At 36.1% G+C, this 72089-nt stretch overlaps 1 protein-coding gene and 3 pseudogenes across 4 annotated transcripts; 2 read left to right on the top strand and 2 right to left on the bottom strand.

Annotated features, from left to right (window-relative positions):
* Positions 1 to 30530: 30530 nt before the first annotated feature.
* Positions 30531 to 31469, top strand: LOC311598407 (olfactory receptor 7G2-like; the record flags this gene model as incomplete). Its single annotated transcript, XM_084783461.1, has 1 exon — positions 30531 to 31469. The coding sequence occupies one exon, from the start codon at positions 30531 to 30533 to the stop codon at positions 31467 to 31469; it is 939 nt and encodes a 312-aa protein (XP_084639587.1).
* Positions 31470 to 39536: 8067 nt separating this feature from the next.
* On the bottom strand, positions 39537 to 40859 carry LOC311598406 (dihydrolipoyllysine-residue succinyltransferase component of 2-oxoglutarate dehydrogenase complex, mitochondrial-like; annotated as a pseudogene). Its single transcript has 2 exons — positions 40838 to 40859; positions 39537 to 40708 (listed from the first exon to the last, which is right to left on the bottom strand). The product of its transcript is annotated as a dihydrolipoyllysine-residue succinyltransferase component of 2-oxoglutarate dehydrogenase complex, mitochondrial-like (transcript).
* A 1542-nt stretch (positions 40860 to 42401) lies between these two features.
* On the bottom strand, positions 42402 to 42911 carry LOC311598405 (large ribosomal subunit protein uL18m-like; annotated as a pseudogene). Its single transcript has one exon. The product of its transcript is annotated as a large ribosomal subunit protein uL18m-like (transcript).
* A 6549-nt stretch (positions 42912 to 49460) lies between these two features.
* Positions 49461 to 49904, top strand: LOC311598236 (large ribosomal subunit protein eL32-like; annotated as a pseudogene). Its single transcript has one exon. The product of its transcript is annotated as a large ribosomal subunit protein eL32-like (transcript).
* The last annotated feature ends 22185 nt before the right edge of the window (positions 49905 to 72089 follow it).

Below are 72089 nucleotides of genomic sequence, written 5' to 3'. Positions count from 1 at the left end.
TTACAACATTCAACTAGTCCATTTCCATGCTAGTACCATGCAGTTTTTATTACTATTGCTCTGTAGTATAATTTCAAATCAGGGATGAAAATACTGTTAATAGTACAATATGGCAGTCTAGAGATTGAGAAAATCTTCACCAATGCTACATATGACAAAGGAATAATATACAAAATATGTAAAGAATTCAATAAAGTACACACCTAACAAACCAAACAATATAAGGAAAAATGGGGTACAGATCTTCACAGAGAATTCACAACAGAGGAATCTCCAATGGCCAAGAAGCACTTAAAGTGTTGTTAGTCATCAGAGAAATGCAAATTAAATGACTCTGCTATTACATCCAGAAGGGTCAGGGTAGAATTCTTGCAGACAGCAAGAGATCACAGATGTCAAGCCAGACTACTAAGCCCAGCAAAACTTTTATCATCATAGATGGGGAAACTAAGATATACCATGACAAAATCATACTTAAACAATATCTATGCACAAATTCAGCCCTGCGGAAGATATTAGAAGGAAAACCTGAACCAAAAGAAGTTAACTTCACCAAAGAAAAAACCGAAAATAAATAACTTCACTGCATCAAAAACCAAAGAAGAGAAGCACATAAATACTACCACCAACAACAACATCAAAATAATAGGAAGTAACTATCATTGGTCATTAATATCTCTCAGCAACAGTGGGTTCAGTTTGTTTTTTTAGCTTACCTGAATATTGGCTATTAATTATCTGCCCTCAGGAACTTAAAAGTCCTCTTAAAAGGTCCAAAGGCTCCTGCTTCTGAGATTGTAGAATCTATGCTTTAAGCTTATACCACACACTAAATTATGCAGCTTCATATCTCATGGGTGATAAATAACAAAGTTACTCATTAGTCCGTTTATCTACTCTACTGTTATTCTAATCCCCTCAAAGTCTAGTGTGATAAGCCAGAAATATTTTAAGTGGCTTGTGTCTGACTCTGGAGACCAGCTGAATAACATCTCATTTTTTTTTATTGCATCACCCTTATTTCACAGAGGTGGCACAGAAAACAGATGTGAAAACATTTCTTCTCTCACACTGTCCTATAACCAAAATATTACATCTAAGTGCCTGGGATTAGGTAGCTGTTAAATGAGTATTAATATTTAATGTTGACTTATAATTTTAATAAATCATCACTTACTCCATAACCAGTGTTACACCCAAATAACCACACAGAGTGACTAGGATATATTTAGTTAACCTAGAGAACAATGTGGCTCAATAATTACCATACCAAAAATTTAATCTAGTATAGTTTCTTCCCATTCAGATTTTCTACATAATACTTGCTCTTTACTAATATCCTAGGTCTGGTTCATTCCTCCTGGTATTCTCTGGTCCTCTGTATCTGCATTCCCCTTGTTCTTCTTGCTCTTTTTCCTCCCATCACTGGGCCAGGATATCCCATCTCATTTTCTGTATTGCTCAGCATTGGCTATTTGGCTTTTATTGGCAATGCAGAGAACAAATGGGGGCATGTTTACACAAACTTAAGACAAGAGATACTTAGAATAAACCTCACAATGCAATGTCCTGAATGAAAGAAGTTACTGGGTTAGAGATATTAGCATTTGAATGAAGAAGGGCAAACACAGTCCACAAGAACATTTTGCCAAGAGGCAATCATGTACTGAAGTCTCTAAAACTATGATCAAAATTTAAATTTTTATTATTTCTGTGTTTTCTCAGTTATCTTCACTACCAACATAACTCACTTATACATACACTGAACACATTTTTACATATTGTCTTCATAACTAAATAGATAAAGAAGATAGATGATGGATAGATAGATGTTTCCAATATATTAATGCTTTAATTTTAAGGTGTTTGTTTCAGAGTTGATTGGGAGAGAATATTTTGTTTCATTTATTGATTTATCATATTTATTGTTTCAAGATAATATTTTTATTGATTCTTTAATATTTTCATATCATGCTGTCTCATCACACTCATATCTAGTCCTTCCATGTCTTCTGTCCAACACCTGTTACTGTCCCCAACCGAAACAGAAAAAAAGATGTAGTTTGTATCTTCCATATATTCACTAGTGCATGGTCAAACTCTCTGTAGCCTAAGAGACTTTCCCATCTCTCCCCTGACAGAACCCATACATTGTGAAGAGCTACTCTTCCGCATTCATATTACACTTCTTTAGGATTCTCTGCAATGACATCCAGTTTAGGCTGTTACTTTTGGGGAATAGGAGTGGATGTAGGTTTTGTTACAGAAGTCTTGCATTTCCTTGTTTCTCAACTGTGCATCTGTAGTCATTGATATCACTGCCAAAGTAGCTTCTTAGCTCTTTATGGTCAGTAAGAGCATGGATTATGGCTTCCACAAGGATTGTCAGCAGCACAGACCACCAATATAGACCACAGCACCAGTAGACTCACAGATCCAAATAGGGCCCTAGAGGTGGCCTGGACCACAGACATCAACATAGCCTCGGTTGTCAGCACAAGCAACTCAGATCAATATGGTACTTGGTGGCCACAGAACCTGTGAATATCTGCATGGCCTTTGGTAAAAAAATTGGCCATGAACCTCACCACAGATTCAAGCTGCAGCATGATCTTGGACCCATTCATGGCTGCCAAAAGCAGCATAGACCTGGATATCATCATGGTCCCATGTGATAGGCACAGGTCACTTGCATCGATATTTCCCCTGGTGTCAGGACAGCCCACAGACAGCAATGTGGCATCAGGATGCAGAAGAAGCAATGGACATCTGTCTCACTAGAAGTAGTAATGTAGGCCAGGGACATCAACCTAGACCCTCTTCTGAAGGAGGACTTTGTACCCACACATGGCTGTTGGTAGCAAAATAAACCAGGACACCACTGTAGCGGCAGTGTGTAACACAGGCTGCTATCATCAACATGAGCCCCAGTGACAACAGTGGCCCACAGATATCAACCTGGTTTCTGGCTGCAGCACAGCCCATGGACATCCACTTGGCATCCATTGTTGCCAGGAGTTATGGATATCAACATAGGCTCCAGATGGACCCATATATGGTGTCTGTGACACCAAAGACCTGGATATTACCATGGCCTCAGCTTATGACAGTCTACTCATAACAAATGGTCCTCTGGCAACACAGCTAACAAACATCAACATGGTTTCAGGTGGAAGCATAGACCATGGATAGCCGCATGGGAGTATATGGTAACATTAACCCAGGCCCCAGCTGTGTCGTGATCACTGACCCACACGTGATTCTCAGCCACATCTTGGTCCACATTGCTCCTTCAAATAGGTCCAATCCAAGAACTGAACCATTCCTTATCTTGGGCCTCCCTCATTGCCCAGAACCACAACAATCTAGTGGCTGGCTAGTGTATCTGGGGCCAAGTCAACTTTTGTATATTCTGAAGGCCCCTGCACATTACCCTCCTGACTCAAAGAGGGAAAATTTTTGTTTCAAGGTTGACTTCAACCTTCTTTAATACCTGTTCCCCTTCAAATTTCCATTGCCATCTCTCTTTAAAGTAAATTCACTTCTGTGATCTTTAAACTTGTCCACCTCCTCATCACACATTGTTCTTTGTAATGGTGTCTGTTCAGTCTCATAGAATCCTTACTTCCTCCAACTCCTCAGCATCCACCTAATATTGTATTTTTAAGATTAAGTAGTCTGACTGTTATATGTACTCAAGGTATTAACCCCCTGTCCAAAACAAATATGTGAGTAGATTTTTTAACTATGTGCTTTTGTTGACCCATTGCTTGATTCTATTTATATACAAAAGTATTTAATTTTTGATATCAGACTGGGAATTTAGGTATGAGGTTAAACTGTTCATTATGGGAAGATTTTGGGAAATAATATTAAACAAATAATTGCAGCACTCAGGAGGCAAAGGCAGGTGAATCATTGTGAGTAGAAGCCAGATTGGTCTATAAAATGAGTCCAGGACAGCCAAGGCTGTCATATATGAAAAAAATCCTGTATGAAAAAAATAATATTCATAATCAGAGAGACTTCCTCCAGCTGCTAATGGGAGTAGATGCAGAAACTCACAGTCAAACACAGAGAGAAAGCCCAAAATGGAGCTCTCCATCTGGTCCCTCCCTTGGGAGCTCATGGAATCCCAAAGAAGATGGGAGGAATAATTGTAAAAGCCAGAAGGGTCAAGGACACCAGAACAACATATCTCACAGATTCAACTAAGGCTCACAGAGGTTCATAGAGACTGGGGCAACAATCATGAAAACTGCACAGTCTTCTTTAGGTACTTGAAATATATGTTTTGTCTGTTAGCTTGCTTTTTTTGTGGGACTCCTAGTAATGAGAATAGAGTGTGCCTCTGACTCTTTCACATGCTCTTAGGACTCTTGGTCTCCTCCTGAATTGCCTTGACCAACCTTGATATAAGATTCTTTGACTAGTCATATTGTATCTTGTTATACCATGTTTCGGTGATACCCCTGGAAGGTCTGCTCTTTTTTTGAGGGGAAAAGGATGATAGATGTATCTGTGGAACAAGGGAAGTAGCAGTACTGGCAGGAGGGGAGGGAGAATTGGCAGAATTACAGGAATGGGAAACTGCAGTCAGGACATCTGAGAGGATAATTTAAAAATAAAATAAAATACTCCCATAAAAATATTACTCCAGAGCTAGGTGTGGTAGTACAAGCCTTAGACCCAGCACTCTGGGAAGAGGATGCAAATGAATCTCTGTGAGTTTGAGGCCAGTCTGGTCTACAAAGCAATTACAGGGCAGCCAACATAGACAAAGAAAACTTGTCTAAAAAAAAGCTAAAAAATTACTCCAGATAATTTCAATTTTTTTCTTATGTTTCTTTCAGTAAGTTTTCATGTTTACACATTAACTATTAAATATTTAGTATGTTCTATTTCTTCATTGTAGCTGATATTATATTAATTTTCACATGCTTCTGCACAGAGTTCCTTTATTTGAGATATATGGATTAAGAGCTAAAAGCAGCCTAGAGCCATTACTCAAGACCTAGAATAGAACATTTGAAAGGATCTCAAAAGTATTCCAGTGAACATTATAATCATAATTGTGTACCAAGTGTGGATTTCTGATATTCATTGTATCATTTTACTGATAAAGCTCAAAGCCCAAACTATTAGGAAATAAATTGAAACTACTGGCGCAATATGTTAATTATATAAAAATACAAAGGCAGCATGTAGCTTGGGTGGATGCTAAAGGACTATGATTTCCTAGAAACAAATCCCAGAACTTTTAGGAGGAAAAAAGCTCTTGCTATCAAGCTAATACCAATTCTCACGCCACAGCATTCTGATTGATAAGATTAGAACTGTGCGTCACATGCCACATAGTGAATTTTAAAAGAGTAAGATTTTTTTCAGTTGAATTCACAGTATGGATATAACTCACATGACCATAACCATGTGATCATGCAGAAGCTGACCTCCTGATATGCACACACACTCCCTCTACATGTTCCTCTCCATTTCTCCTTTTGATAGCATTCCTTCTTTGAGACAGATTGAGAAATGATTTCTTAAATTAAAAACCCAACTGAAAAATAACTTTAATAAAAACAGACTCCATAGTTTATGTATTGGGATCTCTTGAAATTCTACAAGTTTAAAGCTAACCCACGAGAGAATCATATTTAAAGTACAAACCGCATTTAACTTAGATATCATGTTACTATTCATGGTGGAAGCAGTTGGTGACAGGTAGGTAAATATGTGAGTTTTATAATTACTTTATTATCTTAACACATTGCAGGAATGAAACTTTAAACCAATTATAAAATCATCAAATGTAAGTACCAATAATGAGATGACTCAAAGCATCTGCCCTTTTCACATTCATGAAGCTACAGATAGATAGAAAGGCTCAGCATTTGAAGACTTAGCAATGTACTTCATTGATAATTCCATATTTTTAAGTCATGAGTGAGCAACTGCAGAGCTAAGGTACACAGCAAAATATGTCCAGTCTAACAGGAATACCACTGAGAGTTGAGACTTACAAGTAAGACAGGCTTTATATCTTCCAATGTTGGTGGGATCTTCAAAATAGAGGATATAATTTAAATATGAGGGAAAAATTCCCAGGGAATGGTAATTAGTAAAATATGACATATATTATATATAAAGAAGTTGCTATTGTTGAAATAATCAGAACTTGCAAGTTTTATGATCTGTTTAACTTCACAAAAGAAGCATGGCATTTTCTGGTTTTCACAGAAGGACAGCTACAGCACTGACAGACTAAAGTTAGGGCATGCACCGTGCTAATGAAAAGGGAGAGTAGAACCAACAGGACACAGAGGCAGGCATCTTTACAAGTGTCATCCTCAGTGCAGTGAGTGACAGATGACCACATAGTGGTTACAGATCATGACAATAAGGAAGCATTTTTCCAGGCCACAAAACTTCAAAACAATGGACTGAGCAAGGAAGCCACTGAATGTATTAAAAGTATGGTTTTGACTCATTCTTAGTTGTTCATGGGAATCATGGGGACAATGGTTGCACTTATAATATCAGTGAGGGTCATTTAGGGGGAAAGAAGTTCACTGCTGTGAAAAGATTGAAGTCAGAGCTGACAGCCTGGATAATTAGCAAGGTCTCAAGAATGGTGACCTGGTACTTGAGTAACAACAGGCTGAAAATGATAATCTGTAGTGGTGGATCATCTCTTAATGCCAGAAAAAGAAACTCTGAAACACCTTTTTATTTTAGGTTGCAGATGAATTAAACAAAAAGAAGATTGAAAAAAAGGAAAGGAATTGTTTCTGAAAACACTTGATCTTAGCCAAAAGGCCGAGAAGCGATTTGTTTCTGAAAACAATTGCCACAATAACACAGGGTGACTTTTTATAAATGAAAAGAAAAGGTATTTATATATCATTTCTGGTAAGGTCCATTGAGTAAAATCAGAAGTCTATTTTTTACAAGCACTTTAGATGAAATTCTTAGTCTAAGTCTGGAAAATGTATACTTCTCCTAAATCAAGCAGACATCATAATATTTTCCAGTAATGATAGTATTCAGATGCTTCCCAATGTTGCAACTTTCTATCATCCTTTTGGTAACATATTAGATAAGAATGATGCTTTCATGATTATACTTCTTTGCAAATTCATATAATAATTTCATGCTCTTTTTTTTAAAAGAAAGAGGTAGATTTTTTTCCTTTTTCAAGAAAGGGCTTGATTCAGTAGTTCTGCTTGTCCTGGGACTTACTTGGTATAATAGGCTTCCCTTAAATTTAGAGAACTGCTTGCCTCTGCCTCTTGAATACTGGGAGCAAAGGCTTGCACCACCATGTCTGCATGAAACAGTATGTAGAGTGATTGCTGGAACTGTAAGACATTTGAGTAGGGCATTATGGAAACCTATTGCATTGCAAACTTTCTGGAATATATGAGGCTGAATCTAGTGAGAACTCCTAATAATGAAGTATATTAAGTGTGAACTGGACATCTCTTGTAGCCAGGATAGACTTTCAGTGTTGTACCAGGGCACTACACTCAGTTAAGATGTTGGACAAGGGAGTCAGGTGGCAATCCCCAAACAACACAAGCTGGTGATAGGACAGAAGTTTTCTATGTGAAAACTGAGAATGAGGCTCCTCTCAAGGACAGCATCTTCACAGCTCATTAAATATAGAGAGGTTAAACTATTGGCTGTATGGAGCTTTCACCCCTAAGTTGAAATCTCCTTAGCCCAAGAAATCACTCTGCAAGCTATGGACACCAAACCAGACACTAAGCCCTCAATTTCCAATCTGTGCTGCCTGAAAGATATCCTTGGGAAATTCTGGCTGCAGAATTTGGAGGAGCAGCCAGCCAATGTTTGGTTTAACTTGAGGCCTTGTCCCAGAGAGGGAGCTCAAGCTCTATTCAGACTGGATGGACAAGAACTGGAGGTTGGATAACCCAGAGACCTTGGCAAGTCCAAACACCACAGTACAAAGAAAACAATGAAATGATTGCTAATCACAATCTGCTATACTCACAGTTCAGTGCCTTGTCTAGTCATCATCACAGAAGAGTACTCTGGTAGAATATGAGGAGAGCTGCAGAGACACATAGCCAAGCATGTGGAAAGAGATACTCTTGGAAGTCTTAAATGGAGGACTCCATGAGACCATGACCCACCGAATAAACCATCCAGGCCTTACATGGACTCACAGAGACTGAAGTGGCAATCAAGGAGCCTGTGTGAGTCTGCACTAGATCATCCTATTTTATGGCTGTTAGTTTGACATAGTTTTAGGACCTCTAACAGTGGGTGTGTTTCTGAATCATTTTTCTGCTCGTGGGATTCTTTTCCTCCTATTGTGTTGCCTTGTCCAGCCTGCTATGAAGGTTTTTGCCTTGTCTTATTGAATATGTTTTGTCCTGTTTGGGTGGCAGATGTAGGATGCCTACTCTTTTATGAAGAACAAATGGAATGGGAGTGCATCTGGCAGAGAATGGAGTTGGGGAGAGGTAGAAAGACATGGAGGAGAAGTTTCATTTATCAGAAATAGAAGAATATGTAAATATAGATATAAATATATTTATTCTTTTAAAATATATTCTATTTAAATAAAAGAACAGATGGAATAAAATAATGTGTTCTCACATTCCTCGTACAAGTGATATTCCAATAGAAAGAAAATATTGAATATATATGAAGATTAGCTATGATCTCAAGGAAAATGAAGTTAAAAGTGGACTTATCACCTATAGCCATTACCTTAAGTGCCTACGACTTTGGCATGCCTCAAAATTATCTGAAATAAACAATGAAAATACACTTGTGGCAATTCATCTTATCTGTAACTTGGATGTATGAGAAAATGTTATAATGAAAATCTATGTTCAGTGTTTTGACAAGATTGATTCAGTCCTTAAATCACCTGACAACTTATTTAACCATCTTTACAAATGCTTCTGTGTTCAGAATTAACAATGGTACATGATAATAATTCTATTTTTATGTGCAAATATGTGTGTGTTTATGTGTCACCAGGTGCAGATATGTTTTGTGAGTTCATATGCACATGCATGTTCACTCAGGTGTAGGTGAGAGAACCAACTAGGGTACTGTCCTCAATCCTTAGGCACTTTACATTTTTTTGCTTTTTAGAGAAAGTTGTAGTGAAGGCAGTGTGGCCTGCATGCTCTAGCTATCCACATATCTCCACTCCCCACTTCTGAGACCATAAGAACCACCAAAATCTACGGCTTTAAAAATATTACTTTCAGAGTTCAATCTCAGGTCCTCCTGCTTGAATGACAGTGTTTTGCCCAGTAAACTGTGTCACAAAATTAATATTAAAATTCTTTCAAAAAATGGTGGCCCTAATTTTTCTTGATTTTGTAGGTAAGTGTGCTCTCTTATACTTAGTGGATCACCTGTGGCAGGTGGAAAGTAACCATCCAGGTAGTTCTTAGCAATAGTCTGAAAATGTTGTCTTTCAATAGAACTCACTTCACTAATCTTGTTGGAAATGGAAACAATCTGTTATAGTAATTACCTCTATGCTTATGTGAATATAATTCTTGGAGTCTCTATGCTTTCCTAATGGACTCTATTCTCATGGGACTCATAGTATGAAATTATACAATATAAACACACACCAAAAATAGCTAAATGAGAAAAACAAACACAAAATCTCCCATGAAAACAGATCAAAGGCAATCTTTCAGTGACAGAGACTAACTATATATCATATCTTACTAATTGGTATCTTTTTAAAATAGAGATGTCCTTAGAGAGCAATAGTATGTGGCTCACAGAGATCATGGAAGTAGTGTGACTGTGATAATCATTTCTTGCCATTTTGGATTCAAATACTTGAAAATTGTTATAGTTTCTGCCCCCCCCCATTTTTTTTAGAACAAGGGAATTCTATATTATATTGGATGAGGTGGCTTGTATTTTCAAAGCAACTGCTGGGTAGATATATTTCCTAAGGCCAGGATAATAGTCCATTAACAATGTGCACACTTCCCCAAATTTCACAATCATTCATACACAGAGTGGAGAAAAAGAAACTCATGACAATTGGAGTCTCATGCTGATATAATCTTCAATTCCTTCCCCTCACCTCTCTCTCTCTCCTCTCTCTCTCTCCTCTCTCTCTCTCTCTCTCTCTCTCTCTCTCTCTCTCTCTCTCTCTGTCTTTCCCTTCCTCTTCTTCTCTCTCTCTTTCTCTATCTCTCTGTCTTTGTTTGCTTGCAAGACATACATTACCTTACCTTTATTTACCCTTAGAAATTAATAGAAAAAAAGAGATTTGTTTCCAGTATTATAGATGCAATATGAGAATAGCTGATGTGGTCTACCCACTTATAGAAATCATGGTTACATTCAAAAGTAAAGATTTCTGCATCAACATTATAAATATGAATAGTGTACTTATAGATACAATTGTTTTGTACAACTATGTTAAGCAAAGGCACTGCCTGATCTTCTAATAGAACCAATTTTTTTTTACCATCTTGAGGGCTTTATTGACACATGCTGGCATGTAGGTGGCACCTCAGCAATAGCAATAGGAGGAGAAGAAGGAACAGGGGCTGGGGACTGTATTTCTTATGATAATAATACTGTAATCCAAGCCAAATAAGGAGCATAATCTATGAAAATGAGAATGGTGTTCTGGTACTGGCCCATATATCTCAGGTACATTTTGTGATACACATACCTTTTCTCTATTTACTGTTGACTCTGCAGCCCAATTAACATCTAAAACTTGTGTAAAATTAATTGACATTCTCTCCAGCTACAAAAGGCCCGGAATTTCTCTAGTTAACATATGACATAAAGACAAATACCTATCAACAGAGCAGCCTACAACTTTGCAATGCTTTGAAAAGATAGCCTAGAATTCAGAGTTCTTGTCATCCAGGTTGTTGAATAAACACAACAGAACTCATGGAGTGAGATTCATCTTTCCAACTCATGGTAAAAATATTTTATTGAAATGATGGTATAATACAAACCACCAAGAGATTGCCATCTTAAACAAAGCATCTGAGAAATATTCAAACACTCATAATATAAGAAAGATGAGAAATTAGTCATTGCCTCCTTGAACTAGTAAGTAAGGTTGTGATTACTTGGCAGCATGATGCTAATAAATCAAGTGACAGTGACATGGAAAATGTCTCGCTGCTGGGTAGATTTTTAAGGAAATATGAAAACTTTATACTAGAATTGTCAAATTCAGCCATGCTTAGATGTACATTTTTTAATGCTAGACTATCAGTACACTAGGTGGACATTGAATAATAGTAGCCTATGGAAAAATGACCCTATTCATGGAGAACCCACCCATTTTTGCATTCCACTGTTTTTGGATTTATCTCTTTTCCTACTTCTCCAGCTAATGGTTATCTTATCAAGCATCCTTATATTAAATATAACAGTCATGATAAATTACTGACATACATGTGCTTACCCTTATGATACTCTATTACTACCCATAATTCTTTGTGTGTTGCTGAAACAAATATTCTTATATATCAAAATTACTGTGGGTTGTACATACTTGTGATTACAAATTAATGAAAGTACATTGCAAGTGTAAAGAGAATGTGCCTAACTTATTTGAAAATGGTTCACTATAACATGACCCTCTCTCATGTGCCATGGTGGTAAAGGTGCCATGGTGGTCAGAGGCCGGGCTTCAGACTTCACCATTTTCAGGCATGCAATATGACATTCTGAAAATTCAATGTGATTATATTATAGGATTTTGATAACTACAGCCATCATAAACTACAAGTATTCACATTTATTATAAAGCTGTCTCATTTCCTGAAGAAGTTTACATACTGAAAAAAAAACTTCAATTCCGGGTTCAAATGCATATCAGATCTTTGCTAAACATATAAGTGTGATGTCATTCAGCTTCATGAAAATAAGGTATTATTTCCCAGGAAAATTTTCACATTTTCTTCCTTTTTCCCCAAAGAAATGTGAAAATTAACAACTGATGTGGGATTTTATAAAAACTGTACTGTAGACATTTTTATGTGCTTCCTAAAAGCATTAATGTTTTCATCCCCCCTTTCCAACAGCAGAGTCTAAGGCTGCCTTAGAAGGGATAAAAACAGGGACAGTGCTGTAAAACAGCATATATACTGAAAAAATTACAAATGGATTACTTAGGATCTTGCAGAGTTGAGGACAATTAAATATATCACCTATACAGATTGGTTAAAATTTAACATGTTAGGCATGATAAAATTGTTCTGTTATGTAATGAGGTTCCTTGAGAGAATGGAGCATCGATTAGGTTTCCCAAATTTATTATATTTTTAAACACAAGCCTCACTATATGTCAATGTTGTTTATTGAGGAGTGAATGAGACTATTGCCAGACATGCTAATGACCCTTCACATTCAAGTGACAGAGAAGGAGGAACCTCCACATTGAATCACTGCATATGCTATTGGGTAAAGAACCAAAGTGAGGTAAAGTCACTGCGTTATGGTTCTTGTTTGTCATCAGCTGTTCACAGCTGGTTTGCTGTATAAAGGCGTCTGTCTCCTTCAAAGAAAGACTCACTCCAATTTATAGAACACTAGGTTGTCTACCAGTCTGTTTAGCACAAATATATGTGGATGAATTGATCTGAAAGCCACTTTCCTTATATTTCTGGAGGTCTACTGAGGAAAAGAAATGTGCCTTTCCATTTTCCTTCCCATGAGTGGGACACAGCAATAGAAAAATATTCTGCAGTGCCACTATGGGGTTGAGAGATAAGGTGTACTTACTTGAGCAGATTAGCATACCTCCTGGTAGGTATTATGCATCTGTTGATCTACAAATGAATTATTCTCTGTACCAAGCAATAAGAACAAAAAGTTTTTTTTTCATTTGCCAAGGCCAGAATGTATGAATACAATTTAACTTCAAGGATATATTAACTTTCTAGATATGTATAATAACTTAGAAGGAATCTTGGTTGACACTTCTACAAAATATCACACCAGTGCACTACATTTATGAGTTTTTACTGTTTGGACTAAGTGAACAGAATTTAGAAGCCACTTTGTACTCATTAGTAACACATATGTGCATCAGAGCATGGAAAAAATTCAACCAAAATTCAAGTGCCTTCTATCTCATTTGAAATGTTTAGGAAATCAAGGTTCTTGGGAATGTAGAAATAGTCCTTTTAATGTTAAAGGTAAGATGCTTCACCTGCGTTTACCCACTCCTAAGAAACAAACACAATATTTAGTTGTGGAAAACCCACTCCTAAGAAACAAACACAATATTTAGTTGTGGAAAAAGACTAAAAATGACTAGTGTCTGGTTTAATGAGGAATTTGTATGGTATGCAGTCATCAAAAACCTTATTTATTTATTTATTTATTTATTTTTGGTTTTTCAAGGCTGGGTTTCTCTGTGTTTGTCTTGGCTGTCCTGGACTCTCTTTGTAGACCAAGCTGGCCTTGAACTCACAGGGATCCACCTGCTTCTGCCTCCCCAGTGCTGTGATTAAATGCGTGTGCCACCATGTCCGGGTTATCCAGAATCACTTTAATTCATTTCTGGGACAACCTTGAATGTCAGAAGGGAAATCTTCACCGTGGGCGGAATTTTAGAAAGTATACATGCGTATGCTTTTTAAAAGGAGAATTGACTAGATGTGTGATTTTCATTAATTTATCATTTGTACTCAATGTCTTACTTGGATCATCAAGCATGTTGAAATATATGAACAGAAAACTGATAAGAAAGTCATCTGGTTAAGTACAATGTTGGATAGATCTCTCCAAAGGAGTGAAGAGGTGAAGATGATTATTTCATTTAAATTCTCATCAAAAGATGGTTCAGCTTAGAAGCTTAATGATCAAGTTGATAGGATGATTTTTTTTTGTAGACAGTCTCTTCTGCCAGGTATTCCTGTTATTGCCAAATGGGCCAATGTACAAAGTTGCCATGAATGTCCAGATTGGAGATTATATATAGGCTCAACAAAAAGGCCTGATTTTCACTAAGGCTGACTTAGCTACAGTAACTGCTGAACTCCATACCTGGCAATAGTAATGACAAACATCAAGGCCCATAAATGACACCATTCTCCAGGGTGACAAGCCAATGACCTGGTGGGTAGTTTACTACATTGGGCCACTTCCTCTGTGGAAAGCACATCAATATGCCCTAACTAGACAAGACAGTTATCCTAGTTTTGTTTTGCCTTACCTGTGTGTAATGTTTCTGATAAAAACAAAACAAAACAAACAAATAAAATACACCATACATGGAATTAAAAAACGCATTTCCACTATCATTTTAATTAAATATTTTATTTTCTTTTTTACATATACTTTTATTTTACTCTACAGATGTACAATAAACTACCTTCAGGAGGGAGAACCACAAAACAATCAGGAATTATATAGATGTTACATTCATAGTGTTTTGGCTATTTGTATTTGGCAGCCATAAAGAAAACATTTTTCCTACTTTGATGTGTCTAAAATTCTGAATGTTAATCAATTTCTACCATATCCCATCTCTGTCAACTTAAAATATAAATTTTATTCCACACAGTATCATTTTGTCTAATGAAATCATTTTAAGTCCAAAGAACAGTGGCAGTGGGTTTATCATCCCCCTTGATCTTACACCTAGGGAGGGGAATAAGGTGTAGTGGGAGGAAGGGAGGAATGGAAGGATACAAGTGATGGGATAACAATTGAGTTGTAATCTGAATAAATTAATAAAATTAAAACTAAAAAGGAAAATTAATTAAAAATTGAGGTGCAGCGCTAAACAGAGAGTTCCCAACAGAGGAATTTCTAATGACCAAGAAGCATTTACCAAAATGTTCATTGTCCTTACTCATCAAGGAAATGCAAATCAAATTGACTGGGAGTACATCTTACACTAATTAGAATAGCTAAGAAGGGAAACTCAAGTGGTAGAACATGCTGGAGAGAATGTGATGCAAGAGAAATAATCTTCCATTGCTTCCAGAAGTGTAAACTTGCATAGTCACTGTGGAAATCAATCTGGTGGCTTCTCAGAAAACTGGAAATAGTTCTACCTCAAGACCCAGCTAGGCCACTTTTGGGCATAGTCCCAAAGATGCTCCACTATCCCACAGGGCCATTTGTTCTACTATATTTATAGAAGCTTTATTTGAAAGATCTAGAAACTGGAACATACCTAGATGTCCCTCAACCAATGAATGGATAAAGAAAATATGCTACAATTACACAATGGAGTATTACTCAACTATTAAAAATGAGGACATCATGAAATTTGAGGGCAATAGTATGGAACCATAAAATATCCTGAATGAGGTAACCCAGACCTGGAAATACACACAATGTCTGTACTCACTAATAAATGGATATATGTTGTAAAGTACAGGATAACCAGTCTACAACCCACAGACATAAAGATGCCAAATAACAAGGAGGCCCAAAGGAGCATGCTTGAATCTCACTCATAAGGTAAAATAAAGTAAGACAGCTGACATAGATGGTGTGAGAGAACTGGGTGTGAGAGAGATAGGGAGTGGACCAGGGCCAAGGATCAGGAGTCAGGAGGGGGAAGGCTGGGAGAGAGAAAGAATATCAGTGGGATTGCATCGCAGGGACAAGGAAGGATTCAAGCAGTCTATGGGGGTGACCCTAGCTGAGTCTTCTAATAGCTGGAGATATGGAGCCTGAAGAGTGGTTATGCAGGACTTTCAGTGGAGGGAATGGGACACCAAGCCACCTACAAAACCTTGGAACCAAAATTTGTCCTGCCTACAACTAGTGCAGGGAAAGATGGAGCATGGATCAATGGAATGGTCAACAATGACTGGTCTAACTTGAGATCTACCCCATGGGATAGAGCCAACCCCTGACACTATTTATCTTGCTCTGCTGTACTTACAGACAGGAACATATCATAAATGTCCTATGAAAGGCTTCATACAGAAACTGATGGAAACAGATGCAAAGACCCACAGTCAAACAACAGGCAGAGCTCAGTGAGTCTAGTAGAGGAGTGTGAGGAAGGATTGAGAAAGCCAAATGGGTCAAGAACACCACAAGAAGACCTACAAAGTAAACTAACATGAACCCATGGGGACTCAGTGAGACTGAGCCATGAACCAGAGAGCCCTATACATATATGTAGTAAATATACAGCTTGTTGTTCATGTGGGTCCCCGAACTATGGGAGTAAGGGCTGTCCCTGACTCTGTTGCCTGCCTTTTTTCTGCCTATCATATCTGGACTGCCTTCTAAGGCCTCAGTAGGAGAGGTGCTCCTAGTCCTACTGTGACTTGATATAGCTGGTGGGTCATTACTCATGGGGGCATCCTCTTCTCTGAAGAGAAAGGGATAGAAGAATGGGGAAGGGAGTGTGATTGTAGGACTGTGAGAAGAGGAGAGAGGTGACTGTGATCAGGCTGTAATGTGAATAAAAATTAAAATAGAAAATATTCTAATTATGACTTTCTCTCCCATAACTGCTTTTAGTTCCTCCCCACTTCCCCTTCTATCTGTTTTCGCTCCATTTCTGTCTCTCAGTAAAAACAAAAAAACATCTATGGGACAATAATAATAAAATAAAATAAGATAAAACAAAACAAAACCATTTGGAATAGAATAAAAAAACAGAATAAAAATCACCCCTCACTTTCCCAAAACACAAGAAACACATATAGTCACAGAGATACATAATGTGGTACCCACAAGAATCCCATAAAAATACAAAAATGAAATTCATAATATGCACAAAAATCACTCATAATAACAGGAACCTGGAAAGAGCTAGATGTCCTTCAGCATATAACTGAATAAAGATAATGTCATAAATTTGTAAATGGAATATCACTTCATTGTTTAAAAAGAAATCATGAAATTAAAAGGTAAATAGGTAAAATTAGAAAAATATTAAGTCATCCTAAGTGATGTAACCCAGATGCAGAAAGGTAAATATGGTATGGATTTACTTATGTGCAGATGTTAATTGTTAAGTCAATGTTAAGTTTATATGTACAGGAACAGTTAGAGATTCCTAGAGAATACATAGCTATGTATACTTGAGGGTTGGGTTACTGCAGTAACAGGATAAAATAAGGAGGGAATGGAATAGGACAATGATAGAGGACTACAGGGAAGGGCATCTCAATTAAAGGCCTTTTGAGGGGTCATTTAGAAATCTAATATTGTAGAAGCTTACTGAAATTTACACATGTGTGAAGGAAACCTAAATGAAGTCTCTGAATAATGGAGGAGACAGAGACCTATCTGGACATCTCTCATGGCCGATGAAGATTCTAGTACTCAGAATGGGTTATACCCCACTGAGTTGTTGCCTAATAGGGATGTATGAGAACCACAAACAACCCAGGTTGTTACTAAAGCTACAAATTGCTCTCCAAAAACTAACAAGTCCCTATTGCCAAAGAAAACACCTACAAAACTCATTTAAAAGAGAGAATTTTAGCTGGTGGCTACCTAGAGCCTTAACCCCTATGAGATAGTGTTTTTGGTACTAGAAGAAGGTACATTATATACTACCAAAGAAGAAACATAAACAGCAATCCAGGTACAGAATCTCTGGTATACAATTAGGTCCTATCTATGAGATATTTTAGTACAATGGTGGCACAAACTTGTGAGAATAGCCAACTAACATCTGATTTGATTTCAAGTTCACTATATGGAATGGAACTCATGCCCATCTCTTCCTGTGTTACAAAGAACCTGATATTAGACAGTTCAGAGACCTAGGGTACAATCAAATGCTTTTGATTGAAACAAACAAAATGTAAAAGTATTTACAAAATGACTCCTAATGACATTCTGTTATATTCATATTTCATGCCTTGCTCAGTCATTATCTGAGACAGCAGATAAGAACACATAGAGAGATATACAGACAAACAATATCCAGAGAGTGAGATACCTTGGAATACTCAGACCTAAGGGCTCAGGCAGCTCCAGTGGTCCAGCTATGGCAGTGTATTCAGTGATCAAAGACAGATATGTGGAGTCTGTAACTAATGTAAAGCAAGCACACATTCACAAACTTGTGCATTAAGCAAGTCCCCAAAACTTTATTTTTCTCAAATTTGTTATATCCCCCAGAAAAATCTTTCAATCAGTATAAAAATTATAATGTGGTTGCATATTCTTTAAAAATTTATATTTTTAAAAAATTTTTCATTTTACATCCCAATTGCAGTCACCTCCTTCATTTCTATCCAGTTTCACCATTTCTCTCTACTCACCCCTATTCCCCTTCCCTGGTCCTCCAAGTGGTGGAGGCCTTCTCCCCTAGAAACTGACCCCAGCCTATCAAGTCTGATCACAGCTGACTGCATCTTTTTTATTCTGTAGCATAGTAAGGTACAACACCAGGGGGAAGACATCAAAATGCAGGCAACAGAGTCCATGGCACAGACAGCCCCTGCTTCCCTTAATAGGGAATCTATATGGGAACTGAGCTACTTATAGGCTACGTTTGAGTGAGGGGCCTAGGTCTTCTCCATGCATGGTCCTTGTTTGATGCATCAATCTCTACTGCCCCTCTCCATTTCCCTTTCCCCCACCCAGATTTCTTGGCTCTGTTGGTCCCCTTGTGGAGCTCTTGTCTCCTCTGGATCCTTCTACTTCCCCACTCATCCATAGAACTCCCTATGCAGTGCCCAAAATTCAGGTGAGAGACTCATCTTCTGCTTTGACCCTCTACTGGGTAGAGTCTCTCAGAGGACTACTATGGCAGTGTCCCTTCTTGTTCCTCTTTTCAACTGCTTCCAGTGACTATTCTATTAGCCCTCCTGAATGAGAATTAATCATTTTCCCTAAGGTCCTCCTTGTTACTTAGCTTATTTTGGTCTGTGGATTATAATATTGTTATCCTGTATTATGTGAATGATATCCACTTATAAGTGAATATGTGCCACGCTTGTCCTTCTGGGTCTGGGTTACTTCACTCATCTGTGTAAATGGAGAGAAATTTAAAGCAATCCAACTAAAAGCATGGAAAAACCATGATTGTCCACCCTCTCCATATCTCTTCAGTATAGTACTTGAAGTCTTAGAGCAATAAGACAATTAAAGGAGATCAAGGGAATACAAATAGGAAAGGAAGAAGTCAAAGAATCACAATTCACAGATGATATGATAGTATAAATAAATTAATGCAAAAATTCTACCACGGAACTACTAAGGCTGATAAACACATTCGATAAAGTGGCTGGATACAAAAATAACTAAAAAAAAAAAATCAATAGACCTGCATCCAGAATGAGATGAAAAAGAAATTATGGAAAAACTACCCTTCAAAATAGTCACAAAACATAAAGTATCTTAGTGTAACTCTAACCAAGCAAGTTAAAAACATGTATAAAAAAAGAAAATAATTCAAGTCTCTGAAGAAAAAAATTGAAGTAAATGTTAGAAGATGGAACAATTTCTCACACTGAAAGATAGGTAGGCTTAACAGTAAAAATGGCCATCATGACCAAAGCAATCTAGAGATTCAATGCAATTCCCACCAGAATACCAACACAAATCTTTAAAGACCTTGAAAGAAAATTCTCTCCTTCATATGGAAAAAGAAAAAAAAACAGAGAATAGCTAAGACAATCCTGTAAAATAAAAGATGTTCTGTAGGAATCTACATCTGTGATCTCATGCTCTAGTATAGGACAACAGTAACAAAAACAGCATTGTACTAGCATAGAAACAGACTGGTTGTTAAGTGGAATCAAATCAGGGACCCAGAAATAAGCCCACATACCTATGGACACTTTATTTTTGACAAAGAAGCCAAAGTCATACAATGGAATAAAGATAGCATCTTCAGCAAATGTTGGTCTAACTGGATGTCTACAGGTAGAAAGATGCAAATAGATCCATATTTTCACTGTGCACAAAACTCAAGTCCAAGGGGATCAAGAACGTTAACATAAGAGCAGAAACACTGTATCTATTAGAGAAAATGGAGAAGAGCCCTGAACTTACTGGCATAGGAGACAATTTCCTGAACAAAGCACCAACAACTCACACTCTAAGATCAACAATTAATAAGTGGGACCTCATGAAATTGAAATCAAATGACACTGTAAATAAAACAAAATGACAGCCTACAGACTGAGAACAGATATTCACAAATCCTACAATTGTCAGAGGGCTTATATCCAATACATTTAAACAACTCAAGAAATTAACACCAAGAAACAAAATAATCCAATTAAAAAATAGGCCAAGATGAACTTAAAGAAAGGTTCAACATCCTTAGCCATCAGGGAAACGCAAATTAAAACAACTGTGAGATCCATCTTACATTATTAGAATGTCTAAGATAAAAAACTCAATTGACAGCACATTCTGTAGAGGATGTGGAGAAAGGAGAATACACCTTCATTGTTGGTGGGAGTAAAAACTAGTACAACCATCTTGGAAATAAATCTGGCACATTCTCAATAAGTTGAAAACAGCTCTACCTCAAGATTTGGCTTTACCACTCTGGGGCATATACCCAAAATATGCTCTCCCATACAATGAGGACATTTGCTCTAATAGCAGTGTTATTGATAATTCCCAGAAACTGGACATAACCAGATGTCTCTTAACTGAAGAATGGATAATGAAACTAGTATATCTACACAATGGAATACTACTCAACTATCAAAAACAAGGAAATAATGACATTTTAAAGCAAACGGATGGAGCTGGAAAAGAGCATTTTATTTTAAGCAAAGGAGTATAATGAGTATATGTAAAAAAAAGCACATTTCTCAATGCTTTTACATGACTAAATGTTTTGTATATTATCAGTGAAAAACAAATTATCCCGAAGGACCCAAATACATTTATGTCTAAGCAACTTTTACAGATTAGCTAAGTAGAAGTAGGTAAGGTGTTTTTCTCTTACTGGCAGGCTGCCTTTGGCCATCACAAATAAATTATTAATAATTTTATTATTTATCTAATAAAGTAATCATTAAAAAATCTTAAAAGAATATCAAATTTGAATATAAATATCTCTACCTCAGAGCATACACATACATATTAACAATGTTTTATTAAATCATATCAGGAAGCCAAGTACAAAAGTCAGTACAGGGATTCAAGATGGTGATGCCAGTCGTGCCGTGTGTCTGTTCTGCCAGATGGAGCCACAGGACAAAGCTGGGAGCTACAGAGCACCAGTGTCTAAGACTGATTTGGGATGCAGAGAGCCAGCATCTGGGTTGGCTGGTACAGGGGAGACCCCAAAGTTTGGAATACATGTCAATCTGACCTCAGTTCAATAGGCCAATACATGGAGAGTTCATATGTCCAAGCAGGCACAGGTACAGAAGCAGTCATCAAAACTTAGCCACATGCCCAAAGGCATGCAGCATACTTTCTCTATGTCTCAGACCAAGCAGTGGGTTTCAAGGCAATAGTATCTGGGGCTTCTATGCTGGAGAAGACCCCACAGTGTGGAACACAGGTGGTATGACTTCAGGTCACCCAACCAATACATGGAGAGTTCCCAGGTCCAAGCAGGCACAGTTCTCAAAGCCTAGCCTGGCACAGGTTGGCCAGTGGCAATATCCATGCTGTGTGCTTCAGATGGAACTGTGAGACACAAGGCAGCAGTTTCTAGGTCTTTTATCCCAGAGGGGACCCTAGCATGTAGAACTTCAGGCCACCCTGTTAATACATGGAAAGTTCCTGATCCATGTAAGGGTTCAGTGATTCTTGAAAATGTGGGGTTTCAACCTATAGCCACTCACCTATGAGCTACTGTCAAAGGCTAATGAAGGGCACCAAAAACTACCACCTAATGCCAGAGACAGCAACGTGGCTAAATGCCAGTGTAAACACACAAACAACAAAAGCCAAAATAATGTCTTCTGAAACCTAATTATCCCATAGCAATGTGCCCCAGAAACTCTAAAACAACTGAAACACACGAAAATAACCTCAAATCATTAATAATGAAGATAATAATGGAGGAAAGTAATAAAAAACTGTAAACAAATACAAGAAAATACAGCCAAAAAGATTGAGGCCTTTAGAGAGGAAATGACAGAGGCCTATAGAGAGGAAATGAAGAAATGGTTGGAAGCAATTCAGGAAAATGCAAACAATCAGGTGAAGGATATCAATACAATGATTCAAGATCTGATGATGAAAATAGAAACAATGATAAAAGCACAAACAGAAGAAAGCCAAGAACAACAGAAAATAGAGAGAAAAACAGGAACAAACAGAATTCAAGAAATGGAGGAAAGAATCTCAAGTGTAGAAGATACAATAGAAGAATTTGATACAACCATCAAAGAAAATGTTAAATCTGAAAAATTACTGACACAAAACATCCAAGAAATCAAGAACACCATGAAAAGATGAAACTGGAGGATAATAGGAGTTTAGGAAAGATAAGATGCCTGGCTCCAAGACACAGAACATGTTTCAACAAAATAATTGAAGAAAATTTCCCCAATTTAAAGAAAGAGATGCATATAAATATACAAGAGGCATACAGAAAACCAAATAGAATATACCAGAAAAGAAAATTCTCCTGCTACATAATAATTAAAACACAAAATTCAGAACACTGAAAGAAATCTTAAAATCAGCAAGGGAAAAAGACCAAGTAACATATAATGACAAACCTAGCAGAATCACACAAGACTTCTCAGTAGGGACCATAAAAGCCAGAAGCACCTGGGTAGAGGTCTTACAAACCCTAAGAGAGCAGAGATACCAGTCTAGACTACTATACCCAGAGAAACGTTCAATAGCCATTGATGGAGAAAACAAGAGATTACATGACAAAAACAAACTCAAATAGTACCTATCCCCAAATTCAGCCCTACAGAAGTTACTGAAAGGAAAACTCCAACCCAATGTGAAAAATTATAACTAGTATAATACAGGAAATAGATAACTTCACTGCAGCAAAAACATAACTGGACAAACACTCTACCCCAACCAACATCAAAATCAAGGGACTCCTCATATGTGACCATGACCCCTGGATGGGGAGACCTGGTGGCACTCAGAGGAAGGATAACAGGCTACCAAGAAGAGACTTGATACCCTATGAACATATAAGGGGGGAGGAAGTCCCACTCAGGAACAGTCATAGGGAAGGGGAGTAAGGGGAAAATGGGAGGGATGGAGGAATGGGAGGATACAAGGGAAGGAATAACCATTGAGATGTAATATGAATAAATTAATAAAAAAACTAAAAAAATCAGGCACTGGTCATTAATATCTCTCAACATCAATGGTCTCAATTCTCCAACAAAAAGACACAGACTAACAGAGTGGTACATGAATAAGACCCAACATTCTTCTGCATTCAAGAAACACATCTGATAGATATTACATCAGGGTAAAAGACTGGAAAAAATGTCTTTCATGCAAACGGACACAAGAAGCAAGCTGGTGTAGTTATTAGAGTATCCAATACAATCGACTTTCAGCCAAAATTAATAAAAAGAGATGAGGAAGGATAGTTTATACTCATCAAAGGAAAATTCAACCAAAACAACATCATAATTCTAAACATCTAAGCCCCCAATACAAGGACACCTACATTTGTAAAAGAAACATTAATAAAGCTTAAACCACATATTGATCCCCACACATAAATAATGGGAGTCTTCAACAGCCCTATTTTCACCAAAGGATAGGTCAAAGAAACAGAAGCTAAACCAAGAAATAATTGCACTAACTGTTGTAATGAATCAAACTGATCTAACAAATACCTACAGGACTTTTCACCCAAACACAAAAGATTATACCTTCTTTTCAGCACATCAAGGGATCTTCTCCAAAATAGACCTTATAGTAGGTCACAAAGGAAGCCTCAACAGATATAAGAAGATTGAAATAATACTTTGTATACTATCAGACCACCATGGACTAAAGCTAGACTTCAACAATAGACATAACAAAAAGCCCTACACATACATGGAAACTGAACAACCATCTACTCAATGACAAGGGTCAGGGAAGAAATAAAGAAAGAAATTAAAGACATTCTATAATTCAATGAGAGTGATGGTATAACATAACCAAATTTATGGGACATATGAAAATCAGTGCTAAAGGGAAAGTTCATAGTACTAAGTGCCTTCATAAAGAGATTGGAAATATCTCATATAGACAACTTAACAACACATCTGGAAACCCTATAAAAAAAGACGCAGAAACACTCCAGAGGAGTAGATGGTTGAAAATCATTAAACTCAGGGATGAAACCAATAAATTAGAAACAAACAGAACAGTTCAAAGAGTCAACAAAACCAAGATCTGATTCTTTGAGAAAATCAACAAGATAGATAAGCCATTAGCCAAATAACTAAAAGGCAGAGACACTATCCAAATAAACAAAATCAGAAATGAAAAGAGAGACATAACAACAGAAACTGAAGAAATACTAATAATCATTAGGTCCTACTTCAATAGCCTATACACCACAAAATTTCAAAGTCTAAAGGAAATGAATAATTTTCTTGATGGTTTCTACTTTTCAAAGTTGAATCAAGATCAGATAAGCAAATTAAATAGTTCTATTTCTCCTACAGAAATAAAAGCTGTCATCAAAAGTCTCCCAACCAAAAAAAGCCCAATGCCAGATGGGTTCAGGCAAGAATTCTACCAGAGATTCAAAGAAGAGCTAATACCAATATCTTCAAATTACTCCACAAAATAGAAATGGATGGAACATTACCAAAGTCATTCTATGAAGCAAAAGTCACTTTGATAGCCAAAACTCATAAAGACCCAACAAAGAAGAGAATTTCAGATGAATTTCTCTTATGAACGTTCATACAAAAGTACTCAATAAAATACTCACAAACTGAATCCAAGAACACATCAAAGATATCATTCAGCATGACCAAGTGGGCTTCATCCCAGGCATGCAAGAATGGTTCAACATATGGAAATCTGTCAATGTAATCTATGATATAAACAAACTGAAAAAATAAACCACATGATCATCTTCTTAGATGCTGAAAAAGAATTTGACAAAATGCAAAACCCATTCATGCTTAAAGTCTTGGAGTGATCAAGGATATAAGCCACATACTTAAACATAATGAAGGCTATATACTGCAAGACAATAGCCAACATCAAATTAAATGGAGAGAAACTCAAGGAAATTCCACTAAAATAAAGGACAAGACAAGGCTGCCCACTATCTCTGTATCTCTTCAATACGTTACTTGAATTTCCAGTTAGAGTAATAAGACAACAAATGGAGATCAAGGAGATCCACATCAGAAAGGAAAAAGTAAAATTATCCCTATTCGCAGATGATATGATAGTATACATAAGTGACCCCCAAATTCTACCAGGTAACTCCTACATAAGATAAACACCTACAACAAAGTGAGTGGATATAAAATCTACTCAATAAAATCAGTAGCCCTCCTGTATACAAATGAAAATTATGCTGAGAAAGAAATTAGAGAAGCTAAACCCTTCCTGATAGCCTCAAGTAATATAAAGTATCTAGATGTCATTCTAACCAAGCAAGTGAATGAGTTATATGAAAAAAACATACAGGTCTCTGAAGAAAGAAATTGAAGATGATATCAGAAGATGGAAAGATCTCCCTTGTTTGTCGGTTGGGAGAATTAACATAGTAAAAATGGGCATCTTACCAAAAGTAATCTACAAATTCAACTCAATCCCTATCAAGATACCTACAAAAATTTTACAAACCTCAAAAGATCAATTCTCAACTTTATATGGAAAAGCAAAACAAAACAAAACAAAACCCAGAATAGCTAAAACAATCCTGTACAATAAGAGATCCTCCAGAGGAATCTCAAACCCTGTTCTGACTCTGCATTATAGAGCAATAGTAATCAAAAGAGCATTGTACTTGCATGGATATAGGCTAGGTGATCAATGGAATAAAATCAAAGATCCAGAAATAAATCCACACACCAAAGGCACTTGATTTTTTACAAAGAAGCTAAATCTATAAAATGGAAAAAAGATAGCATATTCAACAAATGGTGCTGGTATAACTGGATTTCTACAGGTAGAAAATATGCAAGTAGGTCCATGTTCATCACCATGCACAAAACTCAAGTACAAATTAATTAAAGACTCAACATAAAACTGGACACTCTAAATCTTTTAGAAGAAAAAGTGGGGGAAGAGCCTTGAACTCATTGGCCCAGAAGACAACTCCTGAACAGAACACCAATAACTCTGGCTCTAAGATCAACAATTAATAAATGAGAGCCCATGAAAGTTAAAAGCTTCTTTAAATCAAAGCACACTGTCAAGAGAACAAAACAAGAGCCTATAGACTGAGAAACCTTCTTCATCAACCCCACATTGGACAAAGGTCTAATATCCAAAATATATAAAGGACTGAAGAAATGAAACAACACCAAACCCAATAACCTAATTAAAAATGCAATACAGTGCTAAATGAGGAATTATCAAACAAGGAATATCAAATGGCTGTGAAACAGTATAAAATATACTCTATCTCCTTAGTCAACAGGGAAGCACAAATCAAAAATGACTGACATTTCATCTTATACACATCAGAATTGCTAAGATCAACAAGTCAAGTGCCAGCACATGCTGGCAAGGATGTGGTAGTTCAAACTTTTACAACCACATTTGAAATCAATCTGATACTTTCTCATACAACTGGTAATAGTGATGCCTCAAAACCCAGTAATACCTCTTTTTGGCATATACCCAAATGTTGTTCTACCCTACAACAAAGGCCATTTGCTCAACTATGTTCATAGCAGCTTTACTCATAATATCCCGAGTTTAAAACAACCTAGATGTCCCTCAACCAAAGAATGGATAAAGAAACTGTGGTATTTTTACACAGTGGAATACTACTCAGCTATTAAAAACAAGGAAATGTTGAAATTTGGAGGCAAAAGAATGGAACTAGAAAATATTATCCTGATTGAAGTAACCCAGACCAAAAATATCACACATGGTATATGCTCACATACAAGCCAGTATTAGCCACAGAATACAGGATAGCCACTCTACAATACAAAGACATATAGATGCTAAATAAAATTAAAAATAAAAAAAAATAAAAATAGCTTCGTGGAGTTGTACCCTACTGAAGAGGTAAAATTGTGTTTTTGGATTTCAGGGATTTTTTACTCTATTAACATTAACAGGCTAGGTTACTCCTTTGAGATTTTTTTTCAAGATGTGATACAAACAATATAAATTTTAGTTAATCTTCCCACAAGATTGTCAATGATCTGTAGTAGAGGTCCCAAAATAACAGTTAAGATATCTGTAAACATTATTTGGGATTGTTTTAGACATCTAAATTAAAATGTTTGTTTCTATTTCTCAGTATAATTCATCGTAATACAACACTAGTTTTTAAAACAATGCTTAGCTGGTTCTAATGTCAGATGCTATTTGATAAAAGCTGTTCCATAACTCAGTAAAAAATCAGATTTTTCCAATAAATATGAAAGAAGATTTATGAAAAATATTTGATTTATAAATACAATGTAGCTTGATTGGTCTGCCACCCTGTATTACATCTGTTAGCATATCTTGCACCCTATTTCTCTTTCCATAAATCATGCATAATTACCCCTGTTTGCCTTCTTGTCTATTATTTTCCCTAGATTACACATATGAAGGGAAATTTGGCTGAGCCCTTCACAACAATGCCTAAGAGACTGCAAGACAAAGCTCACCTCTCAATGTGGGTGAATACAGCCCCAGACATTTTGGTTTAAAATCTTTATTTTTGGATAAAATAATCAGCTGTTTTTCCTTTCCTTTACATGCTTTCCTGTCAATATAAGCATCCATAGTGTAGGATGGTCTGGGAGAGAAAAATAAAATGGAAAACCTTATTCAAAAAGTAATATGACACATTTTAGACATTTGAAAGTCTAAGATAGCACTAATAATAATGAAATGACTGAGAAAAATGTTCTCACTTTTCCTCTGGAAGTTAGGATAGAGGACAAGATTGTGAAAGTGCAAAAATCCCACAAGTTAGCTTGGGAACATTTTCTACTTATCGTGTAGTGATCACATCAGTCTGAGTAAGCTTATAGGAAGAAACAAAATTCACTAGGCTCTAGGAAACCATGAATTATGGAAGTTAGGTTAATTATTAGAAGCCTTCCTGCACTCTACTGAATAATATTAATATAATAACATTGTAGAAACTGGATTTAAAATAAAAGGTCAAGGCTTTCATAAAATCCTAGGTTTATGGGAAGGTTGGGTAGATAGAATTCATTATGGGAATAAAGAACAGATGAAGGAAAACTGCCTTCAGCAAAAGATATGTGTAAAATGGATTGGGTAAATTTAAAATATTATTTTCAGACAGAATATTAAAATTTATATAGAGTGTGTAGAGGAATTAGAAGATATTAAAAATAAAGTCTTAGAACATGTTATAATGCAGTAACAATTAATGGTAATATTGGTTAAGTCTTCTGTTTTGCTTGTTAAAATTTAAGGGCAAAAAGTAAACTTTTTTCTCAGAGTTGAGCACTTATTGGTAGCAGATACACTTGGAGAAACACTAGTAGTTCTTATTTTACATTTTTGTTTATAATCTTGCTTCACATCAAATAACATAAGTCTTTTAAATCTTGTATCTTTGTTAATATTTATGTACCTATATGTATAGGTATATACATATACCTATAATTTATTTTAAGGGATAAAATATGTTTCAATATGATAATAATTTAAACAGTAATGACTGAGTTAATAATATATTAAAGAAGTCAACTTTTAAGAAGAAGCACATATGTAAGTTCTGTGAAATAGAATAAAGTAGAATAGATATGAATAAATGACATAAATCTAACTTGGGAATCAAAAAATCAACACAGAGGAAATAATCTTTAACTTTTGGTCTTCAATGGCATGAACCTTTGGGATCAGAATATAAGAAACATCAGCTGTAATGAACACCTTTGGAGAGTGCATCTCTAAGGACTCACAGATAGCAGAAATCACATGTGACCTTCTCACATATTAATTATACTGCAGTGTAAGAAACGCACCCAAGTTTTCTTCTAGTGACCATCCTCTCTGACAGGATCAAATGCTTTATAGTCTTTCTGTTGTTCACAAGGGCATATTTACTACCCTCAACATTTAGGTAAATTTTTTATTGCCGTTTGCTTTGAAATTAACCAAGTTACATAATTTTTTTAGTCATTGTTTAAAACTTAGGCTATCCGTGGTTCTCACAGTTCAGTCATAGTTCAAAAATTAGTATTACCTATCAATAATTATTTTATGTTACAACTCTTTCTTAGGATATTCACTTTCAATATAGTTCTTCAAAACTTGAAATTATTATACTAGTGATATTATCTTTTTTCAGTATCCTCAACTTGTATAGCATATTTTTTCTTTTGATAAATGGCTTTGAATAATTTATGATAGTAGAAAAGGTTTCCAGTTAGAAATGAAGATGCAGGTTTGTCTTATGTGGAATTCTCTGTTTGTGGTTTATGCTTCTTTATTGCTGACAATTGCCATCATATTCCCAGGTGGAATGAATTAGGGTCTGACCGGGGTTCTACTCCTGTAGTAAAATTGTATTTAATTTGTTTATATTTAGGGTGGATAATGCAAAATTAGTATATGCATGTACATAGAGGATATATCACCATAGTTAAACTGTTTAACACACCCATTACCTGTGTCATATTGCACAAACAAGTCTTCAGTGTTTCTCATAGGGTCTCTGGCTTTTACACTTCACAGTGCTTGAGACTAAATAACATTCAGAGTGACACCCATAACACATCACAAGTGATCTTAACCGTTTCTTCTTTATTCTGGAAAAGTACTACACCAACTGAGACACATTCCTCCACCTATCTCTGTCTCATTCTGAAGAATGGTAACTATAGCAGAGAGATACAACTTCAGTCAGACCCCCGTTATCACATAGGTGTCAAATGAAAATTATCTCTAAATTATTTTTCAAATGTCAAGGAAAAGATTGGCCTTTACAATTTTAGAAATCTTAACCATCAAAAGATTGATGTTTTTAACTTAGGTTTACACTGAAGTTTTCCCATGAAATGCCATAATATATAGTATAGACATTAACATTTCTATGAAATGAATGTTGTCTTTAAAGCCTGTGTCTACAAACAACTCCATATTGTGTTTATTTCATTTCCTTGAAACTCAATGCATTTTGTTCTTTTTCATTTTATCCTCTTTCAGTTTTAAATGAAAGACCATCTCTCATTCCATGGAACAACATTCTTAGCATGAGAAAGAGAATCTCACTGACACTATTGACAAGGCCTGCCTATTATTCACTTATAAGAAGAAAACATAAGTTTGCATAGGGAAATCTCATGAGCTTCATTATACAGCCACTATTTTTAAAATAGTTGTTCAAAACTACCTGAAAACCTGTTTGAACCTGTCCGCTGCTATTCATCTTCATATCTTATGAAGAATGCAGGTGATGCTTCAACAGAGTGACTTATGAATTATTTGAATCAATATTTTAGTAGAATATTTTCAACATGGAAACTCAAAACATTACAGATGTTTCACAGTTTTTTCTTAAAGGACTAACAGATGACCCAGTACTGCAGGCCCTCCTCTTTGGCCTCTTTTTGTCTGTATACCTGGTCACTATTTTTGGCAACATTCTCATCATCCTGGCTGTCAGTTCTGACACCCATCTTCAAACGCCCATGTACATCTTTCTTTCTAATCTGTCCTTTAATGAGATCTGTTTGTGCACAACAATCATCCCAAATATGCTGATAAACATTCAGACACAGGATCAGAGCATCAGTTATACAGGATGCTTTACTCAGGTCTGTTTTGTGAATGAGTTTTCTTCCTTAGAAAGCTGCATCCTCGCAGCAATGGCCTATGACCGCTATATGGCCATTTGTTTTCCCCTGAGCTACACAGCTATCATGAACCCACAATTCTGTGCTCTCTTAATTCTGTTTTCCTTCCTCATGAGCACTGTTAGTACTGCCATGCTTTGTCTGATGGAATTGCAGCTGTCCTTCTGCACAGACCTGGAGATCCCTTTATTTTTCTGTGAACTTGCCCAGGTCATGAAGCTTGCCTGTTCTGACACTCTCATCAATACCATCATGACATACATTGCAACACTTGTTTTTGGTGGCATGCCAATATCTGCAATAATTTTCTCTTATATCCAAATTGTTTTGTCTGTTTTAAAAATTTCATCAGTGAGGGGAAGGTATAAAGCCTTTTCCACCTGTGGATCTCACCTATCTGCTGTGTCTTTGTTCTATGGAGCAGCCTTTTGGGTTTATATAAGCTCAGTTTTTACAGATTCACATAAAAAGATTGAAGTGGCTTATGTGATGTATACCATGGTCCCCGAAATGTTAAATCCATTTATCTATAGTCTTAGGAACAAGGACATGAAAGGAACCCTGAAAAAACTCATCAGAAGATATTGTCCTTTTTTATGATATGTGATTTGCTTTGGACATAATTTCCCACAGTAACATTAAGAACTGGATTCCAGGACAATCAGAGTACTCAACTCTCCAATTACTACAAACTTATAAATGAGGAAATGAAAAATCTGGGCATCATTTCTGGGATTTGATAATTCTCAGCTTTCTATATATGTGGTATTTTAATTTGTTGCTATTTTTATGTATGATTTATTTGCTTATTATTGTATAACCAAAACCTGGGGTTGGTTTTTCTGATTATGGTGACTATTCACATAAATAAACAAATATTTCTACTTATACCAGTTTAGAAGCAAAACTGATTTTCTACCTTAACTAAATGAAAATAATCAGTGTAACTCAGTTGACATACCTATCACTTCTGCAGAAATATCACTATAGTTTTCTACAGAGTATGTAAAATACAATTTTGAATTATATAAATCATTTCTGGGTAGCATAAAAATTTTATTTTTTTCTATGATATTGTACCCAGAATGTTTATCAAGATTTTGAATATGAATGTGAAGTCTTTATTTCAGAAAAGTGGACATTGGCTTAAATGGAACTTTTGTAAAACATTTTTATTCTCTGAACAATTTTATGATCTTATACATTTCTCTTGTACAATGACTATAGGTAATTTTATTGTGCTAGAGTTCTACATATCACTGAGTGGTAATCTGTGTTTTAATATGGCTCTTGTCTTTGCCTACATTTAAAAAGAAAGTTTGAAGTTTGATACACTGTTAATAAGAGATTGTTGCAGATTTCTAGGCACAGTTTCCAATGTAGATGCCTCTGTGCAGAGTATTCTAAGGTGTATTCATCTCAAGAAGATTCTCTAGTTTATCCTAGAAAAAGCTATGTAGATACTGTTTGGGATCACCAAACCTTCCAACAGCATCTTGAAGATAGGCAAAAATGGCTATGCAAAGGAGTTGAGTGTTATGTTTTATGTATTATTTTGTGGTTATGGGGAAGACTAAGGTGAGTAATTGCAGAAAAGCCTAATTCCCTTTACTATCTGATTAATATGCTGTAGATTTATAGTAGTTCATTTTTTATTAATGTCAAAGCATTAAATTAACTTGAACAAATGTCTTCGGTATGGAGCCTTGTTGTTTGGAGAGTAGGAGAATACAAGATGGATAGAAAAAAATGAAGCAAACAGGTAATATAATCAGACACATATGCATACTCATAAATATAGAAGATAATGTCTAAATAACTTAAAATACCCTGAGTACTTAAGTAGTTAAATTCTTCTTTACTTGTGCAAACATAATAAACTTGGTAGTGATCTGAAACTAAACTATATATTTTGGCCTAAATATTTTTCTACCTTTATGAGATTATAATACAATTACATTATTCATCTCTTGCAGTTCTTCACCATAAACACTCCCATATACCACAACTTGTTCCTTTTCAAATTCATAGCTTCTTTTTTCATTAATTGTTGTTACATATATCTCTGTATATGAATATATATTTATATTCCTACACACAACCTGTTCAGTGTTTATAATATTACACACACACACACACACACACACACACACACACGCACGCGCGCACGCACACGCACACGCACACACACACACACACACATACACTTTTCAGGGCTAAATATTTGATATTTAATACTTGCTTGCTGTGTAGAAGATTATTCCTTCAGATTTTAGCATTACTTAGTTTCCTGAAGCCTCCTGGAATTGCTCCGGTCTAGTCCACTTTTGTGTTTCTATAGGCGTCATCTTTGTTTATGCTTAGGCAGTTATGTTATTGAGAATTGATGAGTGTAGATTATGATACCAAATAGTAGCCACAATCTTAGAGAAAATTTTATGATATTCTGGCACTCAGAAACATTCCATGTCCTCTTCATTAATTTTCCTTTATCCTTAGGTGCAGTGCAGATTTGGGATAAGCTCCAAATTTCTAAATTTTGATTGGTTGTAATTTTCTGTAATGGCCTCAATTTATTGTAAAGAAAAATTTTCTTTTTTTAAAAAAGATTTATTTATTTATTATCATGTATACAGTGCTCTGCCTGCATGTGCACCTGCAGGACAGAAGAGAGCATCAGATCACATCATAGATGGTTGTGAGCCACCATGTGGTTGCTGGGAATTGAACTTAGGACCTCTGGAAGAGCAGTCAGTGCTCTTAACTGTTGAGCCATCTCTCCAGCCCCAAGAAAAAATTTTTTATTGGGAATGAGAACTACATTTATTTGTCTGTATATGAACAGACATTTAGGTTTCTGTTAAGAATTATTCTAGTTTCTTAAACGGTTATTGTAAGTTCTCCTCCAAGAATCTAATGACAAAAATGTAATTCTTTTCATTGTGGATATCCACTATTTGATTAAATATAACCTTTTCTAGTTGCAATCTTTATAGTCAATGTTCATGATTTTAACAGCAAGACAGTTCTCCATGGTGTATGCATGTATATATATATGTATATATATTAATTATGTGTGTGTGTGTGTACAGAATTTATTATTTCTCTTATTTGTTGAAGAATATTCAGATGGTCTTATTTTAATAGCTATTGTGAATGGAGAAGGAGTGTCATTGCTGAACTAATATTTATGGTTCTTTGAGTTATGTTCCAAGGATTGTTATAGCTTGTCATATAGTAAATTTAATTTTTGCTTTTTAAAACTTTCCACATGACCAGCCTGTAGTTTTCCAGGACCCACTGGATCCTTCTATTTCCTCATTCTCCCAGGCTTCTCACACCTAAAGTCTCAATAGGGCAGGTCTGGGCCCTCAGATCCTCCACAAACTGTGGCAACAGCCAAGGAAAATATAGGCGGTAAACTTCAAACCCCTACCCAGACTAGCCGATGGACAGGACATTCTCCACTGTTAAGTGGAGAAGGAGACCTGACTTTCACACAAACTCTGGTGCCCCATATTTGACCATGTCCCTTGGATGGAGATGCCTGGTGGCATTCAGAGGAAGGATAATAGGTCACCAAGGAGAGACTTGATACTCTATGAACATATACAGGGGGAGAAGGTCCCCCTCAGTCACAGACATAGGGGAGGGGAGTAGGGGGGGAAAGCAGGAGAAAGGGAGGAATGGGAGGATACAAGGGATGGGCTAACAACTGAGAGGTAATATGAATAAATTTAAAAAAGATAAGTGAAGATAAATATAGATACAGATATAAATAATATTTTTTTCTGAAAAAAAAATAAAACTTTCCACACGAATTTCTATAGTCATTGAGGTAAGCTGGCATTCTACCAACAGGAAATCAGGGTTTCCTTTTCTGTTCATCCAATCTAGCATTTGTTGTTTGTTGTCTTGTTGATCCTTTGAAATCTGACTGGGGTAAAAAGAAATATCTATGCTGTTTTTATAATAATTTTCTGAATAACTAGCTGATGAATATTTTTATTCTTAACCATTTTTATTCTTATTTTGACAACTCTCTGTTCAGGACCCTTTTCTATATATTAATATTCTGTCAAATGTGTGACCAGATCTATGAATTTCCTTTTCGCTCAGCTGGTTGTTTTTTGACCTGTGTAGAAACAGTTTTAGGAAGTCCTACCTGTCATTATGTTGGCCTTATCCATGGAGTTCTTTCTTAGATCTATATCATGTATGGTACAGCTTAAGTTTTCTAGCAGCTTCAGGTTTTATATTTAGATCTTTGCTGCATTTGTTACTAGATTTTGTACAAGGTGATAGAGATAGGTCTAATTTAATGGTTCTGCATGTAGACATGTAGTTCTCCCAACATAATTGGTTGAAATTGCTATTTTTCTTCTTCTTTTTTCCCTTTAAAATTTTTTTGTTAATTTATTCTTGTTACATCTCAATGGTTATCCCATCCCTTGTATCCTCCCATTTTTCCCTCCCTCCCATTTTCCCTTTATTCTCCTCCCATATGACTGTTCCTGAGGGGGATTTCCTCCCTCTGTATATGCTCATAGGGTATCAAGTCTCTTCTTGGTAACCTGCTATCCTTCCTCTGAGGGCCACCAGGTCTCCCCATCCAGGGGACATGCTCAACCATGTTCATAGCAGCCTTATTCATAATAGCCAGAACATGGTAACAGCCTAAGTGTCCCTCAGTAGAAGAATGGATAAAGAAACTGTGGTACATATACACCATGGAATACTACTCAGCTATTAAAAACAAGGAATTCCCAAAATTTGTGGACAAATGGATTGTCCACAATCCATTTGAGTCATAATGAGTGAGTTAAGCCAGAAGCAGAAAGACTCAAATGGTATATACTCACTTATATCTGCATACTAGCCCAAGGGTCATGTCCCTTGAAAGCCTTCACTTACCAGGAAACTGGGACAGACAGTAGGACATCCTATTGGGACTCTAGATGAGAGAAGCATGGGAGAATAGCAAAGTAGAAGGATCCAGAGGGTCCTAGAAACCTACAAGTAGAACCTTATGGTAGGTAGATTTGGGCCCAGGGGTCCCACTCAAACTAAGTCACCAGCCAAGGACAATGCAGGCAGTAAACTTTAAACCCCTACCCAGATCTATTTTTCTTCTTGAAGCAAACATTTTTGGCATCTTTGTCAAATATTAAAAGACTGGATCTATGTGTCTTCATATTATGTCTTTGGTTTTCTTCCATATTATTTTGTTCCAGCACCATATTTGATAATAATGGCTCTGTAAAATATCTTAAAGTCTGGGACTGTAATATTTTCAAGTATTATTCTTTGCTCAGGATTGTTTTGGCAATCCAGGATTTTGGATTTTTATCGGGACATTATTATTTTTGTTCTAGTTCCATGAGAAATGTAATAGATATTGTCATTAGGATTACATTGAACCTGTAAATATATTTTGGTCATTTTGTCAATGTTGATTCTAGAAATCTATGATCATGTGGTGTATTTGCCATTTTTACCGTGATTCTCCATCTGTTTCTTCAGATGTTTAAAGTTTTCATTGTGTAAGTCCATAATTTCCTAGTTTAAAGTTATTCCTAGATATTTTATCTACTTTGAGGCTACTGTGAGTGGGGTTGTGGACATAGTATCCTCCTATGTGTATTTTTATTGAGTGGATAACACAACTATTGATTTGTAAAGTTGGTTCTGTATCCTACCACACTGCAGAATTTGTTTTTTCTAAAAGCTTTCTTAGAGAAATTTTGAACTCTGTAAATATAAAATACCATGTCCTCTGCAAAGAAGGATTGCTTGTTCTTTTCTTTCACTACTCTCTTGTTTCTTTCTGTTGCTTTATAGCTTCACCAAGTATTTTGGGCACAATATTGAAAGGGAATGTCAATAGAGGACATCATTTCCTTATTAACTTCAGTGACATTGCTTCATGCTTTTCTCCATTTACTAAGATGTCTATGGGTTAATTATATGTAGTTTTATTGTATATTTTATGTGGTCTGCTTTATCTGCATCAATAGATGATCATCTTACTCTTTAAGTGCAGTCATGTGGTTTATTACATTTATTAGCTTTCATATGCTAAAAAAGGAATTATCGAAACTTGGTCATAGTGTATAATCTTCTCTTGTATGTATATAATATGTTTGTGAGTATGTGGAGAATATAGGCTCGGTGACCAGGGAAAACAGGCATGGGGAAAGAGTGAGGTCAGAGACACACCCAAATACATAAAATCTCAAAGTTGAGACCAAAAATTCTCACCTGAAGACTGGTAAGAATAGGACTGCTCCCTCTTGGCTTCTTTGCCTGCATGCCCAGGGGGATGTAGACAGTGACCCTCAATTCTAAAATTATCAGGGTAATCAGAGATCATCATACAGTGTGCCTCCTGAATGCAAATAAAGCATCACCAGCATTCAAGCCACCACCAGCAATATTCATTCACAAACAAACAAACAAACAACTATTCTGACTCAGCAATGTTTATAAAGTCACGGTCCACCTCCAATAAACTATTTCACTGAAGATCTTCTGGGAGTGGATGTTTCACTGAGCTGTAACATTTGGGGATCTGTTTCATAGAGTGCTTTCTCTGGCTATTCACTGGAGGGCTTTTGGATCTGCCTAAAATGCTAAGTTCCTGCTGCTACGTGGTCTACCATCTAAGCCTGGACTCTTGACACCAGCTCCTGCCAGTGCTGCTTGCCATCTTGGTCACTGGAACCACTTGGCTCTTCTTTTTGTTCTTGTCAATCTTTAGGAAGGGGTATAATTACCTACTGAGGTAAAAGTGATATAACAGTAAAAAAAAAAACCTGTGAAGAATGTGCCCCCAGACACCCCTAGCTGGACTGAGATCCTGTAGATCTACACATTTGTTCCAGACTCTGCTTCCTCCTTCCCTACTTGGGATCCAAAAGTTGCGTGGACACCCCTAGGAACAGACCTAAACTCAGAACTTGAAACAACATAAGTACTTGCTTAAATATTTTGACTCTATTTACATTAGACATATAACCTCTACTTTGTTGTTGTTGTTGTTGTTGTTGTGTCTTTTCCTAGTTATAGCTTTACAGTAATGACAGCTTCACAGGAGATTAGGAGTGTCCCTTCTCTTTTTTCTTTTCTTTTCTTTCTTTCTTTTTTGGAGTAATCTAAGAGGGACTGAAAGTCTAGTGAAGCTCTGCTGTGATCATCTATCCATAACGTTTCTATTTTAATGGAGTACGAGTTTTTAAATAGTCCCATATAATTTATTGAATTTCTTTTGTGTCTGTTGCAATGATTACCTGTTCATTTCTGATTCTATAAAATTAAGTGCGGCTCTACTTTTAGTTATTTTCTCAAGTGCCAGTTACTTTTGTTTATCTTCTCAAGGAACTAACTCTTTGATTCATTCATTGTTTTGAGAACATTTGTTATTTAATTTTCATTCAAAATCAGTCTCTTTAAATATCTTATTTACAAGTTCTGAATGATGAAGATGTAGTAGCAGATGCTGCAGGCACTCTACACTGACCTTTTCGCCTACCACCATCTTGTCTTGGATTACAAGAAAAAAGATCATCCAACACTATTGGCTTCCTGTTAACTGTCCCCACAGTCTCAGGCCTCAGTGCAGGACACAAAACCTAGGAGCTCTCATAACCTGTTACTTGTGTTTATCATGCTTCGTGTTTTACTATGCCTCATGAAATTCTAATGATTGTACCTGCACCCAAAGGGTGACCTTAGAGATGACATCATCCATAGCATCATTATACTAACTCCTGAGACAACAGCTTCATCCCATCACATGCTCATACCCCATTGAATTTGAAAGCTCTAGTCAACCTAATCTGGTCAGAGCAGTCCCTTCACCAGGCTGTCCCACTGCGATGATATACTAATATCTACTCTTAATGAGAAGGAGGTCCTAAAATGATTCTTTGAAGCCTAGAAAGGGTTGCATGACCACAATTGTGATTATGCCAGAATGAAACTTCCTAGTGTTACACCTGTGAGTGTAAGTCAGGGTTCAATTTCCATCTGTGAGTGTAATAGGTAACCTTAGGAGACTGCACAATTCTTCCTATCACCAAATCCCCTGGCCTGTGCTTCTTGGTAGAGGTAGAGTGACACCTTGAAGCCACTGACAGTACAGAATGGTGGTTCATTTAAGAAGCAAGGCAGTAACTCTTTGCCTGTGTTGAAAACCACCACACAGGTAGACTCAAGTGAAAACATACACAGCACATCTGGAACAGAGCCTGCTTTGAGCCTGGGAGGCAAACATCGTCCTAGACATCTCTGGAGAACATTACATTGTCCAAAGGTAGAAAGTCATATCACATGGTCCCTGGTGATACCCTATATTGTTATAGGTAAGAAGGAAAAGAGTCTCTACAGAGAGATGGAAGAAAGGCGGGAATATTAATGAGCATTCATTAAGGTTCTCTCTCTCTCTCTCTCTCTCTGGCACAAGATATCAGAATGTGTGTGTGAGGGGGGGGAGAGGGAGGGAGGGAGGGAGAGGGAGAGGGACAGCTCTTAGAAGGAACACTGTGGAAGCTATTTACATAGTGCCCTGGGTTCCTTGCCTGAAGCCAACAGTATGTGCCTTTCTGTCATCAGGCAAACTGGGACTGATGAGGGGGAAGAGAAGACTGGTTTTCAGTTCCTGCATGATCAATAGGTAGGAGGTATGGCTTCCTCCAAAAGGTCTAGGAAGAGGACTCTTGGATTTTCTAATGCTACCTTGATTTTCAGAGAAAAGTCACAGCCTCTCTACAATCAATCAGCTGGTGGTCCTAGGTAAGGGTGCCATGCATCATAGACCACACTTCCACCTTGCCTTCCACAGCTACAGGCCTGGCAAAGATGCCATGCATGCCCTGAAAGGCAGACTGAAAGGGGTTTTTAATGGGTGTTTCACAAAGTTAGCCAAAAACTTCTCCATTGGTAATGGTAAAAGTACCACTTCATAACTTCAATGGCAAGTTCATTCTTTTTGGCCTTTTCTCCTAGTTTGTTAATGCTCCTTTCAATATCTTCATAATTCATACTTTTCACATTTCTGATGGCAGGAACCACTAGAATCCTTGGGGTAGCAACTGCAACACTGATGTCAAATAAAATCTCTATACACCACTTGTTTGGTTGCATCATCAATAACTGCACATACAACAGGCTGCTCCTGCAAGGCAAATACCCAGGCCTTCACAAATGCTGACATAAAGCCTACTTTGAGGTTACATTTCTTCAGGAAATCATCTTTGTACCAAGCTTTCATCTCTTAGATGTTACTCATGTCAACCTCATTAAAAGTAGTCAGCATTGCACATGTATTCTGGGCATGCCCTGCTGCATCCCGTTCATTATCCACCTCCCCTATATTCTGAATGTAGAGCTTTAGCAGCTCATTCTGAATGCAAACCTTTAGCATCTCTTGGCTCAGCCAGTGGAGGAGCAGCAGTGGGTTTGATTGCAGACACTAGATTGCTCAAAGAAGGTTGTGAAGGTGTGGACGCTGGTGACATCTGTGTGGGCATAGATGCTACAGGGGGTGGAGAGGCTACCACTGCTTCAGGTGTCTGCTTTTGGGGCTGCAGCAGGAGCTTCAGATGGTTTGGCCTTAGCAGGAAGAACACCTGCTTTCCTGAGTGTGAACAGAGGAGTCACTCCTTCAACTTTGCCCCCATCATGTACCAGGAGAGATTTAAGGATGCCTTTTGCTGGTAATGGAACCTGCACAGACAGCTTGTCTGTCTCAGTCTCACACATCACTTCATCTTCTGCAACTGCATCTCCAAAAGCTTTCTCCCAACTGACATCTCCCTCTGTGATGGACACGGCAAAGGCTGGGTTTTAGACTGTAATTATGTTGCTGTACACAGCCATGGTTTTTAAGAAGTGATCAATGAAGACACTACCATTGTAATGACTATATTCCTGATGTCAGAGTAACCTGGTCTCTGAAATAAAGAGACCCAAAGCAGGGAAAGTCTCCATATTGGGTAGTTCCCCTTCTGGAAGACACAAAGCAAGTGACTGAATGTCTGGCACACTCAGTGGGAGTGAGCTTCATTATTTATATTGTATTACTTGTTTTCATTTATTGATTTTTGGTCTGCTTTTCATTATTTCTTGCCTTCAAATGAGTGTACATTTAGCTTACTATTGTTTTTCTAACTATTTGAATTGTATCACTAAGCCATTGTTTGAGCTCTTTATGAGTTTTAATGAAGGAACTTAGAGCCAAAATTTCCCATCTTATGAATTATTTCAGTATGTTCCAGAGTTTGGTTTCATTTTCAATTATTTCCAGGAAGGTTTGCTATCTCTTCCTTGATTTCTTCTTTGACCCATTCATCACTAAATAATGACTTGTTACTATCTATGAGTTTGCATATTTACTAGGGATTTGTTTGCTCTAAGTTTTAAATTTTATTGTGTTATTGTCAATAAGATAGAAGGAATAATTTCAATCGTTTTGAATTTGGTGTGTGTGTGTGTGTGTGTGTGTGTGTGTGTGTGTGTGTGTGCATGTATGTGTCCAGATTCTGCTTTATTTTATAAGACTTCATTGTACTTCTGAGTAGATTGTGGATTTTTCAGTCTTTGGGTGGAATATTCTGTAGGTATCCATTAAGACTAAGCCCAATTGAGTTGTTGTGATGCCTAATGTATTATATGTTTCTCTGTTCACATTTTTTGTCTAGATGACCTAATTTTGGAGAGATTATGATACTAAATACAGTTTCTATTGTGGTTTGAATTTAATCAATACATTCAACAGTAGTACTAGAATTTTTATGAAATTGGACACCCCAAATTTTTTGACTCTATAATCCGGTAATTGGTTAAGAAAGTAATGTGATCTTGGCTAACTGTTTTCCTGATTATAACAAATTATTTCTCTTTATTTCTTCTGCTTAATTGTAGTTTGAAGCCTATTTTATTGGATCTTAGAATAGTGATGACTGCTTCTTTCTTCATCCCATTTGGTTGAAGTACAGTTGTCTTCCCTTTTATTCTATAGCAGAATCTGTATATAATTGTGAGATAAGTATTTGTAGAAAACTGGTAGATGAATTTTGTTTCTTGAGCTATTCAGCCAGGCTGTTTCTTTTGTTTGGAGAAATTTTTCCATTGATATTAAAATTTATTATTTGAATTTTTATGTTAGTTTTGGTCGTTATGTTGTTTTGTTGTTGTTTTAATTTTTATTGGTTCTTTGAATTTTAATAATGATTCCATTTAATTTCCTCCCATGAGCTTGCTGTTATTCTCATTCCTGTTTTAAGCCTGACATAATGATTCCTATATTTACTTTAGTCTTAATTTGTTGCTATTTGATGAATTTTCTTTTATATGTGACAGTGTCATGGACCATTGCAGTTGGGATAGGGAGTTCTCAAAGTGTTGTTGGGCAAAAGATAGGTGAATGACAAAACAGAGACAAAACTCAAGATTGAGTCTGTGTCTGAATGTATTTTGGAGACAAGCAAGACAGGTTTATACACACATTTTAAATCAGTTAATGCTTCTATTTCATTCATAGATTCTTCAGGGCTCCTGAAGCACCAATCAATTTTCTGTCATGGCATTTTGTAGATGTTTTATCGAGTCTAAGGATGCCTCCCGTGGTGTTGGTTGGTAGACCATGAAATTGGTTCTGGCTTCTAAGCATCTCTGTGTCAGCACTCATCCTGTACTCTCACAAGCCACCATACCACATTTCTGGTAGTGTAAAGGTGCTTCTTAATTGCCCACTCACGAGTGGATGCTGAAACCACAAACTGGCCATTAAGGTGTTCAACCAGCACTTCTACATGATGCTGAGCCTTTATAATCCACAACCTGGGCTAGAACTCACTGTTGGGCCACACTGTTGCCCATCCCCATTTTTTCCTGGTTACACCTAAGAGCTCCAGATCCTGAAGGTTCCAGTTGGTGAACTTCATTCTCCTTAGTCTTCATGTGAGGCTGCATCTCTGGCATGGAACTGGTTGAGAGGGCTGGGAACTCACACTCTTGGTTCCTGCAAACAGACAGGACATTTCAAGAACTGCAGCTGAAGCACCATCACTGATGGGACATAGGCAAAGCCTCAAAGTGCTCTGTCTTCCTTTGCTCATAGTTGTTCCTATGAGAAACTAGTTGCAGCCATATTGACTGAGGAGGAAAAAGTGTATAATTTTTAATAGAGAAAGTATGGGTTCATGGGCCAGGTAGGAGGAAGAAGATAGAAGTAAAACAGTGTAATCATATTTAATTTAATAATTAAATACAAAAGAGAATTATTGAGTTATTAAGCATCATAAATAAAACAGATCCAAAAGACATTTATTGACAACATATGAAGATATAAATTATTTCTCAACAAATAAAAAAATTGAAATATTTTCCTGTGTCCTATCCAACCACAAAGAAATAAGGTTGCATATCAAAAACAATAGAAATAATAGGATGAGCAGAAACATGGGGAAAATAAAAGCATTATTGAATGAAAATTTGGTAAGGGAACAAATCCAAAAGAAAATTCAAAATATTGTAAAAATGAATGAAAGCGAAAGTATAATATACCAAAATCTATGAGGCAGAGTAAAGACAGACTAATATTTCCCAAATCATTCTCAAAAATAAAAATTGAAGATTATTTCTGAATTATTTTTTAAAGCCTGCATTAACTTTTTAAAATAAAAACAAAGACTCTAATTGTGAGAAAAATATAGGCCAAAATGTCTAGTGGCCATAATTGTGAAACTACTCCATGAAATACTACTCAACCAAATTCAAGAATAAAACAAAAAGATTATTCACCATAGTCTATTTGGCTTTATCAAAAGAATGCAATCATGCTTCAATATACAAATACCTATAAATGTAATCCACACATAAACATATTAATGAACCAAAAATTACAGAATCAGCTCATGAGATACAGAAAATGGCTTTGACAAAATATCACACCTCTTCATGATAAGAATACTGCAGAGACAAGAATAATGAGACAGACTTGTTTCAACAATATAAAGACAATGTACAACAGCATCACAGTAGACATCATACTAAGTGTAGAGAAACACTATTTTCATTAAAACCAGAAACAAGGCAAGTATGTCCATTTGTTTGAATCTTGTTCAAGATAAGTGTCCAGGCCCGCCGGACAAAAAAACCTGAGACCCACTGACCCCTAGGGAGAGAATGGGGGACAAGAGATGCAAAGAACGGACAGCAAGTCAAAAGATCTGATCAAACTGACAAAATTTTATTTTTTTCAGGCTGCTTATAAGCACAAGGCAGGATGTTAGGTAGGGATAAAGGGGGAACTAGGGTGAAAGCGAGGTCAGACCCCTGCTGCTGCATACCACACAATGTTCCCTTCATGGCCAGATGGCACTGTGCTGGAAGTTTCCTAGAAGTGTGGGACAGCGAGACCAGGTGCTAACTTAGGTGAAACAGATCTATATCTGGTTATTGAGAAACCTAAAGACAGGAGGTCTCCTGGAGAGTTTTCCAAGAAGTCACCGAGGTTTTTTCAAGCAGAACACAGGAGGTCCAAATGGCCATATTTGCTGAAAGCGCCCTCATCAGATAAGAACTTGAAGTTTTAGGTAGACACTAAAACAAGTGAATGAAGGAAGTGAATACAAATAGAATAGGTAAATCAAAGTGTCTCTATTAGTAGAGAATATTACTTCATGTATAAAGACCCTAAATGCTCTACCAGTAAATTACTACAGCAAATAATACATTTAGCAAATTCTCAGAAGAGAAAATTAAATAAAAATTATCATTATTCTTTCTAAATACGAACTGCACATTTATTAAAAATATATTGAAAATAATATTATTTGCAATATTTTAAAATATTTCAGAATAAATTTAAGGAAGTGAAAGTTTTGTATAATAAAATTAAAACACTGAGAAAAAGAATTTGAAAAGGTTATTGGAAGATAGAAAAGCCTCCCATGATCATATATTATAATGATTAATAATTTGAGACTATTGGACCAAAAAGGCATTCTACAATTTCAATGGAATTCTCATAAAAGTTCCAACATAATTCTTCATATAAATTGAAAAATGATCTTAGATTTCTATGCTAACACACACAAAATAAAGTAGTCAAAAATAATTCTAAACAGTAAAATAATTAAAAACTATACTGTACAGATAAAGTAAAAGAAGCAGCATGCTATTGCCATGAAAGCAGACATAATTATTAGTGAACCATAACTGAAAACTTCGATGCAAGTCCATGCATGCCTGGACACATTAATTTTGATATAACATTAAAAGATACACACTCAGGAAGACAGTGTTGTCAAAAATGGTACTTGTCAAATTAGATAGCTGCATGTAGAAAAAGTAAAATGGATCTATATTCCAAATTCTGCATAAGATTCATCTGCAAGTGGATCTAGGACCATAAACTAAGATACTAATCTGGGTTTGTAGAGGGCAAAGTAGAAAATGTGCTTGAACTTAGTGACAAAGAAAAAGGCTTTAGCACAGGTTTTAAGGACACTTGACAGACGAGACTCTAAGAATCTAATAAACCTCTGTACTAAAAGAACAGCATGATTTTTAGAAAGAGGGACCCTGCTATTGAAAGAATATTATTTATCAAGGGAGATACAAGATGGTGGTGTCAATTGCTCGGCTCAGCTAAGCTCAGCTCACCTCACCTGCCATCTTGAGGAGCAGTGTAAGAGACCTCTGAGGCTTTGGGCTCAGATCTCCTTTTCTACCTACCAGCTTCTTACCTGCCTAGCCCACATGGGTCACAGTGCTACCTCAAAAAGCACTGCAGGCAACTGACCAGCTTTGGGCTTGGAACTCTCGCAGTCTGCTCCTTTCCTTCCTGACCCAACTAGGATACAGACAGGGAACCCAGCAGACCGGAGTTGGGTGCAAGCTTCAACACCCACTGTCTACCATCCTGAGGAGGCTTCTGGGGAACTCTAGGAAACAACTTTCTGCTTTGAGCTCTCACTGCTTGCCATAAACCTACCTGGCCCACATGGAACACAGAGAGATACCCCATTGGAGGAACCTCTAGTCCTGCTAACACTAGAGACGATCAGATGCCTAAAAGCTAGTGTGAGAAGACAAGAAACAAAACTCAGAGCTATATGACACCACTGGAAACCCATGATCCTATTACAGCAAACACTGGAGATATGAACACACACAAAGAACAAGTAGAGGACTTTAAATCTGATGTGATAAAAATGATAGAAGCCTTGAGGGAGGAAAATAAATCACAGAAAGAAATACAGGAAAATACATTCAAATAGGTGAAGGAATTGAATAAATGCTATAAATATTTACATGAAAATACATCCAAACAAATCAGACAAAGGGCTAATATACAAAATATATAAAGAACTCAAGAGACTAAACATCACCAAACCAAATAACCCAATTAAAAAATGGGTACAGAACTAAACAGAATTCTCAACAGAGGAATATAGAATGGCTAAGAAACACTTAAAGAAATGCTCAGCATCACTAGTTTTCAGGAAAATGAAACTTAAAATGACTCTGAGATTCCATCCGCATTGGTAAGATCAAAAACTCAAGTGACAGCACATTGTGGTGAGGATGTGGAAAGGGGAAACACTCCCCCATTGCTGGTGGGAGTGGAATCTTGTACAACAACGTTGGAAATCAATCTGGTGCTTTCTCAGGGAATTTGGAATACTTCTACCATAAGGCCCAGGAGTAGCACTCTTGGGCATATCCTCATAAGATGCTCCACAATACAACAAAGACATTTGCTCAGCTACATTCATAGTATCAGTATCTTTATTCATAATAGCAAGATTCTGGAAACAACCTAGATGTCCCTCAAAAAATCCTTTGGTATATTTATACAATGGAATACTACTCAACTATTAAAAGCAAGGAAATCTTGAAATTTGCAGGCAAATGAATGGAACTAGAAAAGGTCATCCTGAGTGTGATAACCTGGACCCAGAAAGACATGTATGGTATACACTCACTCATAAGCAGATATTAGACACAGAGACAGATGCACCAAGCAAGGATTATGCATATTGTAGAACTAGACCATCTGCTCAGATGTAGTAGAGAGGCAGCACAGTCTCCTTGTTGGTCCCACCATATGGGAAGTAGGGACTACTTCTGACATAGACTCTGGCCTCCTAGTGTTGAACAGTTCCCCCTGGCATGGTGTCCTTGCAAGGCTACAGAGGAAGAGCATACAGGTAGTAGAGATGAGACTTGATAAGTTGAAGTCATATGTTAAGGGGGAAGAGATACCTTATCTGAGGACTAGAGGAGAGAGAGAAAGATGGTATGAGGGAAGGAGGGGGAATGTGAGGTGATGAGGTAGTGGCTACATTCAGGATGTGAAGAATTCAAACTGCAGAACAAGCAGGTAACTTATATTGTTAATCTTACTACATGGGAATAGCTCTGATACTGACTGAGACATGAGTTTCTATGCATAGACAATACTTCTTGTTGTTTACAGAATATATGTGATTGATTTTTAAATGCCATTCTTCATATGGTATGAATGACAGTTTACAGATGTCTTTCTTCTGCTCTTGTAAAGAGCAGAGATCCAACTTTAGTTGTTCTGCGCATCATGTACACCTTATACACTTACAGTTCAGGACTGTATTTAGGACTGCTTGTGAGAAATGATATGCTTTCAGAACAAGAGAACTGGACATTGACATTGGATCAGACCAGACAGGATTCACTCCTCAGCATGCTGGACACTTACATCCTGCAGCCTTAGTGTTTCAGAACCAAGTGCTACAGTTACTGTTCCTTATCAGAACAAGACAGCTCCCCAGACATCTTTGAAGACAGATTCAAATCCTAATTGATCCAGCATTTCAGACTGACCCACACAGGACTCTAATTAAGCCTGAAATTACTCAACATTTAGAAACTGTACCACAAATTTTATTCCTTGCTTGATTAACCATTTTTCCCAATTTAATTTGGGCCCCTACAAAGGTATTATTCATCCCAAATCAGTGGAAAGAAACCTTAAAAAAACAAAACCCTATTTCCATTAAGGGGTGTTAGCTAGTTTTTTGTTGTTGTTTTGTTGCTTTCCTCAGCTATAGATGTTTATTTTCACTGGGAGTTGGTTATAAGTTATTATTGGTCTTATTCATAGAGAAAACAAGGTTGGATTCAGGGATGTCTCTCTTTTTCTTTTCTTTCTCACAATTGGAGATAGGGGTTGAAAAGAAAGATGGGGGAATACAGAACTGTATAGGGATGATAGGGGAAAAAGTGGATAATTTAGTCTCCTCCTGAACTTAAAGTCATAATTGTTACTCAGAGCTTATTTTTAATTTACTGGTATGGAAATTTGTATATTGGCCAAAATAAGTTTAATTTTGATACATTCATAAGAAATTGAAATTTAAGATTATTTTTCATATACACTGTATATACATATTTTTCTACTGTAATATGAAGTATTGTACCCATACAACTCAACTATAATACAATATTTACTTCCAATTCTTTGAAAGTGCTCTTGCAGGCTGATTAAGATAGTAAGTAATACAAGATAATTCTTAGTTGATCAAATCATGCTCATGTCAATTAGTAGTCTATTTTTATCACAAGAATATACATCCTAGTTTTAACAGAGAGATATGAGTCTATAGATGATAAGGTAATATAGTTATATAAGGTCTTCAAAAACATCAGAGACCTAAAAGTATGTCATCAAAAGATATTTTTTTTAATGATTTTAAAGATTCTTTGACAAAAAGACAAGTTAACTCTTGGCAAAACCAAGACTACCTCAAAGAAGATGGTGAGCATCAAAGAACCTCCCTATAGAGATGGCTTCAAAGGGGACAAACCAGCCACAGGGCAAAATGTGATTTTCCAGGCACTGACAGAATTTTTCCTAAAAGTGGGCAGCTTGGATTCAGGCAGAATCAACAGCCAAACTCTGCCAAGAAAGAATAAGCATATCCTCAACAGTTCCTGCCTCACAAATATGTTTGTCAGATATATTGGGCCAGAAGGCTAAAGATGATGCTCCAACATTAAAGATAGTTTTGGGTGACTACTCCACTAGCAAACTATCGCTTTTATCTTCTCATTTGAAAAGCTACTAACCTGGACTCTCGGCATACTCAGGTAATCAAGTTTATTTCGTCTCAAGTGTCTGATGGAGTTGAGGACCAGGTAGCTTAGGTTTACAATTAAGTATAGTTGTTTAGGGGTTACGTTTTTAGGTCTAGGTAGATGTTTTAAGTTGATAATGACAAGATGTGATGAAAATTGATTTACATTAAGAATTTTAGACACACCAAGATAGGAAAGGTATTTTCTTCAAGGCTGCCAAATACAAATAGGAACAAACACTAAGAATGTAACATTAAATAATTCTTGATTGTGTCATGGATCTTCTAGTTGTAGGTAGTTTATTGTATATACATGTAATAATATGAATGTATATGTAAAAATAATAAATGTTATATAAAACAATATATAAGAGTGTAATATTATATACATTTGTAGTGCAAACACATTCTCAAATATTATAATACATGTGTCATTTAAATACCATAAAAAGATCTCTTTTGCAGCATCATGGCTGCCCTCTGGCCTCTGGTGAAGCCCAAGATGGTTAAAAAGAGGACCAAGAAGTTCATCAGGCACCAGTCAGACCGACATGTCAAAAGTAAGTGAAACTGGCAGAAACCCAGAGGTATCAACAACAGGGTGCAGAGAAGATTCAAGGGCCAGATCCTGATGCCCAACATTGGTTATGGGAGCAACAAGAAGACCAAGCACATGCTGCCTAGCGGCTTCCAGAAGTTTCTGGTCCACAATGTCGAGGAGCTGGAAGTGCTGCTGATGTGCAACAAATCTTACTGTGCTGAGATTGCTCACAATGTTTCCTCCAAAAGCCAAAAAGCCATTGTAGATAGAGCAGCACAGCTGGCCATCAGAGTCACCAATCCCAACGCCAGGCTATGCAGAGAAGAAAATGAGTAGATGGCTCGAGTGCATGTTTTATTTGTGTTTAAATAAAACAACAAAAACTGCCAAAAAATAAATACCATAAAAAGAATAATGTGCTGTGAACATAGCTGAGTAAATGTCCTTGTTGTATGATGGAGCATCTTTCAGTTATATGGCAAGTTATATGTATAGTAGGCTCTAGATTTGGCTTCATATTTCTCGAGTCTCTGTTCTCCTCTTTCATTACCCATTCCCTTTTCTAGGGAACTGTGTTTGACCTGTCCTGGAGGCCGGGACATGTTGGTAAGTTATTGGTGAGGCTCTCAGAGTAACCAAGTGTGGTGAGCTAAGTATGTTAACAAAAGAAATGAAGAGGGGACATTGCAGAAGGACGTTGATAGCCCCACAGAACTGAACAGGAGAGCATTTACACTGTTGACTAGCAATTTGAATAGAATGAATAGATTATGTAGATGAGAAGTCATAGCAAATATTCATGTAGTTGTCATAGGCTATTTCTGCAAGAAACACACCTCTCTAAACAACACAACAACAACAACAACAACAAAAACAACAACAACAACAACAACAACAACAAAACACTATGGCAAATCCAGCCTGAGTGAACACCTTGTGTACAATATGTAGAATACTCTCCCAATCTGTGTTTGGCTGTTCAATAGCAACTTGAATATTTTCATTGAATTTATAGAGATGTCAGCTAAGAACAGGTTGGAGATGAATGAGTGCAAGGGAATGTAGAGATAGAAATCCAAATTGATAAAATGATAATGAACAGATTCTTTTTTTTTTATTAATTTATTCTTGTTACATCTCATTGGTTATCCCATCCCTTGTATCCTCCCATTCTTCCCTCCCTCCCATTTTCCCCTTATTCTCCTCCCCTATGACTGTTCCTGAGGGGGATTACCTCCCCTTGTATATGCTCATAGGGTATCAAGTCTCTTCTTGGTAACCTGCTGTCCTTCCTCTGAGTGCCATCAGGTCTCCCCCTCCAGGGGATATGGTCAGAGGTGAGGCACCAGAGTGTGTGAGAAAGTAATATCCCACTCTCCACTCTACTGTGGAGAGTGTTCTGTCCATTGTCTAGATCTGGGTAGGGGTTTAAGGTTTACCGCCTGTATTGTCCTTGTCTGGTGCCTAGTTTGAGTGGGACCCCTGTGCCCAAATCTGCCTATCATAATGTTCTATTTGTAGGCTTCTAGGACCCTCTGGGTCCTACTACTTTGCCTTTCTCCCATGAATCTCACATCTAGAGTCCCACTAGTATGTCCTCTCTTCTGTCTCTGTTTCCTGTTAAGTGAAGGCTTTCGTGGGACATGCCCCTTGGGCTAATATGCAGATATAAGTGAGTATATACCATTTGAGTCTTTCTGCTTCTGAGTTAACTCACTCATTATGATCATTTCTAGCTCAATCCATTTATCCACAAATTTTGGGAATTCCTTGTTTTTAATAGCTGAATAGTATTCCATAGTGTATATGTACCACAGTTTCTTTATCCATTCTTCTATTGAGAGACACTTAGGCTGTTTCCATGTTCTGGCTATTATGAATAAGGCTGCTATGAACATGGTTGAGCAAATTTTCTTGTTGTGTGCTGGAGCATCTTCTGGGTATATTCCAAGGAGTGGAATAGCTGGGTCTTGAGGAAGCCCTATTCCCATTTTTCTGAGATAGCACCAGATAGATTTCCAAAGTGGTTGTACTAGTTTGCATTCCCACCAGCAATGAAGGAGTGTTCCTCTCTCCCCACATCCTCGCCAGCATGTGGTGTCGCTTGAATTTTTTATCTTAGCCATTCTGATAGGTGTAAGATGGAATCTCAGCGTTGTTTTGACTTGCATTTCCCTGATGATTAAGGAGGTTGAGCATTTCTTTAAGTGTTTCTCATTTGATATTCCTCTGTTGAGAATTCTCTGTTTAGTTCCATGCCCCATTTCTCGATTGGGTTATTTGGTTTGGTGGTATTTAATTTCTTGAGTTCTTTATATATTTTGGATATTAGACCTTTGTCAGATGTGGGGTTGGTGAAGATCTTTTCCCAGTCTGTAGACTGTCGCTTTGTACTCTTTACAGTGTCATCTGCCTTACAGAAGTTTTTCAGCCTCATGAGGTCCCATTTATTAATTGTTGACATTAATGCCTGGGCTGTTGGTGTCCTGTTCAGGAAGTTGTCTCCTGTGCCAATATGTTCCAGGCTCTTCCCCACTTTTTCTTCTAAGTGATTTAGTGTCTCTGGTTTATGTACAAAACTCAAATCCAAGTGGATTAAAGACCTCAAAATGAACAGATTCTTAATCACCATGACCAGGTTATGAACAGGGCCAATTCAAATATTATGGGCTGTAGGTCAGGGTCATCTGAGAGGCCCAGGAGCATGAATCCTGCTTCAACTGTTTTATTGATGAGTCCATTGGTTCTCTGCCATCTTATATAGACAAAAGTTATAAAAGGATGGTCAAAAAAGGCAGACTTTGTGAAAGGAATATTCTCTTTCATTATTTTCTCTTTCTGTTTATCTGTTTTTATTCATTTTCCCCATCCCATTTTCTCTATCATAATATTTGATTGTCTGCATCTTCTTCCAGAATACTTTATTCTTTATCACATTGTACCAACTAATAGGGATAATACACTAGTTTAAGCATATGTGTTTCACTGATAATGTTCCAATGCTTTAAACCATTAAACAAAAGAAAATGACATAACACAAAACAAACCAAAACAACTGTAATCTATTTGAATCAATGTAATAAATAGCAGTTTAAATTCATGTTAAACAATCTTGATTTTGGCTGTGGATCCAGTACCTGTAAATAAGCACACAATAAATAAAAATAAAAATCAGTTGTGTGAAAGGATTTGATGCCTTTATTTAGTTTGTTTCATATACCTACTGCAAATAACTATAAATTCTAAACACTTATATCATATTTCAATAATGGATAACAATGAAGCAGAACATTCAGAAATAGAGTTCTATATATTCAGAAATAGTTCTACATGTAAAACACTATTAACAGTTATACTGTGAAAATTCTACAGATTAAGATCATTGTACAAGTTTGTCACAGATCACCACAAGAGCAAAAATTATGAAAATGGAGGTAAAATGAAATAAAATTTAAAAATTAAATACATAGGCAAGACATACATATACATACATGAATACATCATATATATGTTTGGCATTATGCATACAAAATGTAACACACACACAAATATTAGACAATGAAATGAAAGCTACTTAATGACTGTGTTTACAGTGCAATATCAAGAGGAGTGTAAAGAATCCTAAAGAATGCCCTGCACTGTTGCAAGTTCCACCAACATGGTCTATATTGCATAAAAATTACAAGTGTCTGTATGAGTTTTTTCTTTTAAACAGTTCAAAGAATTAAAGCAACAGATTGGTTATAGTATAGACTTGTGATCCACTTTGATTGTCTTCTATGTGAATTTGTAAAATGGAAAAGAGAGTCAGAAAACTATCTGTTCCACATTGTTAGACAGGAAGTAGAAGCTAAGTTAAGCTAAAAATGGACTTTGAATACTTTCTGCCTGGTACATAAATCAAGAAAATCCTAAATATCACCTACTCTCTTCTTTAGATATAGGAATTATTGGTATGTTGATTTGCAAATATTGTGAGTGCGTCTTTAAGTGTGCCATTAAGGACTAATATGACCTGATACTGAACATGATCTAATACTAATCCTAACATCAATTCTGTTCATGCATATTTCTTTCACTACTTTATAATATTGCTGCGAATAAAATATGAGATCAATTTAGGGAATTAGGAAGGGAATTGCCCAGCATTTGGTGATCACTTGAAGAAATATGGTCATAATAACATTGTTAATTGTGTCGATGAATATCAGAGGAAGGGGCAGCAGGCTACTCGGATGAGACCTGATAGGCTGTGATCATATGGTGGGCGAGGGGGGTCCCCTTCTGAAAGATCTAGGGGAGGGGAAGAGGGCAGAAGAGGGAGAGAAGGGGAACGGGAAGATAAAAGTGAGGAGACAACAATTGGAATGTAATCTAAATAATTTATTAAATTAAAAAAGATACATCTTCTCAAAATCTAGTCTTATTCACTTCCTTTAATTGCTGCCTTAGAGATTAATTATATTGTCATTTATATTGTATTGCTGCTAGATTATATTAATGTATATTTTATGAATAGGAATCTATGTTAGATTATTACTCTGATTTTTTTTGACAAGCACATATATATTAGCTTAATTTTCTTCACCTAAATATGTGGAGAGTAACTTTTATCAGATGTAATATTATTGCTTATTATATCCTGATTGTTACTGAAAAAAACTTTTTTTCTCAGATGTAAGTATGTTCTATTGTTCCATGAGTTCTTTTCTTTTTTGTTTTCTGTTTTCAAGACACGGTTTTACTCTGTTTAGCCTTGGCTGTGCTGGACTCACTTTTTAGACCAGGCTGGCCTGGAATTCACAGAAATTGGCCTTCCTCTGCAAGTGCTGTGATTACATGCATGTTCCACCAGACCTGGCTCCCTGAAGTCCTTTCATATGTAATTATGTCAACTGTAAAAAGGGACAATATGACAATATATATTATTCTTATGTAGAGATAATTTCTTGTGTACTGCATAGAAGTATCACCTGTCAATGAAACTGAGACAATAAATAGGAAATGGGAATTCTGGAAGAAAAGGATGTACTCTGGGATAGAGACAGACGGGAGACTCACCCCAGACTCTGAGGATGACTGACACATGAAACTAAGGGGAGGTAACCAGCCGTGTGGCACACATAGAATAAAATAAGTTGGTAAATTATGTTATGTAGCAAAATGTCTCTGTCATCTTCTCATTTGAGAAGTTGCTAACCTGCACTCCTGGTATACTCAAGTAATCAATTTTATTCCTTCTCAAGTCTTTGATGGGGTTGAAAACCAGAGAGTTTACTGTTACAATGAAGCTTAGTTGTTTAGAGCCTAAGATGTTTTGAGGTCCAGATTGATATTTTAAGTTGATAATGATAAGATAGGATAGATAATAATTTACATTCAGAATTTTAGACTCATCAAGACAGCAAAGATGTTTTCTTCAAGGCTGCCAAATACAAATAGCCAAAACACTACAAATGTAATATTTATATATATCCTGATTGTGTCATGGTTCTTCATGTTATAAGTAGTTTACTGTATATATGTAAACTGTAAAAAATATTTAATAAAAATTAACATTTTTAAAGTTATGAGATAGTCAGAGAATGAGCCAAAGTTTATGGCCTAGGCCTTAACTCATAAATAATAGTCTCTGAGTCATTATTTTGGAACTAAAACATGGGTAAAAAAGCCTGTTGTTACAGTTTTGATTTGACTTAAAATGTGATAATGTTCTTCAGTTAATTTCTGGTATGACCAATGTAGGATTTGTGTTTGATTTGTTTATTATGTTGCTGAAATTGACTAATAAAAATATCATGTGTTTTTTACATGTTTTCCTAAGAATTTTTTGTATAGCAGTATTCTTGTTGTGTCTTTAGTTTCTATATATTAGAAAATCAGGACATAACTGCACACTGAAGATGAACATAAAATTTTACTTCCTTTTTACTTAGCAAACTAAATGAGTATTCATCTTCTCATTGAATGTTTTGGAAAAATTTAGGAATGAAAAACTAATGCACTTGGCCTTTTCTACATCATAATTTATATTTTCTTTATCATAAATTATTCTATACCAATTTTGTCTTTATAACTACTTTTTTCAACAAATCAAGTTGTATGTACAGATCAGTTAATCTATTTTTCCTAAATTTTGAATTAATTAGAATGTAATTTCGAATGTGTATCCTTAGGATTTTTCTATGCTGCAATACTATCCTTTTAAACAACGTATTTTGCAAGTAGATTTTGTTAAGTTGGTTCTTCATTTATGTTGTTATAATGAGGAAAATTTTTGTCAATGATATTTGTATTTTAAAAGAGCCAAGGCATAAAGCCAGGAAGAAAGCTTAGTGATGAATAATGCATTATTCTGTTGTAAAATAATCGTTTGATTCTTTTGTCTCTTGTAAAAACTTTTTTCCATGACTCTAGGAACACCTTTTGTGCTTGAATTGGGATGTAATTACAACATTCCTCTTCCTCCTTCCAATCCTTTACAGCTACTGTCCCTTTAAATTCACCAATCACTCTCCTTTAATTGATAAGTTTTTTATATTATTACTGTTACATATTTGTTTGCATGTGTACATGTTTAACAGGAAATGAATACAACTTGCTAAATACACTTTTGTTGATTATGTGTATATGGTTCCAAGGCTTATCATTCTTCTTTGAGCAGCCAGTAACTGTCTTATCCTTTGAAAAGGCAAATAAATTATGTTCTTGCTGATGTTACTAGTTGCCCAAAACCTCTCTTTTTCTAAGGTCCCATGAACAGGAGTTTTTGGACAATCTAAAATGGACCAATTTATTTCTTGTGTGGGGTTGGCATGGTATATCTTTGTCTAACTGGGGTTTTATGTGGTGTTTTGTCTGTAACTTTTGTGTTGAGTTTTTTTAATTTTACAGGGCTGGGGTTTGGATCGATTATGAATTGGGGTGGGTAGGGAGAATGGAAGAATCTCAGAGATCCTTGGAGGAAAAAAAGATGAAATATAAATTATATAATTTTAATAAGCATGTGTTTTTACATAACATTAAAATTCTAGCAAGAAAGTCATTGTCTAATTTGAATCATTGAAGTCAATATTGATAATACAAATAAATTTTAAAGGTTCTGTCTCTTTTAGATGCCTCATCTCTGGAATAAAGATGAGAAAGGAAGATCTTACAGAATGAGATTTTACACACTTGGTCTCCAGAGTCAGAGAATAAGCCACTTAACACTACTAAATAGTGATAATTTGCACTCTGGCTATTAAAAGTTGATAATACATTGCTTGGGACATGACAATCTACCCAGGCTGGCTTGGAGATTTTTTTCTGTGTAATGCTCTTGAAACCTCAAGAGTTGCCAGCCTGACAATAGGCTGTCATGTTTTGATAAAATATTCCCTTAAAACCTCAATATTGTTAAAAGTTTGGTTATGGAGTTCATGAGGAAAAATGATTTTAAAAGATAATTTTGTTCTGTCATGGTTGATCAATGATGAGTAAACGTATGACCAAGCAGAAAATAAAACATGTGTTTGGGCACAAAAATGATATTATATGTTTTGGATCAATTGCATCTACCCAAGCCTATTGAGTTCTGTATAAATAAAAAATCACCCTGACTGCCAGTCAATCAGGCTGTTAACTCCTCCCAATCCCCATGCCTGAATCATTTTTCTGCTTCTTCCCTTGCCACTCTTCTATCCACCCTTCTTTAAGCCCTTTCCTCATCATGGGGCAGGGCCCTGACACATACTTACTTTTTTATTTAAAGTCTTGACACTACTGCTGTAAGGGTTTATCTTATCCTGTAAATGAACATAGAAGATACAAAGTAACAGTTTATTAAAATCATGTAATATATAATTTCATTTACTTTATTTTCTGATTACAAAATTTGTTTCACATTGTTTTGTGACTTCTTAGTGAGCATTTGATTAAAAAATAATATTTACCTACAATAGTTGTTACATCTGTAAGATTAAAATGACTTTTCTAGAAATTGAGCCTGGGCACATTTTGAAACTCTAAGTTCTTACAGGGCATGTGTGTATTCAGGTAACCATCATTTTAAATGAGAGAAAATGCTTTTGACTCTATTTTGGTGATAGCTTCTTTCAGCAAAGAATACAATCATATTGACCTGTTGTGATACCTAATCCTGAAGACACTAAGGTCATATAAGTTGGCAGATGGCAATATACAAATGCTGGAAGAATAAATGAAAATGTTTATATACAATGATACATTCAAAGTGCTATATGTAAAGGTATCTACATGTTTATAATTCATGATTTTCACTTACCCTTACCTGACTTTATGAATAAAATGTCATAATACATATGCTTATTTTATAAACTTTATAAAATAATATATGAATTAATATCAGAAATAGGCTAAAGGCTGTGTCCAATAATAGAATTACATATGCATCAGTGCAGTTAATGGCAGGAATTAAACATTTTTACTACAGTTTTGATTGTGATATATGTTAATATATCATTGTTAAAATGTTTCAAAGGAGTAAACCAATGACTGCTGTAGAAATATGATGAAACACTTGTTAGTGTAAAACTTGGCCTAATTAGCACTTGTTAAATTACCTCCTGCTTTTAGAATTTCTTGCTGTCTCCCTGTTGAGAAATAATGTGCTGGGTACATCCTTTGGGAGTTCTTGATCCTTCTGCAATATTAATTAATCATGCCACATAACTGTGAAGGTGTTGGTATAGTGGTCCTTAAAAAGTAATATTCTGGCTACCAGCAGCATTTAGGGATGTTTTCAGAAAGTCACTTTTATCCCATGTTTCTGTTTATTATCTGACATTCTGTAAGGCAGCATGGTATGTTTCTCCATATCCTTTAAGTATTAGTGATGGCAGTAGGTATCTGAGAAACACTGAAACTCTGAAAAAATACAATCCTTTGTTTTATGTTATTTCTAATTAATATCTGAAGCAATATTAAATTTCTGTTCTAATTTTCATGTACGGCTCACAAAGATCTGTGAGTGAAGTAATAGTTTTAATATAATGACTCAGTTAACAAAAATTGGAAGGGAAAACACTGACAAAAATATATCCTGTCAAATTTAACATATGCATGTATATTACTTGTATGTATATGCTTTCAGGGCAGACCATTTGGTACTGGATAACCAACAGATTTTCTTTTCCACATGAAAAGCTATTTCTACTGATCACAACATTTTTATTTGAGCACAGCATTTTAAAATATTCATTCATTTACTTGTTTGTTTATTTTTATAAACTTAATTATTCATTCATTTTTTTTTACTTAGTCATATTAAAGATAGACTCAGCCAAGCAATGGTGGCACATGCCTTTAATCCAAGTACTTGGAAAGCATATGTTGGCAGATCTTTGGGAATTTGAGGCCAGGTCTACAGAGTGAGTTCCAGGACAATCAACAGTACACAGAGAAGCTCTGTCTTGAGAATAACAATGACGATAGAAAAAAAACCCCTAGATTCATTTCTCATAAAGCATACCCTTATAACAGTGGTTCCCCTTATACATCTTAGTTTTCCTCACCAGCCCTCTTATCCAGATCCACTTCCTTTCTGTCTCTCATTAGAAAAGAATAGGCTTCTAAGTGGTAAAATCCAAACAAGGCAAAATAGTACATAATAATAAAAACCAAAAACATAACATAAAAGCTGACCCATGCAAGCCAACAGGACAAAAAGAGCCCCAAGAGCAAACACAAGAATAAGACACTCACTCATCCACACACTCAGGACTCCTAAAAAAATACAAAGCTGAAAACTATAACTTATGCACTGATGACCTAGTGCAGATCCCATCAGCCCAGCAATTTATGTTTCAGTCTCTGTAAGTCCACACAAATATTACTCAGCTGACTCAGAAGGAATCCTTGTTCTTCTGATACATTTTGTCTCTTAACTCTTTCTGCTGCCTCTCTTAAGCTCTAAAGAAAGAGATTTTGGAGAAATGTCTCATTTAGAGTTCTCCCTCCCCCCCCCCCTCTCTCTCTCTCTCTCTCTCTCTCTCTCTCCCTCTCTCTCTCCCTGTGTGTGTGTGTGTGTGTGTGTGTGTGTGTGGACTACAACTTTTTCTGTCTACTGCATGAGGAATCTTCTCTAATGATGACTAAACAAGGTACTGATAGCAGAATATCATTAGGAATCATTCTTTCATATATATATGTATATATATGTATATATATATGTATATATATGTATGTTGATGTATGTATATATCAACCTATCTATATAAACATACATATTTTATGTATGTATTGTATACAATATATATCAGACATTGGTGCCACCATTGTCCTAGCCTATCTTTCAGGCAGGACAGATTGTAGGTCAAAGGTTTTGTGACCTGTCTAGTTTCTGTTTGAGTTTCTATATTTTTAATTTCCAGAATTCTCTATGTTCATGTTTTCTTTATTATTCTATTTTCATACTTAGGTCTTGAACAGTTTTACTCATTTTCTTAAAATTTTTTGTGTGTTTCCTTTATTTATTTAGAGGATATATTAATTTCTTGACTACTTCAAGGAACTTATTAATTTCCTCTTTAAGCACCTCTATCATCTTCATACAGAGAATTTTAGGTTTTCTTCTTCAGATATGTTAGAATATTTAGGGCCTGCTATAGTAGAATAACTTGGCTCTAGTAGAGACATATTGTTCTGATTTTTATTGATTGTGTTTTTATGCTGCTGTCTAGACATCAGGGATTGGGGTGGTTATAGGTTTTTATTCTGTATTGTCTTTGTGTGTATGTTTTGTTCCTTGATTTATGATTCTTTTCTGGATTTTGGGAAAGTGGTGGCTGTGGGTTGCCAGGTAACAAATTTCCTTTTGACCCAATAGTTGTGACAACTGGAGGTTCCAGGCAAAATGTGTTTATCAGTGTTGGAGCCTACAGATAGTTTAGGAGATAGGTTGGAATTCTTAAGAGGTTCACAGGAAAAAAAAGAGTAAGATATTCAACCAGGTTCTATTTATTTTATCTCCTTCTTATATGAGAAAAACAGTGGAAAGAGGTTACTTTAGAAAGTTTATTATAATGCTAGGGAAGAGATTGAGTGAAGAACCAGGAGAGCGGATTATCTACAGACCTCCATCTACATGCTTTCCAGGCAGAAATTGTCTATGGGTTAGCAGGGGGCATGCTGGAGTTGAGGGCTTAGATAAAGTGATGAGTCAGGAAAGTAAGAATAGAGAGGATGGTTGGTGAGTCCCCAAAAAAGATGGGAACTAGGATGGAGAAAAGGTTGTCACAATTATTCTTCTGCAGAGCTGGAGTTAAGACCGTGGGAAATTTTCTTGGAAGATAGAGGGACAGATCTTCAAGTAGTTTATCTGCTTTTCTGGAGGGAGTAGCCTGTGAGTTAGCAGGGACCACGTTTGAATTGGTGGCTTGATAAAGTGACAATGGGGGATTAGGACCTATTTTATTCACAGAAGAGGTGGGTAGGTGTGCAAGTGCTGCAGCTGGTGTTCTTTTACAGAGATTTGGATGAGACTGGGGGATTTGTTGGGGAGGAGGAAATGGTGAAGGTCTTTGTTGGCTTATCTTTTACTGGCATCTAGGCAGGTATATTATCAACAGATGCCTTAAATGCTGGAATAATGGGATGAGTTGAAAAAAGAGAAAGATTTAAAGAGAAGATCTTTCTGATCTTATGGGTATGGGGTCACATAATAAAAGGAGATCATAATGGGTTTTCTGCTACAGAGCTGAATAGGAGCCTGGGTGTTTAGGATCAGAAGAAGAAGGAGAGAATTGGATATATTCTTAGTCTACTTGTTGTCCTGAGCGGACCAGTCCTTGGGTTAGTAATTGGTGCCTATTATGTTTCAGGGCTGGGAGAAAGCAAGGAGTTTGGGAAAGGAACTAAGAAGGGATGCACAGGAGAGGGATAAATGGGGCGTACAAGGCTACCATAGGTGTTCTCTTGCAGATCTGGGGATCACACTGGGGCGTTGACTATATTTCTTTGTGTAGGTTGGTGCCTTATGAGATCTCTCCAGTCTACTTTAGAACACCTATTGGCTTCATGCTTTTGAAGTGCAGTCATGTTGAAAACCTCATGGGTATAGCTTCTGACATTCCTAGGAGACACAATCTCAAAACAAACTTCCTGATTTAATTTCTTTTATAATCTTTCTGCTCCTTTATCCCCAATGGTCCCTGAGGCTTAACTGCAGGAGTTGTGCTGTAAATGCTGATATTGTACTCCAAAATTTTACACTTTTATTGTTTGTGGATTGCTGCTCTTGCAGACCAGCTCCAGGAACAGTCAAGAGGAGAGAAAAGAGGTTGATCCATGGTAGGGAGAACTGAGGATGTGGTGAACAGCTGAGTAAGGGAAACCAACTGTTCAGTGAATAAATAGCTGGAGAAACTAGTTGTTGAGAAGGTGAGGAATGGAGGAAAAAGAAATAATTGGAGACTCAGGCATATCAGGTACAAACTAAAGGTCTTAAGACCCAGGAGAATTTTATTTTCTGTCTCACATGTTGACTGTCTGTCTATCTCTGTCTCTGTCTTGTTGTCTGTCTGATTCTTCTTGCTGTTCTCTAAATTTGCCGTCTCTCTTCTTGCTTATTGTCTTTCTATTTCCCTTCTTGCTTGTTGTTACACATTTGTCTATCTCTCTCTTTGATTGCTGTTACCCATCTTTCTAACTCTCTTCTTGCTGGCCATTCTTCATCTGTCTACCTCTCTTGTTATCTCTCTTACTCAAGCTTACTCTCTCATGTCTGTTACTTGCTTGCTATTCTCCCTGGGCCAATCCCAGTATTTTATTTAAAGTTAAGTTCAATTTTTATTACAGACTTACATCATGATTTTTCTCATCTTTTACAATCAGCAGGGCATTCAAAAATAAACAAAGCAAGAGAACAGTCTAACAAGGAAACACAAACAATTCTATATAACCTACAATGAACACCAAAAATCAATTTCCAAGCAATGGTCAGCATAACCTGATTATTATGTCTTACACAATACTTGGGAAAGATTAATCATAAATTTCCCTAGGCTAAAGCCATTGTGTTTATAAGATTGTCATAGCAACATTGCTTGAGCTAAATGTTCTCTAATAAAGAAAATAACTTGGCTTACTCACAGTCCCAAACCAACCATTGTACTATCCAAGCCTAGGCTAATTACCAAGGAGTCCTTTATTGTAAAGTATTTGTAAAGCACGCTATATCAAGCCAGCCTTCTATTGCTCTCAAAGCAGATTCTAAAGAAGCTTTTCTACAGGTAACAGTATCTATCCACGTACTATTATGTCAAGTCTTAACTTTCTTTCATGCATTTTCTGCTTGAGTTCTCACAGTCAGGGCAAAAAACTATCATTGTCTCAAGTCTTTAGCCAGATGCCCTCCCTCTTTCAACATTCTCTGTGGGAAAAAGTTTTCCCTGTATGAATTTTTCTAGGAGAAAAACATGGTTTTAGGAGAAAGAAGCAGATGTTTAGACAAAGTTACACCTGAACCATAAATAATATTTAAGGGCAGCTATGATCAGCTGGACATCTTTGGAACTTTGTCAAACAAAGCTTCAACAGCTGTTTTGGATGCCTAGATATCATGCAGGACAGTTCTAGGCCTCTACAACTTATCCTCATATCTATGACAGTGGATTTCTCTAATTGTCTGTGGGGTTTTTTGGTTTTGTTTTTTTTGGGTTTTTTTGTTTGTTTGTTTTGCAAAGAGAAGTTTTCTTGATGAACCCTGAGAACTCTAGAATTGTAACAGGGCAAATATTTAGAATGCAGATGGGAATTATATTGCTAATATTATACAAACTTCCCATGTTCTATCTACCATAGGTTTTCTACTTATTGTCTATCATCTAGAATGTTTATACATATATTTATAATGCAATATACATATTGAAAACAGAGGCCATTTTGAAAGAGAAGAGGGACAACTATATGAGAGGGTTTTCAGAGAGAAAAGTAAAGGAAAACTTATACAATTATGTTATAATTTATAAAATAAAAGGAATAAAACTAATCTGAATCCATCAAGTAAAATTTTAATATATAAGCAAAATATATTAGTTATCAGAATGAAAATGACAAAAATAATGCTCTGAATATGAAAGTGGTTGTAGTTAAAATTTTTATTGGGCAAAGTATTGTTTTAGTGTACGATTTCTATATACTCATCCACTGCACTTAAAGTATATTCCTTCATTTGTTAACCTCTTTCTCCATCACTATCTTTCTCTACTAATTACCCTTTCATATCCAAATTTTTTCATGTATTTTAGTTTTCTCCATCTCACACATGAAGGAAAATGTGGTCCTCGCCCTAATAAAATTGGCTTATTTTATATACAACAATATTATCCCATTCTTTTCAACCCTCTGAAAATTTAAGCTATGTGTTATAAAATTTAAGGATTTCACCTGATTTGAAAATGTTGTTATTTGTTTTTATGCTATTTTAAATAAACCCTCCTTAGATGCAGAGAAAGCATTTGATAAAATCCAACACCCATTCATGTTTACAGTTTTAGAGAGATAGGGAATACAAGGCATTTTTCTCAACATAATAAAAGCTATATATAGGAAGCCAATAGCCAAAATCAAAGTAAATGGTGAGATACTCAAGGAAATTCCTCTAAGATCGGGAACAAGGCAAGGCTGCCCACTCTCTCCATATCTCTTCAATATAGTACTCGAAGTTCTAGCCAGAGCAATAAGACAACAAAAGGAGATCAAAGGGATCAAAATGGGAAAGGAGGAAGTCAAATTATCCCTATTTGCAGATGATATGATAGTGTACATAAGTGACCCTCAAAATTCCACCAGAGAACTCCTACAGCTGATAAACACCTTTATCAAATTGGCTGGATACAAAGTTAACACAAAAAAGTCTGTAGCCTTCCTATACACAAATGACAAGCTTGCAGAGGAAGAAATTAGGAAAACCACACCCTTCACATTATCCACAAGCAATATAAAATATTTAGGAGTTACTCTAACTAAGCAAGTGAATGACTTATTTGAAAAAACTTCAAAACTCTGAAGAAAGAAATTGAAGATGACATGAGAAGATGGAATGAACTTCCTTGCTCATGGATCAAGAGAATTAACATAGGAAAAATGGCCATCGTACCTAAAGCAATCTACAGATTCAATGCAATCCCTATCAAAATACCTACACAATTTTTAAAGAGAGTGAAAGCTCAATTCTGAACTCCATATGGAAAAACAAACAAAAAAAACCCCAGAATAACTAAAACAATCTTGTACAATAAAAGATTCTCTGGAGGAATCACCATACTGATCTCAAACTGTACTATAAAGCAACAGTAATTAGAATAGCATAGTACTGACACAGCAACAGGCTGGTTGATCAGTGGAATCGAATTGAAGACCCAGATATGGATCCACACACATATGGTCACTTGATTTTTGACAAAGAAGCAAAACCCATTCAATGGAAAAAGGATAGCATCTTCAACAAATGGTGCTGGTCTACCTGGATGTCTATGTGTAAAAAAATGCAACTAGACCCATATTTGTCACCTTGCACAAAACTCCAATCCACGTGTATCAAAGACCTCAACATAAAACCAGAGACACTAAGTCACTTAGAGGAAAAAGTGGGGAAGAGCCTGGAAATATTAGCACAGAAGACAACTTCCTGAACAGAACACCAACAGCCCAGGCCTTAATGTCAACAATTAATAAATGGGACCTCATGAGGCTGAGGAGCTTCTGTAAGGCAGGAGACACTGTCAAGAGAACAAAGTGAAAGCCTACAGACTGGGAAAAGATCTTCACCAACCCCACATCTGACAAAGGTCTAATTTCCAAAATATATAAAAAACTCAAGAAATTAAACACCACCAAACCAAATAACCCAATTGAGAAATGGGGCTTGGAACTAAGCAGAGAATTATCAACAGAGGAGTATCAAAGGGTGAGAAACACTTAAAGAAATCCTCAACCTCCTTAGTCATCAGGGAAATGCAAATCAAAACAACTCTGAGATTCCATCTTACACCCATCAGAATGGCTAAGATAAAAAATTCAAGCGACACCACATGCTGGCCAAGATGTGGAGAGAGAGGAACACTGCTTCATTGCTGGTGGGAATGCAAACTAGTACAACCACTTTGGAAATCTATCTGGTGCTATCTCAGAAAAATGGGAATAGGGCTTCCTCAAGACCCAGCTATTCCACTCCTTGGAATATACCCAGAAGATTCTCCAGCACACAAGAAAATTTGCTCAACCATGTTCATAGCAGCCTTATTCATAATAGCCAGAACATGGAAACAGCCTAAGTGTCCCTCAGTAGAAGAATGGATAAAGAAACTGTGGTACATATACACTATGGAATACTACTCAGCTCTTAAAAACAAGGAATTCCCAAAATTTGTGGACAAATGGATTGAGCTAGAAATGATCATAATGAGTGAGTTAACCCAGAAGCAGAAAGACTCAAATGGTTTATACTCACTTATATTTGCATATTAGCCCAAGGGTCACATCCCATGAAAGCCTTCACTTACCAGGAAACTGGGACAGAAGGGAGGACATTCTATTGGGACTCTAGATGAGGGAAGCATGGGAGAATGGCAAAGTAGAAGGACCCAGAGGGTCCTAGAAGCCTACAAGTAGAACATTATGATAGGCAGGTTTGGGCCCAGGGGTCCTGCTCAAACTAAGGCACCAGCCAAGGACAATACAGGCGGTAAACCTTAAACCCCTACCCAGATCTAGCCAATGGACAGAACACTCTCCACAGTTGAGTGGAGAGTGGGATATTACTTTCACACGTACTCTGGTATCTCACCTTTGACCATGTCCCCTGGAGGGGGAGACCTGGTGGCACTCAGAGGAAGGACAGCAGGTTACCAAGAAGAGACTTGATACCCTATAAACATATACAGGGGGAGGAAATCCCCCTCAGGAACAGTCATAGGGGAGGGGAATAAGGGAAAAATGGGAGGGAGGGAAGAATGGAAGGATACAAGGGATGGGATAACCATTGAGATGCAACAAGAATAAATTAATAAAAATTAAAATAAATAAATAAAATAAAATATTAGAGCAGAAAAGAAAACCCTTTAAGAAATGGCAAGAAATGATTGTCATAGTCACACTACTTCCACGATCTCTGTGAGTCAAATATTATTGCTTTCCAAGGACATCTCTCTTTAAAAAAAACCACAATCATTTAAATCTTTTATAAAGTTTTTCTCTATCACCGAAAGATTGACTTCTGATTTGTTTTCATTAGAGATTTTGTGTTTGTTTTTCTCGTGTAGCTGTTTTTGGTGTATGTTTATATTGTATAATTACATGCCATGAGTCTCATGAGAATAGGGTCCTTTAGGAAAAGATAGAGACTCCAAGAATTATATTCACTTAAGTATAGATGTAATTACTATAAGAGATTGTTTTCATTTCCAAAAATAGTAGTGAAGTGAATTCTGTTGAAAGGCAACATTTTCAAACTATTGCTAAGGACCACATGCACAGTTACTTTCCACCTGACACAGGTGATCCACTAAGTATAAGTGAGCACACCTACCTATAAAATCAAGAAAAATTTGGGTCACCACTTTGGAAAGAATTTTAATATTAATTTTGTGACACAGTTCAATGGGCAAAACACATTCAATCAAGCATGAGGACCTGAAATTGAACTCTGAAAGTAACATTTTTTAAAAGCCAAGGATTTTGGTAGATTTTTATGTCTCAGAATTGGGGAGTGGAGATATGTGAACACCTAGAGCATGCAGGCCATACTGCCTTCACTACAACTTTCTTTAAAAATGAAAAAATGTAAAGTGCCTAAGAACTGAGGAGCAATACCTATGTTGGTTCTCTCACCTTCACCTAAATGAACATGCATGTGCATGTGAACTCACAACACATATCTGCACCTGATGACACATAAGTACATACATATTTGCACATAAAAAATAGAATTATTATCATTTATCATTGTTAATTCTGTACAGAGAAGCATTTGTAAAGATGGTTAAATAAGTTGGCAGGTGATTTAAGGACTGAATCAATCTTATCAAAACACTGAACAGGGACTTTTATTATAACATTTTCTCATACATCCATGTTACAGATAAGATGAATTGCCACATGTGATATCACTTGAATTTTTGATCTTAGATATTCTCATGGGTATAAGATGGAATCTCAGAGTTGTTTTGATTTGCATTTCTGTGATTACTAAAGACGTTGAGCATTATTTTAAGTGTTTCTCAGCCATTTGATATTCCTCTGTTGAGAATTCTCTGTTTAGTTCTGAGCCCCATTTCTCAATAGGTTATTTGTTTTGGTGGTGTTTAATTTCTTGAGTTCTTCATATATTTTGGATATTAGATCTTTGTCAGATGTAGGGTTGGTGAAGATCTTTTCATGATGTGTGGATAGGGGCCTTGGGGGGTCTGCTCAAACTATTGCACTAACCACGCACAATACAATAGCAAACATCAAACCCAATGGACAATACATTCTCCACAGTTGTGTGGGGAGCAGAAACTGACTCTGACATGGACTCTGGAGCCCCATATTTGACCACCTCCCTTTGGTGGGGAAGCCTGGTGGCACCCAAAAAAAAAAAGAATAAGCAGGCTACCAAGATGAGACTTGATAGCCTATGACCATATAGTGGAGGAGGAGGTCCCTCTAGGTCATAGACCTAGAGTAGGGGAATAGGGTGAAAGTGGGAGGGAGGGAGGAATGGGAGGATACAAGTGATGGGATAATAATTGGGTTGTAATCGGAATAAATTAATCAAATTAAAAAAATAAAAAAAAACAAAAAATAAAAACAAAAAGATAGTTATTTTTCAGTTGGGCTTTTAATTTAAGAACTTTTTTATCAATCTGTCTTGAAGAAGAAATATCATCAAAAGGAGAAATGGAGAGGGACATTTAGAGGGAGTATGTATGCATATCAGGATCTCAGCTTTTGCATGATCAATGGGTAAGGTCATTTGAGTTATATTCCTAATGTGAATTAAACAAAAAGAAATTCTTCTTTTAAAATTCACTATCTGGCCGGTGATGCACAATTCTAATCTTACTAATCGAAAGGCTGTGTCAGGAGGATTGGAGTTTCAGTATGGCATGAGCTTGATAGCGAGAGTCTTTGTTCCCCTGGAAAGTTCTGGGATTCGTTTCTATGAAATCATATCCTTTTAAGCCGGGCGTGGTGGCGCATGCCTTTAATCCCAGCACTCAGGGAGGCAGAGTCAGGCGGATCGCTGTGAGTTCGAGGCCAGCCTGGTCTACAAAGAGAGTCCAGGACAGCCAAGGCTACACAGAGAAACCCTGTCTCGCAAAAACAAAACAAAAAAAAATCATATCCTTTTAGATCCCACCTACCCACTATGCTGTTTGTATTTTTATATAATTTTTAGTTTTATATAACTACCATATTGTATTGGTAGTTTTCATTTATTTTGTAATTGTTTAGACTTTGAGCTTCATCAGTAATATGATACAATAAATATAGGAAATCCATACTTGGTGCACAATTATGGTTATAATGTTCATTGGAATATTTTTCAGATCCTTTCCAATGTTCTATTCTAGGTCTTGAGTAATGGTCCTATGCTACTTTTAGCTCTTAATCCATATATCTCAAGTAAAGTAACTCTGTGCAGACGCATGTGAAAAAGTTAATATAATGTGAGCTACAATGCAGAAATAAAACATACTACATATTTAATAGTTAATGTGCAAACATGAAAAGTTACTAAAAGAAACATAAGAAAACATTCAAATTACCAGGAGTAAGTTTTTTAGCTCTTTTTTTGAGACGCAGTTTCTTTTTCTCCCTTGGTTGTTCTGGCCTCAAACTCACAGATATTCATTTGCCTCTGCTTCCCAGAGTGCTTGGACTAAGGTTTGTACCACCACACCCAGCTCTGGAATAATATTTTTACGGGAGTATTTTATTTTATTATTTTAAAGTCTTTTCTCATACATCTTGACTGCAGTTTCCCATTCCTCCAATTCTGCCAATTTTCCCTTCCCCCTTGCCAGCACTATGATCTCTCCTCTTCAACAGATATATTTATCTTCATTTTCCCTCAAAAATGAGCAGCCTTTCCAGGGATATCACAGAAGCATGGTATAACAAGATACAATATGACTAGTCACAGGACCTCATATCAAGGTTGGTCAAGGCAATCCTGTAATGCGAAAGGAGTCCTACGATCATCTAAAAGAGTCAGAGTCACACCCTATTCTCACTGCTAGGAGTCCCACAAAATGAGCAAGCTAACAAAAAAAAACCCATATATTCCAAAGACCTAATGAAGACCATGCAGTCTCCATGATTATCACTCTATGAATCTCTATGAGCCCTGATTACTTGAATCTGTGGAACATGTTGTTCTGGTGTCCTTGACCTTTCTGGATTTTACAATTATTCTTTCCCATATTCTAGGGATTCCATGAGCTCCCAAGGGAGGGACCAGATGGAGATGTCCATTTGCGGTTCTCTCTCTGTCTATATTTGGCTGTGAGACTCCGCATCTGCTCCCTTCAGCTGGTGCAAGAAGCCTTTCTCATTACGAATAATATTTGCTCTTTTTTTTGAGACAGTGTTTCTATGTATAGCCTTGGCTGTCCTGGACTCATTTTATAGACCAGTCTGACCTCTACTCAGAATGATTCACCAGCCTTTTTCTCCAGAGTGCTGGAATTATTTGTTTAAATATTAGTTCCCAAAGTGTACAGTTAACAGCATACCCAAATCTCCAATCTGATATCAAAAATTAAATACTTTTGTAGATTAATAGAATCAAGAATTATGTCAAAGAAAGCACATAGTTAGAAACTCTATTTACACATTTGTTTTGGACATGGGGTTAATATCTTGAGTACATATAACAGTCAGACTACTTAATCTTAAAAATAAAACATTAGGTGGGTGCTGGGGAGTTTGGGGAAGTAAGGATACTCTGTCATGCTTACAGACAGGAGGCTAGCAGACAACATTTAAAATGGCTATCACAAAAAGAAACTATGCATTTTTAAGTAAAACTAGCATATGAGAAAGACTTAGTGATTTTAGTTAGTTATGTTTCTGTCATGGACATCATTAGACTACTTAGAAATATTCAATATGGTAGAGAAGATATGGTTGTTTAAAAAACTATTAATGTACTACAGAACATCAATGTTTAGATGTATTTAAAACATGTTAAATTCAGTAAAATTTCCTTTGAGAATTGTATACACATAAAAAAGAATGGAAATCATATTTAGATTATTTCAAAAAGCAGTTCATTTAGAAATTTGTATGTATATTTTCTTCTCATTTCTGTTTCATTAATTGTACTTCTTATTTATGCACTTTTTTAAAAATATTTTTTTATTAATTTGTTCATATTACATCTTGATTGTTAGCCCTTCCCCTGTTTCCTCCCATTCTTCCCTCCCTCCCACTTTTAAAATTATAGAATGGTCTCATTGCTTTTCCAAGATCTTGATGTGCATCTTGAGTTTATTCTTGGTATGTTCCTTACCTATAAATGTAAAGATTTATAATTCAAATTTAATCTGGGATTAATTTTGTTTGATTAAAGAGGGCATGAATTAATATATGTTTTCATTTCACTTCATTCTAGTGTTATTTTAGTTTCCTGTCATATCTACAATGTCTCACTGATAAAGCAAAAGTATTTTGCAAAATGTTAATTTTTAAAAAAATTCCTACAGTTTTGTTTGTTTGTATCTTTGTTTTATTACATGTTATCTAATACAATACAGTTAGGTACTTTGAGTCTTATATTTTTATTTTATCTTAAAATGTGTGATATTTGGTAGACAATGTTTTGCATATCTTAGAAAAATGTCACTAACATTATGTAGGTTTTTGAAGTTATATTTTATAAATTTTTGTTAAGACTATTTGACTGATATTAACTCTAAGATTGGTTTGCAGTTTACTTCTATGTTATCTGCGTATTGAAGATTTTTTGTACTAAATTAGGTACTATTATTATTTTGGAGGGAGTGCCAAATACTTATTTAGCTTATATAAATTTTAAACATAAACATACTAAAAGGTTTATAATAATTGATCAGATTGAATGTACTTATTTAGAAGCACACACACAAACACACAAGACAAATTAATTATGAATTTATTAAACTCCATTTCACAACTGTGAATAAAAGAAAAATATTTAGGAGGTAAATCAATAACCAGAAATTTTATTTAAAATATAGTTTTATTCTGTTTGCAAGAACAATTTGAAAATAACAAAATATAATAGGATAGTCTTACCAATAATCATACATCACTTAATATATTCTCTTTATACTGACTCATGCACCCAAAATTTTGATACTAATATATCATTAGCATGAGAAATGTTCAATATTTTAAATTAACTTTGTATGCGTTTTCACATAGATCCTTAATAATAGATGACTAAATGATAAACATACATGTCTGAATAATATGTACAGTAGTAACAATAACAGAAATGTATAGCATTTACTCATTGATGAATTTAAAGACTTTGGAAAAAAGGTATATTTATTGCATTGTCTA

This window comes from Acomys minous (genome assembly GCF_964271855.1).
Source record: "Acomys minous genome assembly, chromosome: 5".
In the NCBI taxonomy this organism is placed as follows: domain Eukaryota; kingdom Metazoa; phylum Chordata; class Mammalia; order Rodentia; family Muridae; genus Acomys; species Acomys minous.
The sequence above is the reverse complement of the archived record's forward strand: the minus strand, read 5'-3'. Positions and strand labels throughout refer to the sequence as shown.